The sequence below is a fragment of the Heterocephalus glaber genome, unplaced genomic scaffold (genome assembly GCF_053883595.1).
Source record: "Heterocephalus glaber isolate CG9 unplaced genomic scaffold, H.glaber_assembly_v1.0 deba00001509, whole genome shotgun sequence".
Classification (NCBI taxonomy): domain Eukaryota; kingdom Metazoa; phylum Chordata; class Mammalia; order Rodentia; family Bathyergidae; genus Heterocephalus; species Heterocephalus glaber.
In genome coordinates this window covers 46491539-46563627 of record NW_028258325.1, presented here as the reverse complement: position 1 = coordinate 46563627, position 72089 = coordinate 46491539, and the positions used below count along the sequence as shown (strand labels likewise).

The window sequence follows — 72089 nt, the reverse complement described above, 5'->3', positions numbered from 1 at the left end:
TATATAGTCTAGTGGGTACACAGGCATGTGAATAGATACAAACTATTGAAACTTGAGCAAGTTTTAGCACACATACTTAGTGTGTAAGAAGCAAAGCTTTTCTAATTTTTGCTGCAAGTAAACTTGATTTATTTTTGTGTGTGTTGATAATTGAGTGTAGGGTCTTGTCCATGCTAAGTGCACACTGTTCCACTGAGCTACGTCCCTGATGTTGTTTTTATAACAGGAACTCCAGAGTGGCTGGGGTCCCAAGTGGAGGGAATCTGATCCTAGGCATCAGTGTCCCAGTCTCCCTGTGTCCAGCACGGAATGGCATTGGGTATAAATGCTAGAAGATGTGTCAAGGCCATGCACATCTAAGACTGCCCCACTGCTTTACCTACACCCTTAGGGTCAGCTGAACAAGCAGCTCTGGGAGAAAGTGAAGGTAACCAGAGGAGCCTGAGGAAGACTTCTTAATAGGAGGGAGGAAGATGGTGGCAGATCATCACTGGGACCTTCCAGAAGATAAACACATTCGGAGATTACAGTGGGAAAGGTAAAGAGCTACCAGGGACCAGATGCCAGATGGAAGGTGGCCACCAACTAGTATGCGCCCTCCTCATTAGAATGCACTGACTTAGCCCTCAGTATCAAGATGAAGAGAAGAGGAGAACAGATCTTGATTGGCTGAGAAATCCCTGTTACCGGACATTATATTTCTGCCTCAGGCAGAATGAGGGCTCAAGTGAGAAGCCGAGCTTGATACTTGGGGCAGTTCTGTTATTCCCCTTACCTCACCTTCAGAATTGCCCAGGAGCAAGACACTTATCACACCTGCTCTTGCTTCTCACTCTCTGGGGATCTCACCTCCTCTGGAGCAGAGAAAGCTCATTCCTATGTGGGCACATGTTCCTCCAAATTTATTGATGATAGAAATACCTTCACATCCTACCTTCTTTGTGAATTTAACTTTTGACAGTCAAAAGCCAGATTCTGATGCTCAAAAGGAAGGGATTTGGGAATAAAAATATTTTTTTGTTAAGCCAGTTCCTTTGGAATGAATTTCACAGTCTACTTTTCAATACAAAACCTAAGAGCTGGTTCTATGCATTCTTTCTGCATTTCTACTTTACCAGACTTATGCTGAGGGCAGCAAATAGGAACATGCTCACTACTGCCCAATGGGGAAGGGGCAGCAGACACTGGGACTAGAAAGTGTCACACAGTCCCAGTGAGACCCACCTACACCCCCAACTACAAGAACTAAAATTTACTTTTTTGAAGTAAAACATTTATTGGTACATTTTAAATATACATAATGATTACATTCATCATAGGGAATTTGTACCTGTACATGACATATCTTGCTTCATTTTTTCCTATTCCCCTTTCCTCCCTTTGACCCTTCTTCTCCTCCTTATTTACAAAAGCTTTGTTTCCATTCTTTACTTTTATTCTCTTGTTTCCCTTGTCCCTTCTTTCCTTTCCTCCTCCCCCCTCTCTCATTCAGGGGAACATTTGAAGATTTTCTTCACATTTCCCAATATCTATTATACATTTTGATCCTTATTTCCATTTTGGTTTCTCACACCAGAGAAACAATGCAGTATTTAAACCTGTGTGTCTGCTTTATTTTACTTAAGAGTATGGTCTCAAGGTGCATCCATTTAGCTAGATATGTTTCAAGCTTATCCTTCTTTATGGCTGAATAGTACTCCATTGTATTAAAAAAAAAACCAGATCTTCTTTATCTGTTCATCAGTTGATGAGCATTTGGGCTATTTCCAAGGTCTAGCTATTACAAACTGTGCTGCTATAAACATGGGTGTGCATAAATCACTGTGGTATAATGATTTTAATTATTTTGGGAAGTTGCCAAGAAGGAAAATAGCTGGGTCAATGGAACCTCTAGTTTTAGTTTTTTGAGGAATCACCACACTAATTTTCACAGTGGTTGCACCAGCCTACACTCCCAACAAGAGTGGAGAAGTGTTCCTTTTTCCCCCACAGTCCCGTCAGCATTTGTTATTGGTTGATTTCTTGATAACAGCCATTCTTTCTGGAATAAGATGCCTTAATGTCCTGAACTGGTTCAAAACTATCTTTCATTGTCATTTTGACTTTGAGGAAGAGCCAGGGGTCACACGGTGCCAGATCCAGTGAACACGGTGGATGGACACACTGTAAAGTGTTTACAAGCCTGCCTCTCCATTGGATGGCACTTGGCAGCAGTATTCACTGTTTTTTTGATCACACCTCGTAAAGACACTCATGAGAAGACTTCCAGAGCTGCTTCAGGAAGTGGCAAGAACAATGGGATAAGTGTGTTTGAAATGAGGGGGAGGATTTTCCCCTCCTTGGGAAGTTTTCTGCCATCACTTCTGTGAACAGTTTTTTTATGTCATCTGCACTCTCTCCTCTTTCTTCATTGACTTCTATCAGTCTTATGTTATTCTTCTTTGCATTGTCTAGCAGCTGCTGGATTGATTTCTCATGTTCCCTTACAATTTTAAAGCAATTTTTCTTTTCCTCCTCACTCATTGCAATCTTATCTTCTATATGTGAAATTCTGTCCTCACATTAGTTCATTCTGGGGCGCAGACTTTTGGTGGAGTTTTTAATCTCTTGGAAATCTGTTTGTATCTGTTTTATGGATTCCATTTGTTTCCTATGTTGGGATTCCATCATATTCCTCAGATCCTCTATTTTTTTATGTGTCCTCTCTAGATTTTTTAATCATGTCTTGCACCATGAGCAAAATCTTTGCTGTTATCTGAGTAATTATTTCTGATTCATTTTTCTCAGATCCTCTTTTGTTGCCAGTTCAGAGAGTCCAGGTGGTTGAGTATCAGAGTGTTCCATCTCATTTCCCTTTGGGGTTGCTGTAGGTGATCCAGAAGTCTGTTTTTGAGGCTGTTTATGTGTCTTCTCATTTCCACGGGGCGGGGGGGTGCTTCTGGCACCCACGCGGCTCACCTTCTCTGCCCTAGGAGCTTAGGATGGCAGTGGGGGAGCTTCCTTCCAGGTGCTGGGACTGGCTGAGCTTCTCTGCCCTAGGAGCTTGGGATGGAGGCAGGGAGTTTCCTTCCGGTGCTGGGACCGGCTGAGCTTCTTTGCCCTAGGAGCCTGGGATGGCGGTGGGGGAGCTTCCTTCCGGGTGCCGAGGGGGAGGATTTTGAGGGGCATTAATGACGTGTCTTTTACTGAGATAAAGTTTTAAAAATTTAGACATTCACTGTATTTGTCAATCAGCCCTTTTAAAATGCTGCAAAGGATTTACAGGCATATGAGGTTGGTGTAAGAAAGGGAAGTCTAGGTGGAAAGGGAACATATTATGTTGTCCTAGACAGGAAGTCACTGGTGTCTAAAAGAAGGTTGACATGGACAGCTGCACTGGGGTGACTGGTGGCCATGGGTTCCATGGGAAGTCAGGGAGACCAGTAAAAGAGATTGGTGTGTTGTCCATGAGAGAAGTGACACTTGAAAAAGAGAAGGAACGACAACACAAAGGTAGATTTGAGAAAGGATTTTAGGGCCGATGAGTAGGAGTTATTCATTTGGATGTATAGTCTGAGGCAGCGAAATGTAACTTGGATGACTCTCAGCTTTCTGGCCTCAGCATTTGACTAGATGGATACAGCATCCATTGGGAGAGGGGAAGAGCGAGAAAGCGGAGGTCTTCAGGGGGCAATGAGAACTCAGCTTTGGATATGCTGGACTCCAGGTACTTGGGGGACATTCACCTGGAAACACCCAGAAGGTCTTGAGCCACACAGATGCAAAAGAGAAGATGGCATTAGAGGCTACTGGAGTTGCAACTCAACTGCATGTGGTCAGTAGATGAAGACATATGAAAAATGTACCCAGACAGAATGGATAGAATCAGAAGAACAAATGGGCGACGTAGGGCCAATAACTGTTAAAAGAGGTAGGAGGCATCTACTGAAAAAGAAGCCAGCTTATAGACTGAAAGTGGTCAGAGAGACAGGAAGAAAATCAAGAGTGAGATGGAAACCAGAGGATAAAAAAAAGATACAATCCCAGAATTTAGGGTTGCACAATCCCCTGAACCAATCAGACCAGGAGGAAAATGTATCTTAAGTTCCAAGGAAGATACAAACTGAGCCAAAGAGTTAGAAGACATAGGACTGTGTTTCTGGTTTCCCCACTTTTGCACAATTCTTCTCCCAAGGCCTGAATTCCCTTTCCATAAAACAGGTAACTAAGAAATTAGTTTATTATACATAATAATGCAATTATATATAATATGTATAATATAACTAGCAGGGTTGTTTTCTAAGATGAATGGAATTATGTCAAGAGGATTCTTTGAAGTCATAGGGAAACAGGGTCTTCTCATTTTCTTTCTCAGATTTTTCCATCATCTCTAAAATGAAGCGCTTTCAACATTTGTTTACTTCACTGTGGACTGAAAAACAAAACTGGGTCTTGAATTTCTTGACCTCTAGATATAGGCTCTGCAGAATAAGTTTCAAATGACCAGTATCATGCAGCACCCACATCAAATGCAGTCACGTTATTCTGCACACATGAAAATAGAAAACCACATTTTGGCAAATACTGCACTAATGCCCACATTTTAAATGTGATACTGACCCTCTCTTCTGAATGTTTTTGTTTTTTCAGCCCTGAAGCTTCTAAAATTGCCATGAATTCAAAATGCTTTTCTTGTTACTAATAAAATATTTAGTGTTATTATTTTCTGAGCCTGTTTAATAATTCAGCAGGTCAAGGAAATCTGCACATTGTCCTAAGGCAGGGGGCATAAAATTGGCCACCTAATGAAGAAAATTTTGAGAAGTGCTCGGGAACTAGAGAGGGACACACATTTGTTAGCGTCTCCTTGCCCCATTTCCCACCAGGATTAATGTGACGTAAGTGTGTATTTATAAGGCACCTGTTATTACGGCACCTGGTCATTTGTTTGCCTGTGGCTGCATGTGTCATTGCTATTAGTGAGAGGTGCACTTAGTTCCCAAGTGTGCTGTACTATTTCTGAGGGTGCTTCTGCGATGGTACCATCACCTGGATTTATGAGCACTTATTGATAAGATACTTCTCTTAGACCTCTCCCTTTGCAGAGATGTCACTCTTATTCTTTAGGTTTGCAATAACTTGAGGCCACGATAATCATTGTGAAGTGGTGCCCAAGTTTTGAAACCAAGTACTCCTGCTGTAGAGATTGATGGATGGAAATAGCCTCATTGTTTGTTTGTTTGTACCAGGGATCAAACTCGGGTCCTGGAGCTTGCGAGGAAGGCAGGAGCACCACTGAGCTAAATCCCCAGCAATAGCCTTAGTGTTGAGAGTTTTAAGTGTTTGACAACCAGTACACAGCAGAGGTAATGTGTATGTACATGCTTTGTAGACTAACTACAAACTGCTCCACAATTGTTGCAGCAGGGATCAGGCAGCAAGAGTTAAGTTTTCACCCTTTTTGAGTGTTTTGAAGAATATCCATCCTAGGTACTCAGCAAATGTTTCTTGAGTGAATGCATGATTGAAAGAGTCATCTTTCTGTAGACCTTATGAATTGTGCTCCAGAAGAAAACCAATGTGAAGGGCAGGATAATGGAGATGGGGACCATGAAAGGGAGCTAGTAGCAAAGGACAATCTGTCAGCTTGTCAGCAGTGCACTGTTGCTATTGATCTTGGGTAATTAGGAACTGGCTATCCACATGTCTGCTTGGGTAAGTGGAGGTAAAATACTGTCCCCTTGCTCAGTGTGGCAAGAACATATTTTAGGTAAAACAGCCACACATTGTTCCAGTAATGATTTCCCTGAGGCAGTGAGTAAGATGGACTTGCCTCATAGCAATTGCCATGTTTTAAGGTCAGACTGGAACAAAGTTTTCATTTCAATCCAGCTTCTCAATACACTCCATCTTAGGACCTTTACATTTTATTCCCTACCTATATAACTCTAGCTTAAGGCTTTCAAATTTAATATCCATGTGTTTTCTTTTCTGTTTTATATTTGCAAAATATTAATGTAATGTGACATTAAGGTTTATTTAATTAAAATAATTCACTTTCTGTAATGGAGAAAGGCCATGACTCCGGGCATTAGAAATGGAAGGGAGGGCCAGGGATTTAGCTCAACGGTTCCACCGCCTGCCTTGCAAGCGGAAGGTCCCGAGTTCGATCCCTGGTACAAAAAAAATAAAATAAATAAATAAAAATTAAAAAAAAAAAAGAGAGAGAGGGCTGGGGACTTAGCTCAGTGGTTAAGGTCCCAGTACTAAAAAAAAAGAGAGAGAGAGAGAAATGGAAGGGAGAGAGGCTTCTCCTTGCCTTAATTCCCAGGCTAAGCTCTCCACTAAAGGCTTTGAACTACACTGAGACTGCAAAGGGATTAGAAAATGATGGTACTTTGATTTGAACTTTAATTAGAAACTGGTGCTAACATATCTGAGATATTAAAAGGGAAACAAATGTAATTTTACAGTTTTAGGAGATGAGCGGTAGCAAGTCTGCCTGTGGGATGGCTCATTCTTTTCCTCTGCATTTCCACAAGGTGAGTGCTCTGTGTCAGTGCCCTGCAGGTACAGAACAAGGGACTGGATGGGACCTTTAGCGGTCACCTGGCTTCTAGATGCCACCTGGTTAGAGCATTCCAGGTGACATCGTTCATGTGTCTGGAGCCTCGTCTAGGGTCTGGGACCTCTCCCTGTCTGAGCTCTTCTCTATGTGGTCTCCTTAGTAGAATAGCCTGCCTTCTTCCATTTCAGCAGAGGTGTTCTGAAAGTTCAAAAGTAGAGCTGGATGTGGTGGCATATGCCTGTAACCCCAGCACTCTGGGAGGCTGAGGCAGTAGGATTGCAAGTTTGAACCCAGCCTGGGCAACTTAGCAGACTTAGAAAGACAAGAAAGAAAGAAAGAAAGAAAGAAAGAAAGAAAGAAAGAAAGAAAGAAAGAAAGAAAGAAAGAAAGAAAGAAAGAAAGAGAGGGAGAGAGAGAGAAAGAAAGAAAGAGAGAGAGAGAGAGAAAGAGAGAGAGAGAGAAAGAAAGAAGGAAGGAAGGAAGGGAAAGGAAGGAAGGAAGAAAGAAAGGAAAGAAAGAAAAAGAAAGAAAGGGAAAAGAAAAGAAAGAAAAAGTCTTCATTAGGCTTAGGCCTAGAAATGGCACAATGCCATTTCTGCCACATTCTGTTAGATGAAGAGCCCATATTCCCTCTGAGAAGGGACTACACAAGGCTCTCATCCCAAGAGACATCCTTCACTGGGGGCCATCTTCAGAACCTGGCTGCCACAGCTTCTGGAATGGTTGCATTTGATATGCATGACCCAAGGACCTAAACCAGTGACAGTGAACCTTTTAGAGACCAGGTACCAAACTGCAACCCAAAACCCATTTATTTATGGCAAAGCGCCAACACTGCAATTAAACCTGAACAGTGAGGCTTTAGTTTAGAAAAAAACAATCCATACATTAATACCTTTTTTCTGAAAAGAAAACACAGTAACGTGTGCCATAGGTTCGCCACCACTGACCTAAACTATATAGCAGTTGTAGATATATTATTCTTTACTTTTAGTAAAGATATATTCTTGTATAGCTGCACAAACAGTAGCTCATGAGAGATCAGACACAGATCCTAGAAAGAGCTGGAAGACTATCCTCCTGAATTAAAGAGGTTGATGAAATAACCCGGATTGGGTTTGCTGTCAGATTATAATGTTATCAAGTGCTGAGTCACCTGGGCCTCTCGGGAAAGAGCTCACCCAGTGGGCAGGGATGGACCAGGTCTGCTGGGCAGATCCTGGGACATGAAATGAGGCTGCTGGAAGGAGGCCTTTCCCTGGCATGAGTGGGCAATGCCTTCCTTTACTTGGGTTTGAACTCATAGAGGAGGAAATCATACCCAGAGGTTCACACCTGGGGTCTGGGGAGACAGGAAGTTTAGTGGCCCCAAGCCTAGCCACAGGGTTCCACTCCAGGGCACAGTCCTGGCCTGCAGCTCCGGCCTGTGTGGTGGTTCCCTCATGTGAACCCCCAGCTCAAGAAACCCTTTGTGGGCCCCCAGCCTGGCTTTGCACATCCTCCATGGGGAGGTGGGGGTCTGTGCCTGGTTTGAAAGGAGCATCGACCTGGGAGAAGACTTGGGAACCACTAGGGAGGGGCATGGCTGGGCACAGGTGGTTCAGGGTGGCTTTAAGATGACTGGTCACTGCTGAGGATGCAGAGGACCGCGGGGATGGGATTTAGAAGCAAGTAAGCATTTTCCAGGAATTTCCAGGGACAAAGCAAGCTAACCGAGGCCTTAAGCTAATATAATTTGCCCATGAGAGGGAAGCAAAGCCTCAGGGAAATGCATGGGCCTAAGCACTTAGTGTACAGAATAGAGGAGATATAATGCTAAAGAATGATTACTATAGTTAAATATGGGAATTCTTAAACCCTGTGCAGGTGCAAGCACACACACGAGCCCCACCTAATCCTCTGCTGTAGGTTCTTCTCTTTGCCTACCCCCGTGTACCTCTTTCCTTGATCTTTACTACCTTTGACAGCCCTTTCAATTAATTTAGAACCTTGGGTGTTAGCTAGCTCCTACTGTCTTAGTCCATTCAAACTGTTATTTTTAAAAATACCATAAACTGAATGGCTCATAAAAAATAGAAATGTGATACTAGGAATTGAAGCCAGAGCCTCTGCACTGAGCTACATCCCCAGTCCTTTTTTATTTTTTATTTTGAGACAAGATTTTGCTAAGTGCTCCAAGTTGCCAGGGCTGTGATTGAAGTTGTGCCCTCCTGCCTTGGCCTCCTAGAGTGCTGAGATTTAGGTGTGCGCTACCATACTCAGCTAGAAATTTTTCGCTGTTCAGGAGCTGGGAGGTCCAAGATCAAGGTGTGACCAGACTTGGTGTCAGGTGAGTGCTGACTTTCTGCTCACAGGTAGAGTCTTCTTACTGTGTTTTCCCATGGAGGAAGGGGCAAGTGACCCCCTAGGGCTTATTGTACGAAGAGCCTTCATCTCCCTCATGATAGGAGCTCAGGACCTAATCACAACCGATGTCTCATGCTGCATCCCAACACCTTGGGAGTTAGGGTTTGGACATATGAATCTTGGGGTGGACACCCTGAGACCATAATCCCTAGATTGTAGAAGGAGGTCTTAGTTTCTCTATCATGCCATCGCTTTTGGCTGATTTCCATAAAGAGAAGAGAGGTGCTACCTTTATACAACTAAAACCAGAAATCCAAATTCAGAGCTGGATTTGAATCTTGACTCCACTACTTCTTGTACAACTTTGGGCAGGTTATTTCAAACGTTCCCCTTTAATTTCCTCTTCTTTTAAGGGGGCTCTGGAAGGAATGTTAACAGAACTTAATGACATGATGGTTGTAAAGGTCTGAGAAGAACGCTTGCCACCTTAGATGCTCCATAGAGAGGACTGTGACCACTTCAGTCATGGTGACAAACCCATCAGCAAGCTCTATTAGCAGCTACCCTGCTGTTACTTAGGGGGAAAAAATCTTCTAGGATTTATATAATTATAGAAAAGAGATAAGGGTTTCCAAAATATGTGTTCTACAGGATACTATGCAAGAAACAGTTCCACAGTATGACTCAAAAACAAAGAGAGGGCGCTAAGGACAAATAAACCCCGTGTACTGTATCCCACTCTTCCCCATGCAAGATCCCAGGCACATTCCTCCTCGGTGGCATCCCAGTGGGCCTGGCCAGGAGGAACTCATTGTGATTGTCACAGGAGCACAGGGAACGAGTGCTCTGATGTGGCTGCAGGACAGAGCCTTCCCACAGAGCCCTGTGGGTGTCACGAGTGAAGATGAAGGAACTGGCAACTTCCTCCCACAGGGAGAAACCGCTGACAGCCAGAGTCCAGGAGCCCGGGCTGGGATAATGAAGGGAGATTTCTTCATGATTCTGGTAGCATCTCAAGCACCATACACTGCACCTTCACACTGCTGCCTCATTGCATCTGCAGCCCTTGGAAGGATGACTCCTTCTCACAGGTGAGGAGAGTTCTTCTTCAGAGAATGAGGGGAGCGTTTCCCTCCCTAATAATGAGGACTTCGATGAGGAGGGTTGCTGAAAGAGGAATGTTTCCTTTCTAGCACGGATGCAATACTCCTGGCTTCACACACTGGGGAAAGGGCCAGCGCACCCATGGCTCACACTGGTGATGAACAGTAGGGGAGAAAATCCTGTAAGACTTCTGGTCCCACCAACTTTGGGACATAGTGACCCCAGCTCTTTACCCCTTCTTGCCCTTGCTTTCTGCAACAGGGTCAGGGAGCATCACTGGCCACCTGCTGGAACTCATTGGGGGGCATGTAGGGGAAGGCAGGGTCACAGATCCATTCCCCAGGAGGCTGACCTGAGACAGCAGCATGCAGACGTTTCTGTAGAACCCTCCAGGGACCAGCACTCATGGAGGGGAAAGAAAGGGAGCAGGGGAAAGAAAGGGAGCAGGACTGCACAAAGGGAGAGGTTGAGCTGTGACACAGATCCAGTGAAAGGCTTTAACCAGTCTCCCAGGGGACATGGAATAGAAATGGTCCTGCAGGTTGGCCTGACTTTGGAGTGAGAGGCTCTAGCTATGCACGGAATGAGACACGATGCTGAAGTGGGGGAGCTGTCTTCAGGTAGCTGCTGAGAAACCAAGTTCTTTGTGCCAGGAGGGACCTGGTGGCAGATGGTAGCATCTGTCATGGGGTGCATTTCCAGATGGGAAGCTTATGCTCAGAGCGTGAACAGGTCACACTCCAGGGAGTGGCTTCCCTCCGTACAGATAAAGCTGAGTTTTCCTAGGGAAGAATGAAGTGTAAAGGAGTCTTTGGCTGAGCACAGTGGTGCAAGCCTATAATCTCAGTACTTGGGAGGCTGAGGCAAGAGGATTGCAAGTTCAAGGCCAGACTGATCTATATAGCAAGACCCTGTCTCAAAATAGTTGAATCTTCAGTGTCATGGCGCCACAGTCTGCACCCGCAGTGCATTGCAGAGAAACATACCATCTGTCTCGACCTTTCTCTTTGACTTCTGTCTGCCCTGGGCTGCGTGGGAAGGAACCTGGGCGACACTCAAGTCCCACAATGGTGACGGAATAACTCACAGGACTCACAAAAACACTTAACTTACTGTTAACATTTAATGAGAAATGAACCCAGGAACAGCCTAATGGAAAATGTGCATGGCAGTGTATAAGGCAAGGATAGAGTAGACTTTACATATGTAATCAGAAGTCCCCCCAGAACCCGGAAGGAAGCTCCCTGCCTCCATCCCAGGCTCCTAGGGCAAAGAAGCTCAGCCAGTCCCAGCACCTGGAAGGAAGCTCCCCGCCTCCATCCCAGGCTCCTAGGGCAGAGAAGGTGAGCCACATGGGTGCCAGAAGCACCCCCTCCTGTGGAAATGAGAAGACATGTAAACAAGTCTCAAAAACAGACTTCTGGATCACCTACAGCAACCCCAAAGGGAAATGAGATGGAACAATCTGATACTCAACCACCTGGACTCTCTGAACTGGCAACTAAAGAGGATCTGGGAAAAACAAAATCAGAAATAATTACCCAGATAACAGCAAAAATTTTGCTCATGGTGCAAGACATGATTCACTTTTTTTTTTTTTGGTACCAGGGATCGAACTCGGGACCTTGTGCTTGTGAGGCAGGCACCAGAACCACTGAGCTAAAGCCCTGGCCCATAAGACATGATAAATAAATCTAGAGAGGACACAGATTAAAAAAAATAGAGGATCTGAGGAACATGATGGAATCCCAACATAGGAAACAAATGGAATCCATAAAACAGATACAAACAGATTTCCAAGAGATTAAAAACTCCACCGAAAGTCTGCGCAGCAGAATGAACCAATGTGGGGATAGAATTTCACATATAGAAGATAAGATTGCAATGAGTGAGGAGGAAAGGAAAAATTGCTTTAAAATTGTAAGGGAACATGAGAAATCAATCCAGCAGCTGCTAGATGATGCAAAGAAGAATAACAAAACTGATAGAAGTCAATGAAGAAAGAGGAGAGAGTGCAGATGACATAAAAAAACTGTTCACAGAAGTGATGGCAGAAAACTTCCCAAGGAGGGGAAAAGAACTTGACATACATATAAGTGAGGCATATAGGTCTCCAGCTAGCCTTAATAAAAAAAAAATCTACACATAGGCATATAATAGTTAGGATTCCAGAAATCCAACAGAAGAACAAAATTCTACAAGCAGTGAGAGAAAAGAAACAAATCACATAGAAAGGAAAGCCCATCAGAATCACAGCAGACTTCTCAATGCAAACCCTCAAGGCAAGAAGAGCTTGGAGTGATGTATTTCAAACCCTAAAGGAAAACAGCCTCCAACCCAGATTGATGTACCCTACAAAACTATCTTTCAAAATGAATGGAGAAATAAGATACTTTGATGATAAAGAGCACCTCAGGAACTTCGTGAATACCAAACCCACACTCCAAAAAATTTTAGACAATACCCTAGGAAAAGACAATGAGGATCACAACCCCAGGAAACCCAGCAGAATGAATCCATTGGGCGTGACAAATTAAATGCAAAGGGGGAGAATCCAACAAAAAGAAAAAGTCATGACAAGGCTTTTAAAACTTTGAACTTAATCTCCCTAATGAGTGTATAATTCAATCTTATTATTGTACTGATTAGTATTTTTCTGATTCTAGAGTTGCACACCATTCCTTGTGCTATACTGGCTATTTATCATCTTCTTACATCTACATTTTAATTGGGTTGTCTATTAATGAGCTCTAAGAATTCTTTATATATTCTGGTCATAGGTTATATGTATTGTAAATGTGGTCTGTTTAAGGACTACTTTTCATTTTAATGATGTCATTTAAAGTTCTACATTTTGATGGAATCTCATTTATGAATTTTTTTCTTTTATACATCATGTCTTTTGTAACCTAGGTAGTTCTTGCCTACCCTGAATTCATAAACATTTTCCCTTATAATTTCTTCTTAAAGTTTTATACTTTTAGGCTTTCTTATTTAGGTTCATAGATCCCTTCAAGTTATTTTCATGTATGGAAAAAAACTGTTGAGGTTAATTTTTTATATATGGATACCAGGTGTTCTAGTGCCATTTGCTGAAAATACTATCTCTTCCTCGACTCTTGAATTGAGTTTATATTCTATAAAATGCTAATGTTAAATAATCTTTCAAAACTCAGTGGACCATATGTGTGTGGTTCTACTTCTAGATTCTCTGTTTTATTCCAATGATCTATATGTCTTTCCTTACACCAACACTGTCTTGATTACTATAGCTTTAGAAGAAGTCTTAAAATTAGGTACTAAATGTCTTCCAACACTGTTTTTGTTTTTGTTTTTAACTTTTCTAGGTCCTTTGTACTCCTTCATAACTTTTAACTTTCAATATCCAATTCTTCATTTATAGCAAGTATACACAGACCTGAATTTTTATATATAGCTTGTGTTTTCTAATCCTGCTAAATTCAAGTACAAGTTCTAGGGGCTCCTAGAGATTTCTTAGTATTTTCAAGACCAGCCTGCTCTACGTAGCAGATTCAGGCCAGCTTAGACGATGGAGGGAAACCCTGTCATGAGAGAAAGGAAAGAAGGAAGGAGAAAGGAAGGAAGGAGGGAGGGAGGAAGGAGGGAAGGAAGAGAGAGAGAGAGAAAAGAAGGAAAAAGAGAAGGGAGGGAGGGAGGAAGCAGGCTGAGAAGCAGCATCCTGACAGGAGCTAGGCCCCTTGTTCCCCACCACCCCAAGGTCTGCCTTTCATCAGGTTGCTCCCAGCTGATGAAGCAGCACCAAGGCCCAGTCGCTCCCCTCCTGGGTCACAGGCAGAATTCGATCCCATGCTTCCTAGTGCCAGCCCTGCTGCCATGCCTGTGTTGCACTCTACTGACTTCTCAGTGCATGCAGCTTCCTCCAGCAGCAGCTCAGTGGGCCTTGTCCAGGCAGCACTACTGGCTAAGGCCCGGGTGACGCGCAGACAGAGGCACCAGTCCCTAGTGCAGGCACAAGGCCGTGCTCCACAGCGTCACCTGTCAAGGGACAGAGCCTCAGGTCCGGGCTAGAAATCCTGCCCTTCCTGGTGCTGGGCAGAAAGCGTCTCAATCACGCAGCCGCTCCAGCTGTGGCCTTTGTGCTGAGCAGGGCAGCAGGTGACTGGATGTTCTCAGGAATGAGACCCAGCTTCTTGTTCTTGAATAAATATTTTAAATCCAAAGCAGCAGAGAAGATGCGAACAGAATTTATCTTCTAAACTTCCTGCAGCTCACTCACAGGTGCACTCTGCAAACAGGACCTGCAGCCAGGAAAAACAGGGAGGGTGTCAACCCTCAGCAACGCCAGCTGTCACAGCAAGGGTAGAGCCTGGGCTGGAACCCACCATGCAGGGGTCAGGGCTGACAAATTGTATCAGCCCTGGCTAGAGGCAGATGCCACACCCACAGGGAACCAGGAGAAGGTTCATAAATGGCTATTTAGCAATGGGGAGGGAGTAAGAGAAGCCTGGGCTAGACCACTTGGCCCCTAGGTATACAGGCCTGGGGAGGGCTGTGACAAAGTGCAGAGAAAGCAGCTGAGAAAGTGGGCTGAGCAGCAGATTTGCACAGAGGGGAGGGAGCCAAGGACTAAGTGCCTGATCTTCTCTCACCTCTGAGCTCCTGCTCTTCTCTCCTCTTTCCGAACCTAACTAGGGGTCACCGGGGATGCTTGTCCATAGCGTTTATGAAGCCCAGCACAGGCCAGGGCAGAAAGTGGGTCCGTGGGAGGAAAGAGAAACCCCCAGCTCATCGTCCTTTTGCCCATCATCACATGGCTGGTCCTCCAGGGAAGGTGACTTCCATCCCCTCGGCAGACAGGAACAAAGAGGAAAGTCAGTGTCAGGGCACTCGGCTCATGCGCACACCTATGGTGAAAATGCAGTAGGTGAGCAATGGGTTAACTTCCATTTCCCTTTCTGCTCACGCATGGCCACCTCCCACAGTGGCCTGCAATCAGGTGTGATGAAATCAATTCTCTAATTCTGGGGGCAATGAAGATACCCTGGACCACCGTCACTACTGTCCAGCCAGCCCGAGTGTCTCTTAGTGAGGCCACTATAAACTCCATTTGAAACTTGATCTCACAGAGGCTTTGAAATAAAAAATAAAACCAGAGACCATGGAGGGAGACATTACAAACATGCCATAGAAGCTGCACACTGGCTCTAAATACTGAGCAGTGATTAAAGTGTTTACCTGCTGTGCAGCACAAAGATGAGGTCATTTCAGCAAGGTGGAGGTTGATGCGGGCCTCCTGGGAGTTGTCTCCTGGAATTTCTCTCCCTCTCTCCCTCAGAGAAATGGCCTCACCCTTAAATAATGCAAGTGCAGCTACCTGAAACCTTCCCCCAAAACCAGCAGCGATAGAGCCTGTTTTTATTTAAAATTGATAGTTTGTTTATGATGTTTTTTGGTATTATTTTTGATTTGTTAAAATGTCATTGAAATACTACTCATCCTGCACAAGTGCAAAGACCCGAGTTCGATCCCCAGTACCAAAAAAAAAAAAAAATTACTACTCATCGTAGCCAGGCATGGAGGTGCACACTTGTACTAATTCCAGCACTCAAAGTTGAGGCAGGAGGATAGTAAATTTGAGGCCAGCCTGGGTAATTTGGCAAGACTTTTTTTGTTATTGGCGCTGAAGATAGTATCCAGGCCTGGTACGTGGTAGGTATGTGCTCTACCTCTGAGCTATACCCCCAGCCATAACCAAGTGTTTGACATCCTCCTTTTCACTTCACCCTGTGGGGGCAATTTATAAAATTTTTTGGCAAGTCATTCAGTGAGCTCATCTATTGCATTTTGAATAGGATTTAATTAAAAATATTTCATAGAAATTTTGAAGAACATAGCTGCCATATAACACAAGTCACAAGCCTGCCTTCCTTCCTCTCTTCCTTTTCCTGTCCCATTCCCTTTCCCTGTCTGTCTTTCTATCTCTCTGTCTTTCATTCATACTGAAGATTGAATCAAGGGCCTTTGCACTGAGCTACATCCCCGTCTTTTTTGTTTTTGGGTTTGTAACAGGGTCTCACTAAGTCACTTAGTTGCCCAGACTGGGCTGAAACTTTTAATCCTCCTCTTGCCTAAGCCTCCCAGAGTGCTGGGGTTATAGGTGCACCCACAGTGCCTGTCCTTCTTGATGTTTTTAAGCCTGCAGATGCAATCCAATGCTTCCAGTATCACACGACCAGGTCTCCAGCGCCAAGACTGTGACTCCTCCAGCTTTGGAAACCCTCTTCCAAACAACAGACCTTCTTTATTCAGAAGAGGACTTTGTTTAACCCTGAGTAGGAACCAAAATCTAAGTTATGTAAAAACATTTTTCAAGAAAAAGCGTTATTTTCCTGGTGTCCTCTGGTATTTATTCAAAGTGCTTTTTTAACAAACTGGTCTGACAGAAACTGCAAGTACAGGAAGCTGGAGCCCAAAACAAATAACAATGTTTATAAATAAATAAATAAATAAATAAATAAATAAAAGCACTTAGGTGCAGCCCTTGCCAGAGCTCCCATCTGGTCCCTGAACCTCACCCCAGCCTGACTTCCCTCCCATGGTCCTCTCCTCCAGAGCCAGCCTGGAGTGCAGAGCCGAGGACTCACTGCTGCCTTCTCCCTCCTCAGGGCTGAGCAGGGTGTCAGCTGACAGGGCTGAGAACCCCACAGGACATGTCTGAGGGGCAGGAGACCTGGCGGCTTGATGAGTCTTCAGAGAGGTACAAATGGATTCTAGCCAGCAATAGATTAGTAAGATGGACCAGGAAGGGAAAAAGGTGATAAAAGAGTTTGTGCCTGTATTTTCGTTAAAAACTTTGCAAAAGCAAAAACAAAACAAAGTTCAGATGCTGCTCAGAGAGCTCAACGTCCACCTGCAGATAACACCTGTGCCTAACAATGTCCACCCCAACCCCATCCCTCCCTGAACACCTGGCCCTGCCTGCAAAGCCTTGTTGGGGGCCTGCTGGGCCGCACCTCCATGGGAAGCCACTGCTCACAACTCTGAAGCTCCAGTGCTCTGGGGCTCACCTGGTGTAAGTCTGGTGCCTTTGGCATTTCCAACTTGTATCTCCCGGAGCCCATGTTGCTCCAGATACCACAGCAGCGACCTTTGAACCTGATGCCAGGCTGGGATGGAGGGATCAAGCTGCCTGGAGGTGAGGTCTTGATGGCCACTAAGCTGACCCCAGAGGGCAGAGCACACTGCACTCCCAGATGCTGGAAGCTGGGTCCCTTGGAGTTGGTGGAGCTGTCACATCCACAGCACAACCAGAGGATACAGGACTTCTCTTCTGACCTCCTCCAAGCCAGCGACAGGTTTTGGGCAGAGCTGCTCACAGAGTTAGGCAATAGGGTGGCCTCTCCCCTCCTGTTAATGTAGGCCTGAGTCCTCTGCAAAGGCCCAAGCCCCTGCTTGTACATCTCTCTGGATGTTCACAGGGAGTTTCTCTCCAGCCCTAATGATGAACTCAGCTCAGTTACTATGCTACACTCCTGGTCTCTGCTGCCAGTGTCCCATACTGTAGCCCCATGCTGCTGAAGTGTGGGGCAAAGTAGGGGAGAGTACTCCACCCCTTTGTAGGTTTTACTCTGTTACTAGGATTTAAGAATAGTGTAATAGGTCAAAAATGTCCTCTCCCCCCCAAAGATATTCACATCAAACCCTAGAATCTGTGAACAGACTTGAGATGGATCGACCTCGCCATTCTGGTGATGAGCTGGAACTCACACTGGAAACACAGGACGCATAGGCACACACAGCACACAGACCCTGTCCACCTGGCCTCCTCAAACACTTGAATACATTTGGGGAGTGAGACAGGACTTCTTTTCAGGTGACATAAAGGGAAATGTCATTACAAACACCCTCCAGCTCCTTGAGACAGACTTCATGCCTAAAATATTATCTTCCTCAGCTTCCACAAGGTCCTGAAGACTCTGCCACGGAAACTTTTTTATTTTTTTGGTACCGGGGATCAAACTTGGGACCTTGTGCTTGCGAGGCAGGCAGCAGAACCACTGAGCTAAACCTCTAGCCCTGGAAACTTATTTTTATGTTGCCAGATTGAACCACAGCATATTCCTCACCTGGAGAACCCATGTTTCTCAGAGCACAGTAATTTTAAATAAAGACACTATATTAGTCATTTTCCCATTGGTAGGACAAAATAATTGACATCTACAACTTATAGGAGAGGTTATTTGGATTATGGTTTCAGAGGATTCAGTCCATATTTGGCTGGGTCCAAGGCAGAAACAGTATGGCAGAAAACCAGGCAGAGGAAAGCTGCTCGCTATATAGCAGCTGGAAGCAGAGAGGGAGAATGGAGGAGCTGAGGACAACAGTACACTCTTCCAGGTCGTATCCCCAGTGATTCACCGCATCTGTCTTGGACCCATCTCCTAACAACATATTCAGCTAAGAACTCATCAGTGGATTAACCCATTGATGGTATGGCATGCTTATGATCCAATCGCCTTCCAAAAGCCCCACCTCTGAACATATGAGACATTTGGGGGACATTTTAGATCTAAACCATAATAGGTACCTCAAGCCATGGTATATGACAATGGTGGCAAACCTATGGCACGTGTATACTGCAGCAGGTACATAGAGCCCTCTCTATCAGCACTCGAGCCAAGTTACCCCAGCATGCCATGTTGTTTTTTCTAAACTAAAACCTCAGTATTCAGGTTTAATTGCAGTGTTGGCACTTTGCAATAAATAAGTGGATTTGGGGTTGCAGTTTGGGCATTCGGTCTCTAAAAGGTTCACCTTTACTAGATAGATGACCTAGTATTGAATGCTATAGAAAACTCCTAGACAGAATAATATATTTATAACAACATGATTATACCTATTATACAACAGCACTCCTAATGTAAATTTATTCTTTAAAAAACTATTGGGAAAAGTTCATCTTTTAAAAGCTAATGGATTAGGGCCAGGGATTTAGCTCAGTTTCACCACCTGCCTCAAAAGTGGAAGGTCCTGAGTTTGATCCCCAGTGCCCCCCTTCAAAAAGTTAATGGATTGAAATCATTCAAATAATCCAAAAATAAAAGGACATAGGGTGAAGATCCTCCTCTCATTTCTGCCCTCCAGCCACCCAACTTCTCTCTTTACCATAGTTTCCTTATTCAAAGGAAATAGGCTGTTTCTCATTATACTTCCAGAAATGTTTTCTGCACAGATGGTGTTATCCTGTGCACACTTGAAAACACTTCAATTGAAGTATAATATACAAAAAGAAAAGTGCACACCTCAACTAATTTCTTTTGCCCGCTGCATTTGTCCCACCACAAGAGCTATCATTAGTAGAAGCCCTTCTGTGTCCCATTCAGTCAGTAAAGTCTTCAAAGTTCTCCACTATTCTCAGTTTCAATGTCATACTTTTGTTGTCTTTGTACTTTATGTAAATAGGGTATCTTAGTCCATTTGGCACTGCCATAGCAATACTGCAAACTGGGTAATTTGTAGAGAACAGAGATTTATTTCTTACAGATCTGGAGGCTGGGACAACCAAGGTTCTGGGCCCACATCCAGGGCCAGATTTCTTGCTGCGTCACCCGGTGGCAAAAGGCAGAACAGAGAGCATTCATGTAAGGGAGAAGGACCTACATTTTACCCTTTACCGGGATCCCATACTTGCAGTAACTACCCCACACTTGCAATCACAGCATTACTCTGTTCACAAGGGCAGAGTCCTTGTGACCTAATCACCTCCTAAGACTTCCACTTCTCAATACAGTTGCACTGGGGATCAGTTTCCAACATATGGACTCTGGGGCACACATTCAAAGCATAGAATAGGGTAACCTTGATTTTAATAGCATAGATTACAGTTGCAGACTATAGACTTCACCTAAATGGGATTATCCAATAAGGTTGTCAGGCTTTTACCACTCAACATTATATTCATGAGATTCTTCCATTAAAAGATGGTCCAATCTGTTCTTTTTTCACTAGTGCTTAATAGTCCATTGTTGTACATGCTGGTTTTGCAACTCGGTTCTTTTCATTTTGCAATATATTTCAAAGAGGTTTCTGTATCCATGTATTGTATATCCTTATCTCCTCTTTGTGTTAGTATTGGTATTCTATTATGTAGATGTAAGACCAGTTATTTTTTTACTTGTTCTGTATGATGCACATTTAACAACAATCTGTATTTAAAACTCGTACTTGCTTCTAATAAAACAGGAACTAATTTTGTAGCACTCTCAGTACCATTTTCCAATGAAACATCACTTTTAGTGATATTTTTAAAAAATACTTACTTGTAGTAAACATAATTTGCAGAGAAACTAGATTCAGTGAACCTCCAATGCCCCATCTGAGTAAATGGCGCCTACAGCCCAGAGAAGGAGGGGAAGGAAGGTTGGTGTGAAGCCTGAAAAACAAGTTAGTCCTTCTGACCCCACAACTGAGCCCTTATCCTGGATCAAGCCCACGGCCATTGCCTTACCCATCAGGCACAATGGTTTTCAGGTTCCTGTTGCCAAGTAACTAGGACCAGAGAAACTTGTTTAAACTATCTCCAACTCATTAGGGAAACTGAAATTCTTCTGTATTTGGGTCATAAACATTTCATCAAGAACAGAAAGTGTAAGTGTGTCAGGTAACAATAAAATATCCTAATCCTTTGATGTCACTGTAGGAAGCTGTTGAGTATTTTAATAGTAAGCCTACACTTGAAACACAAAGAATTATTGGGAAATAAAAATGTTCACATGTGAGTTTTGTTGTCAGTTGCTTTCAAATTATTTTCTCTTCAAATTCGTTAACACTGACATGTCAGATTTTTCCTTGAGATAAGGTATGAACAGCATGATTGAAATTAACCAACTGCTTCTCAATTACCATGTCTTTTACACATAAAAATGAGTCATTACCTCAAATACTCTTTGATTCTCTCTCCAGTTCACAGAAAAAAAGGTAGTTTCACCAAAGAATTAATTTGAAAAACAGTTAAGTGGTATATTAGTCCCATAATTGAGCTATGTAAAATGCTATGTGAAAGCAACAATCAAATTCTCACTATTCTTCAAATTGCTATACTATTTCCAGTTCTGAAATAGCAAGTTTCCTGCTTGTTGTGGTTGCTAACTCTTCCTGAGTGGTAAAATCAAATTGTGTGGTTTGAATTTTTGTTTGTAAATTCATTTTTAGTGGGAATATTTTTCAGTACTGGGGACTAAACCCAGTGCCTCAAGCATACTAGGCAAGAAGTCTACATTGAGTTATATTCTCAGCCCTTTTTATTTATTTATTTTTTATTTTCAGCCCTAATAATAGCTTTGTTTAATTCTAAGATGCCATCATAGTGAACAACCTTAACTTTTATGCTACATAATTATATTCAAATCTTTATGTATTTTTGTTTTTAATTACACAGTAATCATAAATGTTTAGCACCAAACTGATGACACATACTATTTTGTTGAAAAGTTCTTGCATTTAAAAGAAAAATCTGTAAAATCCAAAGCACTAGGCCACAACCAATATCAGATATTTATGAAAACAATTTATAATGGGGAAAAAATGAGATCTCATTTCAAAACACAGCATACTTGAAATAATCTGAAAATAATATTGTAACTCAAAATCTTCAAGACAGGAAATAAAAGTACATATACTTTATATCTTTAAAAAAGTTTCATAATTGAAATTCCTCTTTACATGTACAAAAATGAAATCAGAAAAAAAATGAAATTAGGAAACACTGCAAACAGCAAGATTCTTCTCCCTTTTTTTCTTTTAATAACTAACTCCAATAACCTGAATAGAAATTTTCAAATTTTTCTTTTGGCAAAATTACATTCTTGAATTAAAAGTTATGACCGGAATATTAATAAAATATCTCATCAATTTCAAAATTATGTAAACAAAAAAGCAATTTTAATGTCATGGTTTCTTGAAATCACTTCTGCATCAGCATAAAATGTGGTGCTATTCTGAAGTGCATTCCTTTATTGATATCAACACTAGGCCCTAAGAGTACCTGGATACACCAGGCAAAATCAATTCCTAGTAAAAACCATCATCATCCAAAACTTGAAGTTCAGCATTTTTTAACTTGCCTTACAGAAATGTTTAAGAAAGCAATTGACCCTTCTTCACATGACAGTAAGTAAACAAAAATGAGCAATTTAGGTGAGAAAGCTGTTCATGGGTCCCGTAAACAAAAAAATTTAAAAACCCAAAAAAACAAAAATGGCAGGGGAGGAGTACCATACAAGACAGCATTCTGCTTTGATGTGAAAACAGAGCTAATGTGAGCAAAACAAAAACAGTAGAGACTAAATAATTTACAAAAATAGAAGCCAGATTGGTATTTTTTATCATGTATATGCTTGTTTGAAAATCTTTGCTCCTGAAGTAAATATTTGGCAACCACAGTGATTAGCAGTTAAAGCAATTTCAACAAAATAAGGCCCAGGGCAACAAGCCTTTTTTTTTGGTACCGGGGATCGAACTTGGGTCCTTCCACTTGGGAGGCAGGCGGCGGAACCACTGAGCTAGATCCCCAGCCCAATTTCAACAAAATAAGAAGTCATCAAAAATGGACTACTTGACTGAAAGAGCAGTACCTATATTATATAGATTGAACTTCGTGGCTCATCACAACCATTTCCAAAATTTAATTCATACTCTCATAAATTAAGAGAATTTCATTTGTGTCCAATAGCAAACAAAAAGGAAGAAAAAAAAACAAAAACAAAAATAAACCCTCATGCTTAATTTAGGATATTGTATTGTATAACAATTAAAAACATTCAAAACAAATTAAATAGTTTAACTTATTTGATAGGCATATAGGCATTTCAAAAGCATAATGAAATCCAATTATGTGGTGCATAATGTAGACAAGAGTAGAATCTAAAATTATGCAGACATCTGCTAAATAAAAGTCCCCTATAGGACCATTACATATAAACATTGGTGAGTGCAGACTATTTCTGTGGAACCTTTTTGAAACTGAGAGTCTAAAACACAATACATTTTTCAAGTAGGCACCAAGTTATCCTAAAAAATTTTCACGATGGTTGTTTTGACATTCCTCTCATCAGATATTCTACTTACGTCAACAATACATGTAATTTGCCAGGAAAAACAAAATCCCTCCAAACCAAAACACCATTCCAGATCCCACACACTTAAATATATCACTGTCATTGGAAGTGCTATCAGCATAGTCTTTTCAACCAGCCCAAAGCATATATTTAAGAAATTTTTAAAATTGTGATGTTCATTATGTTTAATTCTTATACCAACCTGTTTTCTGGTGAAGACACCACTGTGCTTTATGCAAGAATGGAAACCTCAACATAATCACCATAAAGCTTCTAAGACTTATGGGAGAATAAACTAGGTTGATCCACAGATATTAAGATGAAATCCACAATGTTAGAATTATGCATGTTTAGAGCAGCCCAGACTAGAAGACAAGCCCAAACCCCCATTTGAGGAATGAAATATGATATGGTCCAAAATGTATCTTTAAAGTTTTGTCTCAATCCTTAGTCTGAATAGTGAGGATTGACCTTCAGTTCAGTCCAGCCAGCAGAAAGTAACTGTGCAATTTTCCAGTGTATTTATTGTACAGACCATGTATATTTTAGAAGGTTCTTTTAGTGGTACACTGTTGTACTTTCTGTCCCAGCAATTTGAGGGCGTGCAAATTCCACAAAGTCATCAGTGAGGACAGGCCATGCTCCTTCTTCATCATAATTAGACCTGTCATCTGCAATTGTACTGAAGTCTAAAAGAAGATTCCGGGTATCTTTTGGTATTGATCGTTTATGATGTTCCAACAAGACTTAAGTCTAAGAATTTAAATCTTCCACTAAGCACTAAGTTCCAGTAGGCAATGGCCATTTCTAGATCTAATCCTTTTTGTGCAGGATTCTTTGTAAAATTAAAAGTAAACTGGTAAAGATCCTTAAATCATCCTGGTTCTTTCAATTCTTGTTCCATCTTGGGTATTTGAGCCTTTAGCTTTTCTATGCTGTCACATCCTAATTCTGTCATGCTGTCCATGAACTCCTGTTTGGAGGACTCACACTGTGTTGCTGCTCTGAACTTCCATGCAATGATCAAAACACTAATGCTGGCTGGATCAAGTGCCAGGTCATCACAGAATTGCTGTATACCATCTATTCCAATTTTATTTTCATCTTGAGTATCTTTGTATCTATTGTATATCTGTTCTAACTTCTTCCTGTCCAATAATCCTTTTACACTCTCTCGTATATACAGTTCAGGATTTTCAAAAAAATTATCTGTTCCAACACCTAACTTCCCAGTCATTTTGAGAAAGACAGCTTACTGCAGTTTTTTCACTAGATTGTGTTACGATCATAAACTGTCGAACTTTATCCTTCTGTGATGATTTCAACTTGTTCATGTTGGTGTCCTCCAGGACTCCACTTTTTATTTTTATTTAAAAAAATTTTTTTTGAGACCAGGTCTCACTATGTAGTCTAGGCTGGCCTTGAACTCACTGTGTAGCCCAGGCTGGCCTCAAATTTGCAGCGATCCTCCTGGCTCATTCTCCCAAGTTCTGGGAATATAGGCATGTGTCACTATGCTCAGCTACTGTTTTTTTTTTTTTCAAGAGGTATATTGCTAAATTGCCCAGGCTGGTCTGGAACTTGTGACCCTCCTGTCTCAGCATCCTAAGTAGCTGTGGTTGAAGGCATGCCTCACTGTACAGGGTGAAAAATGCTTTTGCTATGAATTTCTCATGAGCCCCAGTAGTGGAAATGTCTCTACTAAGCAATTTCTTGTGTAGTTTTACCAGATTCCTGAGGGTTTCAGTGGTACTGATCAGTTTTTATATTAATTTGTTACTTTATATGATTAAAGTTCCTACAGCACACAGGTAGTATAATCCCAGGTCCTGGGCTTTGATTCTTATGAGTGATACATTGTTTAAAAACCTAAAATCTCAGACATAAGGAAAACTGCAGAATGTATCTCCCTGGGATACTGGGAAGAATTTTTCTAGGTCATGGTTTATGAACAAGGCAGCTCTTCAATGTTCCAGGACTTATTTGGAGTCCAAATCCTAGCTCCCTTATTCCACATATATAGAGCCATCAAGTTTTCTATTCCTGGCCTTGTCTCCAGGGTTGATATTTGAGTCTAAAATCCAAAAAAAGAAATTATTTTGGATGGAAAGCAAGTGATGAGAAATAATAAAATCAAAAGGAATTTAGCAAAGAGTTTCATTTTGTAAATGCTAAATTTGAGGTGGTGTGCGACCTTGGAATTGGTGGAGAGGCTGTTTCTTGCTCTCTATAAATGACATCATGGAGTCACTGGTTACACAGCATAAAATGCAAGTTCAATATCACGTGGGCAAGGCCCCCTTCTTCCAGTTTAGAGCAAAAGTGTGCTGTGCATAAGTGAGGGGTCTCTCCCCGCCCCCTGTTGGCAGAGGTCAGAAAGAGTGGCTCCCTAATGAAGGGGAAACCTGATCTTGGAGCTAAGCAAGCCTGGGTTCAAGTCCTGGCTGTGATGCTTTGAACTGTGTGACTCTGGGAAATTAGTTAACAGTTTTTTGAGCCTCAGTCACTTTTCTTCAAAATGAGGCTAATGGTCATTTCCCTTCTGTGTTGTTAAAAGTATTCAATTAAATTATGTAAAGTACAGTGGGGACTACAGCACACAGACTATTAGCATTTTGTGAGTTCAGCAACTCTCAAACTTTTTCCTCTGCTGAAACATAATACCTGACACCTGCAATTTAAATGAGGAGAAGTTTATTTTGACTCATGGTTTCTGAAGCTTCAGTCCATGGGCAGTAGGCTCAGATACAGAAGCAGCATGGTGGAAAGGCCTAGGCAGAGAAAGCTGCTCACATCATGGTAGCCAGGAAGCTTCTTTCTGTTTTGGATACCATTTAAGTCTTTTTCTTGTCTAATTCCTGTGACTTGTATGTCCATTAATATTTGGAAAACAAGTGATAGTGAGTATCTTTGCCTTGTACCAGATTTTAGAGGGAAAGCTTTCAGTTGGGCTGACAGTTATTTTTTTCCTCACTTTTTAAAAGACCCTATAAAGTACTGTAGTTAAGAGCATAGGCTATGGCCTCTAATTTAGGTTCTAAGAGCCCTTAAGTTATAAGCACAGCTCTGCAGTCTTCTAGCTGTGTGACATTGAGTAGATCTCAGTCTCTGTGTGCTTCTATCATCCCCCAAAGTGGGTGATAACAATATTTGTTGGCTGGGTTGTTGTGTATTTTCAGTGAATCTTTCTCTGCAAAGTACTTAGCAAAGTACTCGAGTGTATCAAGTTGAACCATCTGAAATCAAGGATTTTAAGAGTCAAAAACCAGTCAAAAATGAGCAATAGCATAAGATCATGGCAAATGGCAAGTAAATGTAAGCTTTTGTTATTTTTGCACATCTGAGAGGAGAAAATAATAGGTACTTTTAACTCAATATAGCCGCTATCTAATTAAAACAGGTTGGTACTGGACTCTGACCAGGCATTTTAACCAGTGTCTCAGAAAAGGGAACTTGAAAGTGAACCAAACACTGAGAGGGTAGAAATGATAGAGGCAGTGTTTCAGGTCAGTGGGGAAGAAGATTTGCTCATAAGCGGTGCTGGAAAAACTGGCTGGCCACGGGGGAGAAAAGCAAAGCCCAGTCTAGTTAATTCCTAGATCAAAACAAATCTCAAATGGAGAAATAATCCAAACTTAAGACCTTGTTTGGAGGTTCTAGCAGGGGAGCACAGCTACTCATAAACCCTTGACCAGGAAGCTGGTCCTCCTCTATTGGAGTGGTTGTCCTGTCCTCTTCCACTGAGTGTGCAGCTTCCGGAGGGATGCACATGGAGCGCTGAGGGAGGAAGGGGACACCTGCCTAGCCAGCCAGATCAGCCGAATCAACCCTGGCAATTGATGGGGTGACAGATGTTGCAGCCAGATGGCCCTCACATCCAATGCAAACCTAAAAGTATAACCTTTAAGTTATTAGAAGAAAGCATTAGAAAAATTATTTCAGATCTCTTTGTGGAAAAGGATATAAACTTTTAATTCATAAAAGAGAATAGTAAATGATTAAAAATTTCTGCATAGAAAAAATACCTTTAACAATGTAAAAGGACTATTAAAAAAAAATCCAACCAAACAAAATCCAGAAACATAAAAAGAATGAATGAAGGATATGAACAGGCTGTTTACAGAAAAAGCTTTTAAACGTTGGAAGAGATACTTGACTTTATTCATAATTAAAGATGTGGAAATCAGATTATCATTTTCACCCTCATATCAGCTTAGTTATAATGATTCTTTTTCTATGTGTATATTTCTCTTTCAGTAAAATTATAATAGTGTAGGCAAATTTCCAAGATAAAAGTAACAACATAACAGTTGACTTTTAAAACCAGATGCCTGGTCTCAGACCAAGATAAGTATTCCAGTTTATTTGAAGTTCCCCAAAAATCTTATTTAATTTCAACCCTTTTGAGATTTTTTTGCTAGATGAATTGTTCTGCTGTAGAAAAACAATGAGGATGATGCAGCATAGGCTTTAGGAGCAGCAAAAGTTTCTTATCCCACATTTTTCTCCTCTTTCCCTATATTCCCCTACAGAATAAATGACTGCACACATTGTTCAAATCTTAGGCCTCATTAGGCAGGTGTGGTGCACATGCCTGTGATCCCAGCATCTGGAGACTGAGGTAGGAGAAGTGCTGCAAATTCCAGGCCAGCTTGGGTTACATAGTGAGTTCAAAGCCACCTTGAACTGCATAGTGAGACCTGTCTCAAAAAACAGAAACAAAAAAACTAAGACTCTAACTATGCATTAAAATGCCACTCATTTGTGGGTAGGGGGGTTAGAGCTCTTTTCATGCAGTGGAACTGAAAGGTATGGGAGCCATTCCTAGCTCACATCCTGTCTGTTTACCTGTCTCTTTCTCATCCATTTTGCAGAAATAGCAGGTGGAGGGCTGGGGATGTAGCTCAGTGGCACTGCACCTGCCTTCTCAGAGTAAGGTCCTGAGTTCAATTCCCACTACTGGAAAAAAAAAATAGCAGGTGGGCATGGGGCCTGCTTCTCTCAGTACTGCCCAGCACAAGTGAAGCCACCCCTCTTCTTTTCTTGTTCCACTGGGGAAAGGCCATGCCTCCTCTCTTTCCCGCTCCCCATTTTCATAGACACAACAGGCCTCAGCCCCAACCCCAGCAGAGTCTGGACCAGCCCAGCACCAGGCAGTGGACATAAGCACTCTCCATTTGGCCACTGCCTGCTTCTTTTGGCTCTCGATGTCTCCTGCTCCTGTGTCGGATGGGTCGTTGGACTGAAGATTTTTGGTCCTCATCAGATTAATAAGAAAAGACTCATCCACATGGTCCAGTTCTGCTCACCCAATTCTACTCATTGAATTCCCAGTCCAAGCCCAGTGGGCAAATGGAGAATCACTCAATTCTGCAGAGTTGTTTTCCCTTATGACACATTTGGAAAATCACTTTCCCATCATGACACATTTGGAAAATCATGAGTCAAACCGGCATCTGCCAAGGACCTTTGTGTTCTGCTTCCAGGGGCTTGACAGGTAAATGCAGTACAGGATGCTGGAGTTCCCAGATCCTCCAGCCATCTTCATATCTCTGCACATGATTCCACCCTCCTCTGACATTAGGGCACTGCTGTGGTTTAGGCTCTTTATTTGCATGTCAGAGATCTTCATATAACAAAAGATGGGTGAGCTAGAAAGAACCTCCTTGGTGTGCATTCTGAGTGGGAAGCTAAGGATACCATAGTAACAGTCAGCTACAGGGCAGGCCTGCTAAACTGTGTGGTCTAGGACTTGGTACTGGAATTGTCTAGAGATCAGAGGGGACTGGGGGGCTTCATGACAAGGTAGGACTTGAATGAAGCACTTGTGACTGAACATACTGGGAAGTGCTGGGATAAGGTGGGCACACTCATCCAGCTTTAGTGCTGTCCAGACAGCAGTGTGAACAGTGCTTCCAAGTTCATGTGGCAAATTCACCCTGGTACCATGGGAGTGTGCAATGAGTGATGTGGGCAGCGTTAATCTCTAAGTGATAGAAACCATTGTTAATGAGCACTGTGTTCAGGCTCTGAGTGTCTCTACCATTCTTAGGCACAGGAGGAAAGGTGCCAGCCCCCAGGAGAAAGGGAATGGCAAGAAGAGGTCACAGTGCCCAGTCCTGCCTGAGCGGGCTTCGAGCAAGAGCCTCAGTCCCAGCAGGAAAACTAGCAATTTGGGGGGGGGGGGTTGGGGAACCCTCCAATTTCCTTGAATGCTCAAGAGCTCAATACTAGGTACACAGTTGCCCCGGGAGCAAGGTACCAATGCTGCCTCTGGGCCGCACTGGCTAAGCGGGCAAGGGTCTTGCTTAGAGCTGGCTCTAGGGTCAGTAGCAGCTGAGCCTGTGTCTCAGGGGATTGAGTGACATAGAAGGGACTTAAGTCTCAAGAAGATGCTCAGCCCAGTGCTACACCACAGGAGGGGCTCAAAGAACGTTGAGTGAGATGATGACTGAGGTTAGAGAAACAGAATAAATACACAGGACCCCCAGCCTCTTGTCATCAAATATCACACTGTGAGCCACAGCTAAAATCATGTAGGAGACTGTACCGGGTCCAACAAAGGCTACACTACTGCATCAAAGAGACTCCAAATTCAGAGACTCAAAAAGGAAAGACAGGGCCGGGGATTTAGCTCAGTGGTTCTGGCACCTGCCTCGCAAGGGCAAGGTCCCGAGTTTGATTTCCGGTGCCAAAAAAAAAAGAAAAAAGACATTTATTTCTCTCTGCTACACAATCTGAGCAAGCCTAAGCTACAAAGACAGCACTGCTCTGCCAGGCCTTTCAGGACCTAGAGCTTCTTTCATCTGGCTTAGGGGTGCAGTTCCCAAAGGGTGCACTGAGTTGTCCCAAGGAGGCTATGTGGGCTCACAAGGCACCAGGGGGTATTTCAGAGTTTTAAGGAAAAAGATGTGATCCTTCACATCTGACAGGGGCTGCATAAGCTGCTGGCTTGCAGTAGTTCTCAGCTTCCACGTTAGATAGCACCACTTTCCATTGGCGACACCGAGACTGTGTGAATGTAGGTTCTCAGCACTTTTGGTGATAAAAAGCAAATACTTTGAGAAAACAAATGTGGACCCAGGAACAAGGGTGGCAGTGTCCAATCCAGTACCAAGGCCTGCAGAGCCGTACAGTGCCCAACAAGTAAATTCATCCCCTTACCAAGTGGTTGCAGTTGTTTAAAGGTAAATAACGTTTTTCCTTCTGCTTATGTGAATCTGCAAATGGCTGCTAAGTGTTAGGGGATCACTCCCCATGGGTCGCTCACGGTTTCGCACACGCCACAGGCAGAGGTACTGCCTGCCCTTAGCCAGACTCGTCCAAGGACACGTGCAGAGTGAGCGGCCTCGGAGGCACAGAGTGCGACAAGCAGGTCTGTTACTGTTCAGCGTAACAAAGACAATGTCCCTTCCAGGCCAGGTGACCATCTTGTCACAACCACTGCCTGTTCAGGTGTCACATAGCCCTTCTCAGGGAGCCCTGTGGGAACTGGGACTCAGAAAACCAGAGCTTGTGATGACACTGATTCTTGCTGCTCCTGTGATAATAAATGCCTTCATCTCAGACCCAGGAGTCTTACATCTTTTGTTAATATCTATGTCTTCTTAGCTCACAAGCAGGATCAAATCTAGTCTTTACATTTTGTGACACCACGTTGTTAGGACTTAAATATTTATTAGGCATTTGGAAAAAAACTACTTAATAAACTAAACTATTGGGTACTTCTTTTAGCTCAGAAACGCCAAGATAAAATCCCTGAGACAATAGGGTGCCATGCATGGAGAAGCTTGGAAACTTCTGGCTGAGTGCTTTGCTCTCATTTGCATGCTTGGGGGTGAAACCCATCACTTTCCAGTGGGCAGGGAAGGAAAAGGAGGAAGTCCAGGGAAGCAGTCTTTTTGTTAAAGCAGACTTTGTGCAAGTCACACACTTCTCTCCAGCTCACGGTGCATTGGTAAACAGGCATGTGGCTGCAGCCAGCCAGGAAGGAGGCTGGAAAGTTGACTCAGAGGAGTCCCCGTGCCCAGCCTAGTGTCCACATCCCCACTTAAAATCTGCCTCGATGGGAGACAAGATGGGCTTCAGCAGCAACTATGATTCCCTTCACAGATTGACTTCCCCATGGTTAGTTACTGCTGCCTGAAATAATCCTGCAGCAGGAGGATGACTATATTTTACAACAATTCATTATATGTTTCATAAAGAACTAGAAGAGAGAGGTTTGAAGGTTTTCAACACAAAGAAATGGTAAGTGTTTAAGGAAATGAAAATGTTAATCACCCCAATTTGATCATTACATGTTGTATACATGTATGGAATTATGTATACATTATAGATTTATTTGTATTACTTATTTATTTGAAGTAGCAGGGATTAAACCCAGCACCTTTGCATTAAGCTGCACCCCAGCCCTTTTTTATTTTGAGACAGGGTCTCACTAACTTGACCAGGCTGGCCTCAATTTTTCGATCCTCCTGCCTCAGCCTCCCAAGTAGCTGGACTATACAGGGGTGCACCACAGCACCCAGCTAAAAAAATGTCTAAATCCTAAAAGAAAGAAAGTACTTTGAGATGAGATGTGGAAACAGTCTTTTCATGTCTTCACTATGAGCAGGCTCTGTGCCTCTTTTATCTGAGGCATTTGCTTCATTTGTCTGTAGTTTTCTCCCTTCCTTTCTCTTGGTTTCTTGCACCAATCCTGTGATGCCGACCCTCCAGCGGCGGGCTCTGAGGTGCTGGGGTGCACACTGTGCATCCTAGGTTGGGAACTCTTGGTGAAGGGTGGAGCCACAAGTGGGGCAAGGCTGCGGGACTCACAGTGCAGCCAAGCCGAGGAGAGTGATGACACGGTGCCCAAAGACCAGCACGTGCAGATCCAGGCTTTGACACAGTTGAGGTTTAAAAAACAGCATAGAAAGTTATGAGTTCAAAACTAGGTATATAGGAAGATGTGAAATAATTATTTAGTTAGAATAAGTAAAGAAACCACATATAAAAAGAAAACCATATAAAAGAAATCAACTATAAAACTGCTGCAAATATTACAAACATCAAATTTATAAAAACACATTTTTATTCATTAACTGTCCAACATGCCTCAATAATTTAGGGGGGTAATCTTTATGATTGGTGTTTTTTTTTTCAGACAAAAAAAATGGTATGTAAGTCAGGCTGGCCTTGAGCACACTATGTGGCCCAGGCTGGTCTTGAACTTTCGACAATTTTCCTGCCTCAGCCTCCTGAGTGCTGGGATTACAGGCATGAGCCACCATGCCCAACTATGATTGGTAATTCTGAAAAAAACCCCACAAAATTCATCCAAAATTGAGGCATACAGAAAAAGAATTTTAAATTTTTCTTGTATTGAATGACACACATATAATCAAATTGCTTTTGCATTACTTGCATGATTTATTATTGAATAAGCACAGAAGTTTCAACACAGGAGTGTTTGCTTCTTCACGCCACATCTCAGTGTCTGGTGAGGTTGCGTGTCTTTCATCAACCAACAAGCCATCCACAAAAGTGCAGCAGATAGGCGGAGAGCTGAGCTGATCCAACGCAGAAGGTCCAGGACTTCACACACAGTCTGCTTGTTGCTGATAACATGCCACAGGGGTATGCCCTGCAGATCAGGCCTTGAGACCAACTCTGTTTTATGAGATTTCTGTCAAAAAAGAAATATTCATTATAATCATGTTATAATATAACTAGTGATCAGATATGCTATACTCTCGAGTGTATTTTTTTGAAAACATTTTTCTTTTTTTAGTTAATTAATTAATTAATTTTTTGGTATGGGGGATCAAACTCAGGTCCTTGCGCTTTCAAGGAAGGTGGCAGAACCACTGAGCTAAATCCCCTGCCCTCTAGCATATTTTTGACAGTAGCAAAACTTCTATTTTAACTATGTATCAATGAGAACCAGTTCTTCCACTACATTTGCACCTATCTGATGATCAGAATAACTTTCTGAAGAATAGTTTTTGGTTTCATTTATTTTAAGCCTATTTCCCCTCCACTGCTGCCATGTATTTCTTTTTCTTGGTACCGGGGATCGAACTCGGGTCCTTGCACTTGCACAGCAGGCGGCGAAACCACTGAGCTAAATCCCCAGCCCTGCTGCCATGTATTTCAGATACTGGGTCCTGTGGGATGTGTTCAGATCACAGTTTGTCCCTTGGCCCTGCACCTTTGGTTTCTGACACTGGGTGAGTTGGTGCCACAAGGTTAGAATTTCTGGACCATTCTCACATCAAGAGTCCTAGGAAAACCTAACTACAACTGGGGGTGACTGCAAATCCTATATGTATATGCTGTTCAATCCAAACTCATTGTATTCCCAATTCAACTTCCTTTAGTCAGATATCAAAAATGCCTACCACCAACTCCTTACTACTCAGTTGATGGGAAGTCAGAGAGAAAGCCAGTGATCTCCATCAATTGCCACTAAAATCTCTTTATTTTACAGATTTTATAAAAGCCTATGGCTATTGGAAGACATTGTTAGGGGTGTGGGAAGGGTATCGGATGGGGTAGGTACTGGTGACAGCTGACCACCACAGGCTTCCACTGGCTGTAGCTTGAGAGTGACCCAAGCAGATCCATCCACAAACCAGAGCAATTCTGAAGGCCAGACATCATTTAGTGTTCAGAACTGTTGTATTCATTACACATTAAATCCTCAGAGCAGCCCATAGATTGCTAAAAAGGAACTCTGCCCCTGAGCCACATTCGCAGTCCTTTCAACTGTATTTTGGGACAGGGTCTTGCTAAGTTGCCCAGGCTGACTTCAAACTTTCAATCTTCCTGCCTCCGCCTCCCCCATGGCTGGGATTACAGCCATGTCTCACCCCACTCAGCAAATCAGAAGCCTTCTGACTTCACCATTCATGTTGTTTTCACTTTACTACACCAGAAAAGAATCCAACAAGAAATCTTTGCATCACACACCTTAACTGTTCAATAAATATTTATGGGGCAACCGAAAGGAAAGAAGTAGAGCAGGAACCAGGAATCCTTTAAAGCAACCAAGGAAAGATAGTCCTTCTGCAGGCAGAAAGGGGCCCAGGCCCCACACTTCCTACTGGAACAGACATATTCCCCACATCTCCTCAGATGTTCACTTTTTCTCCTTACTCCATGGCCTCCTCCGTGATAAATGAGGACAGAGCCCGAGTGGCAACACCACACAGGCTCTGGGTCCTTGTACTCCTGTGAAACACTTTCCACTTCCCACATTAAAGTGGGCAGTGAGTTGGGGTTTCCACTCCACCTGGGGGGTGGAATGATGGGAAGAAGATGGATGAGCCCTAATTAGGGTTAATTGTGTCTTTGGTAAATGAAGACTATGCACCTCTGTCGATTCTGATGAATGTGCTCTTCACCAGTGAACGCCTGTTGCTTAACTGGTTGTTTGGGGGTTGGAGGAGGCAGGCAAGGAAGTCTGGGTTTTAATTTAAAGATCTGCTGGATGATCTCTATGGCAGATGTCATGAGGTTGGCTTTTCTGCTTTGTCAGGTCTCAGCCAGGAAGAGGCTTTTAATGTTGAGCTCCAACACCTGAAAGTGGATGAGGTGATGGAAAGTTAGGAAATCTCGAGGGTGTCTGGGATTTCTGACAGCCCAGTGTCCACCCTGCAATAGGAGGGCAGAGAAGGGCTTGTTTAAAGCCAGGGCCCAGTTACTTGGAGAGTTCACTAGTTGGTCTCAGTCAGGGGGATGTGGTCAGTTCCAAATCATTTCTGTCAATGCTCAAACCTTCAGCAGCTTTTTGCAGCCCGGGGAATCAAAACCACACCTCTGTAGCCCAATAGGCCGCCAGTGTCCTGGCTTCCTCCCTCCCTCTCCTTCACTTCCTGTGCTCCAGCCACACTGGGGGCTTCTCCTGGTCCTCCCCGAGCCATCCTTTCTGTCTTGAGCCTTGCACGCACCATTCCCCTGGCCTTTCATCTCCTTAGTTTCTTCCGATCTCTCAGTCTCAGCTTAGGTTCACTCTCTTGGAGTTAACCACTTTATCTAAAGTAGCAGGCTCCCCACTCCCTGCCATCCTCACCTGCCATTATCCACTGTTTCCTCCCCCGCTCTCCAGTCTACTATGTAGTGCAGATTTAGTTGTCTCCTTACTTGTCACCTGCTTCTGAACTCACAGGCCTCCAAGCTCCATGAAGGCCGAGGACTTCTCTCAGCTACCAGGGTATCTCCAGGTCTCCAAACAGTGTCTAACCCATGGTTGGTGACCAACAAACGCTGAAAAAAATTGTTTCCCTCAGGACAATGTCTGATTGAGCTGTAAAAGATTTATCTTGTTGCTGGTGTGGTTTTCCAATTCCCAGCCTCTTTCTTTGCTTTGCCATTCAGGTTAAGGCTTCTGTCCATCAGAATGCAAAGACTGAATGAAGGGGGGCCGGATGGGCTCTGTTGGAAGCCTCTGCTCTTATGCACCAGCACACGGAGGGAGCAGATGTTTTTGCAGCTGGTGAAACTACCTGTTTCCTGAGGGTAGGGTGAACCCTCTGTGTCGGGTTGGACAGGACCTGCTTCTCCCATAGCGCAGGCACTCTGGATGCTGGCAGGCACAGCTTTGGGTGGACTGGAGCCAGAAGTGTCAGAGCGAGAGGAGTACTCAGCTGGGAAACACCGCTCCAGCCAGGAGCAGAGCCAGTGCTGAAAATTCACTCGGAGTGAAATCCTAGCAGCAGAGAGCCCCGGGAGCTGGAAAGACAGAAATTCCCATCCACACAGGATCCACTGGAGCCCACTGCACCTGTGCTGGCATCTCCAGAGCCTTGCCATGAAGATGTAGCTGCTCTGACCATCAAGAGCGTCTGTTCAGGGAGGACAAGGAGAGCAAGCAGGATGACAATGGCACACATGGGATGCAGAGCAGACACCAGCAGGCTGCTTGAGAAGCAGAGAAGACATGATCTTTCCCCTTCACTTTCTTAAGCATTAGCTACAGTAAAATCTAAACAAGCTTGTGGTTTCAAGCCTTAGCTCAAGAGAAGGTAACCTCCTCTGAGCGTGCTGGTAAGGGCCAGGGCAGTACAAAGTTCACAGCATGGATGAGGGGATGGAAAACCTCAAGGACTCAGAACAAACTACATGGAAAACATTCACCAGGGAGTAAATAGAACCTAGCAGTCAATGACCCTGAAGGAAGAAAAAGCTATGCCTCAAAAGACCCAGTTCATCAACACATGTAACCTGAGCCCTCATTCAGTGCAGCTGCCACCTTGGCACTTGCCTGCCTTCATGCTTGAAGGTGTGTTCTCTCTCCTCTATCTCTCTGAAAATCTACCATTTAGCAATAAACTCTGCCTATGCTTTATAGGACAGCTGGCATGTGTTGTCTGACAAAGAGTTTTATGGCCATTTCCTCATGGGATGAAGACTCAGCTTCCAGGCCAGGGGGAAGGGCCACTGTGGTGTCTCTGACTCTGGAGGTGACCATCTCAGCCATTCTTCTCATCCCAGAGAGAAAGTATTATCTTCTTGTGAGCACTCACAGTAGATGGTTAAAAGATTCTAATCTTGTCCCAAGCATGCTACTCACTTTGCCAAGTGGACAAGAAGCTCGGGTTCCTCTTCTTTATAGAAGAATTTTTAAATTGAAATTTAAATTTGTTTTATATGGTAAATTTTTGGTTTTTGGTTTTTGAGACAGGGTCTTGCTATGTAGCTCAGGCTGGCCTTGAACTTACTATGTAGTCCAGGGTGGCCTCAAACTCAAGGCAGTCCTTCTGCCTCAGTCTTAGCCTCCCAAGTGCTGAGATTATAAGTGTGTGCCACCATGCCCAGCATACCATGGTAAAATATTTATGATATAAAATTTATTATTTTAACCATTTTATGTGTACAGTTCAGTTCTGAAAATCCCTGTTTGTGTCTTTACAAGGTATGCTAAACAATACAGTGAATGCTGCTGCTGTGTGTCAGCCAGTTGAAAGATGGGCTTGTAAAAACATCACAATACGACCTCATCCACCTTATCCACTGGACCTGGCACTGTGTGACTTCTAGCTCTTCCCCAAATTCAAAATGACCATGAAAGGTAAAAGACTGGAATCAATTCAGGACACCAAGCCAGCCACAACACAGCAACTGTGGACACTACTGAAAGAGGACTTGCAGAACTGCTTCAGAAAGTGAAGAACAATGGGATAAGTGTGTTCAAGGTGAGCAGGATTCTGAGAAGGATTAAAGGCAATGTCTCTTTTACTGTAATACATTTAAAAAATTTAAACATTCTCTGTATTTTTTAAAATCAGACCTCCTATAGCATGGTGTCTGGCTCAATGACATATTGAATGTTTTTTAGTTGAATTGATGTAACTGTCTGTCCTGTTTGACATGCTCAGAGCCCACTCCCTCTGACGGTCATGGGTGACCACGTTGCCAAGCATGAGATCAGACTGGTTAAAGGTGTTGGTGCCAGGTAACACCCAGAGCCTGCCTGCTTGTGGGCTTTGATGAAATCCAAGCTGTGGAATGCACATGACCATGACTGCCCAGGTCAAGGGCCCTGCCTGCACCATTGCTCATACCGCCCTCTCTTTTCCGAGGAATGCATCTTGTGCCATCTCCAGCTGTTCCCACAAAGGCTGTGAAATGGGTCGGCATGGGGATGGGGAAAGTTTGATCAGTGTTTACTAAAACACAGTTAGATGGGAGCCAGAAGTGCTGGGGTACCATTGCATAGTAGGGTGACTACACATAATGATTATGTACTGTACAGTTCAAACAGCTAGAAGAAAGGACTTTAAAAGATTTTACCACAAAGAAATGATAAATGTTTGAAGAGATAAATATGTTTAACATGATTTAAACATTATATAATACATACTAATAATATATTTGTATGCACAACTTTTGTTTTTGTATAAAAACATTTTTTACACAAAAAAACATAAATTTTTCCCTAAAAATTTTAAAGACAGAAAAAAAGTTAACATATTAATAAAAATAGAGGAAAATTTAAAAATAAAAGTTAAAAGATGTGAGATGATAAATTAGATAATAAATTGGGACAAGATAGTGCCAAAAACTTCATTTCCAATCAATTACTGAATGTTGACATGAACATGTTCAAGGCTATGCTGGAGAAAAAGTAGAGCAAGCAGGGTCCTTGAAGAACCCAGGGAACACTGAGCTATATCCTCAGCCCTTATTTATGATTTTATTTTATTTTTATTTTTTGTGGTTAACAAGCAATTGCCTCATTGTAATTAAAATCAGTTCAAAAAAATCTAATCTATGAACAAAAAATTCCATATTCTCTACTAGAGACTATAAGAATCAAGTATTACATCTAAATATAACTTCAAAACAATAAATTGAAATTAGCTTCCAAACAACTCTGAAATGGTTAATTCTATCTAGGCTGGTAACAAGTTTTGCCAAGCATTAAATGCCAACATAAGCAAAATGCATAGTTGAAAAATGGGGATCAGACCCCTTCTTCTTCATACATCGTAAGATGATTGATATACTTAAAACCTGCAAATTCATATCCATCAAGCTCCCTCACAGTGTCATTATCATCTGGGGTGAGCTGGACAGGTTGGTTAGTAAATTCAGGATCAAAGTTGTCCAAACCAAATCGCTCAGAGATATTTGGTTTAAACGGAGGCACCACCTACTTTTGCTCCATCATGTCCCAGTCCACATTTTGAAAGAATGGACACTCCTGAACATCAGCAAAGCCCCTGTAAGGATAAAAACCCAGTCATTCTTTTGGGTCCCTGTTCAGAAAACCCTCTAGGATACTTGCAGCTTGTACAGACAGACAAAAAAGTATGAAAATGTCTCTTTCCAAAATTACTTGGAAGAGATTCTCGATTGAGTCTTCATAGGGGATATCAGAGCACTCATCAAGATGGAATGGAGACTCTCTGATCATCATCATATACATTAGCACTCCAAGAGCCCACCAGTCCACACTGAAACTGTAATCTTCCTCTCTTATAATTTCTGGAGCCACAAAATGAGGAGTCCCACAAAAAGTGTGGGTCATGTCTCCTGGCTGTAAGCCTTCCTTACTCAACCAATAATCGGTGAGTTTAATGTGCCCTTCTGAGTCCAGTAATACATTTTCCATTTTTAAATTTCTGTGAATTATTCCTTGATAGTGAAGACAGTTGACTGCTAAACTGATTTCTGCAGAGTAAAACCTGGCATGTTCTTCAGGAAGCATGCTTTGTTGCTGCCCATGAAACAGTAGATCTCCCCCACTGACATAGTCTAGAACAAGGAACAGTCTGCTTTCTGTCTGGAAGCAAGCAAGCAGTGCAACTAGAAAAGGACGATTGAATGTCTGCTGTAGAATGTGCCTCTCTCTCTGTACCCGATGAATGTAGAAATGCTCTTTTTTCACTGCTTTCATGGCATACATATGATCTGATTTTTTCAGCTGGACTAACAGTATTGTCCCATAACTTCCTCTGCCAATCACACAGAGCAAGTTAAAGTCCTTGAGACCTAAACCAGATGAAACTTTGCCACTTCCCCCGGTGTTCCTTGCCTCATTCTCTTCATCAATTTGTTCTAAAGCCTCATGAGTTGAAAGGTTATGTGGGATCTCTGTGTGTGCAGGGGCTGAAGCCATGGATGATGAATCGACTGGCATTGTGGGCTCTGATGGTAAAGAATGCTGCCCACATTCAATTGTGACAAGTTTGTGGCACTTCTTGTGAACTGAAAGTTTGCAGTTGGTGCACTTATACACCTGGCGGCCAAGTCTCCCTACACGATCTGTGCAGACAGCACAGCTAGTTCGCCGGCTGAAGCGTTTGGCCTGAAAAGTGTGACCATTCAAATAACACAGCTTTCTCCAGCAGCCTGCAGCTCTGTGGTGGATGGATTTCTCCTCTCCTGGACAAGGCACTTTAGGATGTTCTGGTATACAAGGCGATGAATGAATTAAGAGTTCAGAATCTTTCTTTAGCTCAGAAAGACTAATGGCCTCTTCTAACTCCAACTGAGGTGACACAGTATATGGGTCTCCTTCCTCTTCTACCCAATGTGTGGTGAAAAGCTGTTTATTGCCCAAACACCACACACCTAGATCTTTATCACACAGGCCCCCAAAGGAGATGGAATTCCTTGTCATGATGTCTCTTCCCAAAATCAGGGCAGATCGGGTAGAGGTGTGGGTGGTGGAGGTGCCTGGGAAGAAAGGACCATAGATGGGTTGGCTGCCCAGGGAAACAGGCAGGCAGGGCTCAGAGAATGAGAGGGACCACACGGGCCGGAATTCTGCAAGGCTCTTTATGAAGTTGTTTCCAATAGTGGCAGCCAGGCCTGGATGGATGTACACCAGGCTTCTCAGTGTCTCTCGGGGGCCAGTGGCTGTGACTTCAATCTCCCCCCCCCGGATTTTGACTCTCTAGGTTTTTTGTGCCTGGCTCTGGGGAGACCTGCCCAGAGCTACTGGGTGTTTCTGGGCCTGGTGATACTTGCCCCGTGCTCTTTCCAGTTTCTATGCCATTGGTATTTGGGCTTAGGGAGACTTCACTGGGGTACCTTGATTTTGGTAGGTCACTGGTGGTCACTCCTGGGGAGACCATCCCTGGGGTGTTTGTGACAGTCATGCGGCATCTGGATGGAGTCAGCTGTCTTCTTAATCTTTCACAGATACTTTCTCTACCTGGGGTCCTGAGGCTGTGGCCTCTCAAAGTGGAGAAGCAGCTCAGCATGTTTGCTGTGGACCATCTCCAGCCAAGTGAGCTTGGGAGACAGCTGTTACTAGATTGTGACACCCATTAACAGGGTTCCAAGTTCTGTTTGGAGATGTTGCCAAGGAAGTGAGCTCATGTCTTGGGGTTCCATAACCTGAGTCTCCATGTAATAGAAAAACCTATAGCCCTGTAGGGATAGAGACCCCTAGGCAGGGAGAGATGAGCCCCTCCCCAAAGGAGTTCAGATAGCTGGCAGAACAGGCTTAACCACCCATAAAAAGGTGACAGTCTGCTGAGGTTGTACCTCCTCTTCACACTGTACCCTGCAAAGCTTGGTTTGCTAAGATCAAAAGGAAAAAGAACCTTCACCCTAAGATATAAAGGGCCCCTGAAAAGACCCTTCCCTGTTGTCCCTAGTAATGAGCTAAGTTAATCATTAACCAATCAAGTAGGGGTGCCCTCAGCCCAGGGACAGGATAGGCCCCAACTACTATAAAACCAGCATCTTGAGCGCCTCTTCAATGGTGGCTCCATTTTGGGCACCCCTGTCTGTCTTTCTGTGAGAAGGCAGCTGTACTCTTGCATGCTTGCTGAATAAAAGCACAACTTTGCTTCTACACTTTCGGTCTCTATATTATTCTTCCACAACCTTCTGCATCTTCGGGAGAGTCAGGCCCAGGACTGTGGGGACTCTCCTCCTGTCTCCACCCATGACAGCCATTTTTTCTTCATACTAAATAAATCAGTGGCCACTTATTTTGTTATTTTTAGCTAAGTATCTATGAATATTTTTATCTATTTATCATCTATCTGTTAGTTTTTTCACTTTTGCATTACTGGGGCTTATATTCTGCATCTCCTCAGTGAACTATATCCTCAGACATTTTACTTCAGATACCCACTGAGGGTCTCACTAACTCACCAAATTGGTCGGGTTGGACTCCACCATGTGACCGTCTTACCTCAGCTGTCCAGAGTGCTGGGACTGCAGTCACATACCATCTTGCCTGATTCAGTGTGCAACTACAGTGGTCTGGTGTGCCTTTATTGCAGAGATTTTCTTCACTTTTCCAATGGGCTTCCATTTTCATCAAGGAGCCTGAGAGAGCCCTCTTTCTATTGCTCACTTCTCCTCTATCTTCTGGAGCTCAGAACAATGTCCTTTATGATCCCCTGTGCCTCTGTGCTGTGGATCCAAGTACTGTCTCAGCGCAGCCACCAGGGTGGGGGGAGAGTGGTGCTGCTGGCATCCACGCAGCTCACCTCCTCGGCACTGGTGGGGGGGTGTGGGGGGCCTTGACCCCCGCTAGAACTCTTGAGTGCCTTTTACGGACATATCCGGGCCTGCTGCAAATCTACCCGGCAACAAGGAAGTAGCCCCAGTACCCTCCTCTCGCTCCTCCCCTCTAGCCCTACGGTATATATGTTGTAGCAGCTTCCGCAATAAACGAGACTTGATCAGAAACCTGTCTTGTCTCCATCTCTCGTGTCCCCTGTCCCTTCTCATCCTCGCTCCCCCTCTAGGGTCTTCGTTGACTTACCCGCGGGCCGGGACAAGTGGCGCCCAACGTGCGGCCAGAGAACGGGGGATCCAGTGAAGGACGCTGCTCAGGGGCCCTAAGATTAAGATTGAGGAACAAAGAGCACACTCGACACAGGAGAGGCTTGCAATTGACGTAAACCTGCCGTCTTTTTCGCACCTCGGTAAGTTGAGCAGCGATTATGGGACAGGGCATTAGTCAGCACGAATTGTTCGTGCAAGGTCTCAAGGAGACATTACAGGCACGAGGGGTAAAGGTTACAGTCAAACAATTGCTGAAATTTTTTTATTATATTAGAGATCTCTGCCCTTGGTTTCCCGCCAAGGGTACCATTGACGAGAGGTGATGGAAAAGAGTAGGGGAGGCCCTTAAAGATTATTATGCTACTTGCGGACCAGGAAAGGTCCCGATCACTGCATTTTCTTATTGGAATCTTATTAATGACATTATCTCTCAGAAAACCAAAGATCCGGTGGTGGCTCAAGCCATCCAGGTCGGGGAGATAGCTCTCCGATCGGAGGAAGGGTTGATCACTCTCCCTCGGAGTGAGGAGTTTGTAAATACCCTGCGGGACGCCAAGATGGCGCCGAGGCCCGAGCCCCTGCGGGACGCCAAGATGGCGCCGAGGCCCGAGCCCCTGCGGGACGGGACTCCTTCAAAGGATGAAGGAGAAGACTTGATGTCTTTTGATAGCGACGATGACTTAGACAAGGAAAAACAAAATGTTATTGATGAGGGCTTACAGGCGGGCTCTGCCTCTTCCAAGCCTTTTAAAAAAAAAGCTTCGGCGCTCCTCAGCTTCCGCCCCCGCTCTTTCAGCCCCTGCCTCTAACCCCGCCCCGCCTGTTAAGGAGGAACCAGCCTTGTAGCCTTCCCTCCGACACTTCAGAAACCCCCCCCTTCCCACAGAACGGTCCGGGGGAGGCTGACTGGACCAATCTTGAGGAGGAGGCAACCAGATATCGCAATCCTGATTGGCCACCCGTAGTTCAATGTCCGCCTCCTTATCTTCCAGAACCCAACACTCCCATTGCGCCCGCTTTGACATGCCCTGTTGTTGATCCCCAAAAGGAACTCTGGGACAAAATAGAATTTCTAAAAAAACAGATAAGGTTAGAAAAGGAACATCAAGACCTTATTACCCAGCTTGAAGGCTTAAGAACAGGCAAAGCCCATAAAAATGTCCGTAGAAAAGACACCCTTAAGCCACGACCCCCCATTAGAGGGGCGACCCCCAGGGTGCCATCTGGATCAAGGGTACCCCTAAAACTTGAAACTGTGGAAGTCTTTCCTGTAACTGAGACTGCTGACGCACAGGGACAGGCGTGGAGACACCATAGTGGTTTTGATTTCAAGGTTATTAAAGAACTTAAAACGGCCGCAGCTCAATACGGGGCCACTGCACCTTACACCATGGCTATTCTAGAATCGGTGGCAGAAAATTGGCTCACCCCAATTGATTGGCAGACTCTGGCCCGCGCCACCCTTACAGGAGGTGATTATTTATTATGGAAATCTGAATATATTGAAAATTGCCGAGATACTGCTAGACACAATGCTCAGGCGGGTAATGGTTGGATACTTGATATGCTTCTAGGGGATGGGGCCTATGCTACCAACGATCAACAGATGCAATTTGATGCGGGGTTATATGCCCAGATTCAGACCGCAGCCACTAGAGCCTAGAGAAAGCTCCCTTCTAAAGGGGATGTGAGTACTTCTCTCACCAATATCCGACAGGGGCCTGATGAGCCCTTCGCGGATTTTGTTCACCGCCTGCTCACAACAGCGGGTCAGATTTTTGGGAACACAAAAACCGGGACAGATTTTGTTAAACAGCTTGCTTTTAAAAATGCTAATGCTGCTTGCCAGGCCGCCATCCGCCCTTATAAAAAGAAAACTGATCTCTCAGGTTACATTCGCCTTTGCTCAGAAATTGGGACTGCCTACCAACAGGGACTTGCCAGGGCTGCCGCCATGCAGGGTTACACGGTCAAACAGTTTTTGTCGCTTTGTCACACCGCCCGGGTAACAAATGTTTCCGGTGCGAGACAACGGGTCATTTTGCCAAAGAATGTCAGGCCCCTAGGACGTCGGCCCCTAGGGCCACACCTCCGGGGCCTTGCCCTCGATGCAATAAAGGGAGACATTGGACAAATAAATACAAGTCCATGACTGACGCTCAAGGCTGGCCCCTCCCGCTTGTCCATAACCCGGACCAGGGAAACGGGAAAGGGGGCCAGCCCCGGGCCCCCACACCCAAACAAATTTACGGGGCGCTCAATTTTGCTCCAGCAAACAACAATCCATTCCAGACCTCTTCAGAGCAACAACGAGAAGTGCCGGACTGGACCTCAGTTCCACTGCCCACACAGTATTGACTCCAGAAATGGGGATACAGGCCCTTCCGACAGGGGTCTTTGGGCCCCTGCCTAAGGAAACCTTTGGGCTTGTAATAGACAAAAACAACAGCACTATAGATGGGCTGCTGATCTACCCGGGGGTGATTGATAGTGATTATTCCGGAGAGATTAGAGTTATGGTTTCTTCCCCCAAAGTCATTAACACCATTCAATCAGGCCGAAGATTTGCTCAATTGTTACTCCTTCCCCTTCTCTCTACCTCTAATAAGGCTCTTAACAACGCCCGAGGCAGCCAGGGATTCGGCTCATCCGATGTCTACTGGTCGGAGATGCTTTCAGCCCAGAAGCCTCTCATGACCTTGTGGTTGGATGGGAGACAATTTTCTGGATTGGTAGACACTGGTGCTGATGTAACTCTCATCAAGGGAAAAAATTGGCCTCAGGCATGGCCATTAAAAGACACCCTCACCCATCTCAGGGGTATAGGTCAGAGTCAAAATCCTAAACAAAGTGCCAAAGATCTGACCTGGAGAGACCAAGATGGTAATCAGGACACCATTCAACCTTATATCATCTCAGGGTTACCCATTAATCTATGGGGGAGAGACCTATTATCACAAATGGAGATGATTATTTCTAGCCCTAATAAAATTGTCACTACACAGATGTTTAAAAATGGGTACATTCCAGGCAAAGGGCTAGGTAAACACTCTACAGGTATTGTACAGCCCATTGAGCCAGTCCTTTGTAGCTTCAGCTATTCAGGCCGTACGTAAATCTTGGGCCCAAATGTATGTTATACACTATATGGATGTCACACATTACCCTAAATTTGGAAATTTTAAATATATACATGTCAACATTAATACATATAGTGGATTTGTATTTGCCACCCTACAATCCGGGGAGGCTACTAAACATGTAATTGCCCACCTTCTAGTTGCCTTCTCAGTACTTAGATGTCCACAACAAATTAAGACAGACAATGGTCCAGGCTATGCCAGTTCTGGCTTCTCAAAGTTTTGCAAACAATTAGACATAACACACATAACGGGAATCCCATATAATCCACAGGGACAAGGCATTATAAAAAGAGCCAACCTCACACTCAAACTTACATTAGATAAAATAAAAGGAGGGGAATGGTACCCTATCAAGGGGTCACCTAGAAACCTGATATCACATGCACTATTTATTCTTAACTTCTTAAATTTGGATGCCAAAGGTTTATCTGCAGCCAATCGTTTCTGGCAACCAGAGACGCAACGACAATTTGCCTCGGTGATGTGGAAAGACCCCCTGGACCACTCATGGCACGGGCCCGATCCTGTACTTATCTGGGGCCGAGGATCAGTGTGTATTTACTCCAAGGAAATGAAGTCAGCCAGGTGGCTCCCAGAATGCCTAGTAAAACAAGTCGATAGGCGTGCTGATGATGCCGATGACCTGACATTGTCCAATCTTAACCAGTTAACAACGGCGCCTACAATTACAATCTAATAATCATCAAGAGTATAGTATAATTCAATTTGGTTAGTTATATTTGGGTGCACCCTAATTTTATACACTGTCTTATATGTTTGTCTATTGTCTGTTGTTTGTGTTCGTACAGTTGAGCTCAATATGTTCCTTCCCTTTCATAGGATATTCGCCTATTGTTAAATTGATTTACAGATAAATATGACTGAATTAAAGACATGCCTTCCTTTCCAGGTTGTTAATGGATCAAAGTACCATTGGAATTTATGTTGTGAAAGTAATGTGCATTACAAGCAATAATCAATTTGCAATTGACAGTTACAAAATAGGAAGATATAGACTCTTGTTTGTCAAAATGACTTAAGATGGGGACTCCCTTTGATGAATATAGAAGTGGCCACCCAGAAAATGATTATTCTGGTCTTAATTCATTAAAGGGACCCCCTAGTAAATTTTATATTATATAATCTTATGGGAGACATATCACAATGAATATTATCTAAATATGTTATAAATTGATTGTATTGGTTGTCCTTGATATTTAAGCACTGAATATGTTGTTACAAAATGTTTATATTGGTTAAGTTCTGAATATGTTATTGTAGTATGTCCACATTGGTTATCTTCAAAAGCTTAATCAGGTTAGCCTAACTCTCTTATCTACAGCCCAGCCTTGTTTACATCGCAGGATGAAATTTTGCTTACAGGTTAAAGAGATGACATCCCTGAATCTGTTGCATGGTCTGTTGCTGTTCCTGGCCACCACAGGCCCCAATCCATATATCTGATGGTGGTGGGCCTTCAGATCAGCTCAGGGAAGAGCGAGTACAAAAACTACTTGAGACTATCATCCAAGAGATGTATCCCTCCCTAAATTATCATCCACTGGTCCTTCCCAAACCTCGAGGCCCAGACCCTGACGCCCAAACTCTGAGTGTCCTAGAGGCCACTTATCATTTGATCAATACATCCAACCCCGCCTTTGCTGCGGATTGTTGGCTATGCTTGACTCTTGACACACCCCTGCCCCTCGCCTTGCCAGTTGTCGACCAAACTGACTATGCCAACAGTTCTAGTTACAATTGCAGTTTTTCTCTGCCCTTCAGGGTCCAGCCAGTACAGTTCAATGCCTCAGTTTGTTATCTAAATTCGGGCCACAACAATAGCTTCGATATATGTGTTGGAGTCCAAAATTTCTTTCTCTGCTCGGTAGTGCTTAATGGCCCTGCCGCCATTTGCCCTGCCCCGGGTCACGTGCTCGTCTGTGGAGGGAGCTTGGCATTCATCTCCCTCCCCACTAATTGGACTGGGCTGTGCGTGGTGGCGACTGTCCTCCCGGGCATCTCCCTTATTCCTGGAGATGAGCCAGTGCCCTTGCCCAGCTTTGACTATATCGCTGGGCGACATAAAAGGGCCATCTCACTGGTCCCCTTGCTCGTGGGGCTAGGGGTGTCCGGCGCCCTTGCCACTGGCTCTGCTGGCGTTGGGGTGGCGTTACACTCCTATGCCAAATTATCCAACCAATTGATTAATGATGTTCAAGCTCTCTCCAACACTCTTACAGATATACAAGATCAGATCGATTCCCTGGCTGAGGTGGTCCTTCAAAATAGAAGGGGTCTGGACCTCCTCACAACAGAACAAGGAGGGATTTGCATAGCCTTAAATAAACATTGCTGTTTCTATGCCAACAAATCTGGGATCGTCAGGGAAAAATTCGCGAACTTCAAGAAGATTTAAACAGAAGACGACAAGAACTCATTCAAAATCCCCTTTGGACTGGCCTCAATGGTTTTCTCCCCTATCTCCTCCCTTTGTTGGGGCCTCTATTGGGTCTACTCTTGCTCATTTCTTTAGGGCCCATACTTTATAACAAAATCGTGGCCTTCCTAAAAGCCCAAATCAAGGCAATAAAAACAGCGCCCATACAGGTCCATTATAATCGGTTAGCCATGGCTGATCAGGATGAGTACCTGGTGAGAGGGCTGGCAAGCCAATGACGGGCAACTGAGCAAGCGTGCCATGCTGTAAAAAGGCCCTTGTGTGCCGCCTAAGACAGGTGCCAGAGCATTGATTCTCTGGTTAACCGATGACGGGTAAGGTGCACGGTGCAGACACGTATGTTGCTCTGACCCAAGACAGGCTCAGCCCCCGCAGGCTTGGCTCTCCTGACGCCTTTCTTATAATTATAATTTTAAAGGGAGGACCTGTGGGGGGGCCTTGACCCCCGCTAGAACTCTTGAGTGCCTTTTACGGACATATCCGGGCCTGCTGCAAATCTACCCGGCAACAAGGAAGTAGCCCCAGTACCCTCCTCTCGCTCCTCCCCTCTAGCCCTACGGTATATATGTTGTAGCAGCTTCCGCAATAAACGAGACTTGATCAGAAACCTGTCTTGTCTCCATCTCTCGTGTCCCCTGTCCCTTCTCATCCTCGCTCCCCCTCTAGGGTCTTCGTTGACTTACCCGCGGGCCGGGACAGGGGGGGGGCTCTGTTCCTCCAGTTTTTTGCTGTTTTGCACTGTGAAGTACATCTGAGGATTTTATGTGGCTATGGTGTCCCTAGGCCTACTCTAGAAAGTTCTATAACAAATTTCTTCTATGTGAGGGTCAACCTGATACCAGCAATGTTGAGCTATTGAAATCTTGATTTCAGGATCTGCAAAGAGGTGAACCTGAAGAAGATAGTGTGTATAGGACAGTCCCCTTCAGAGCACCGCTTGTTTACCCTTCATGACTGTGTGGCCAGCTGGGAGCAGCAGTGTTTATCAGGAAGAAAGTAACAGGTCACATGTTGCCAGCAAATTGTTAACTGGTTCCTGATGTGGTGGAGGATGCTTATAAAGATAGAAATCAGGACCTTTTCCCATCTTCTTCATTGTTTCTTAACTCCTTCAGTGAGGTGACTTTCTGTTACACACCCCTCAGAGGTTAGTGCTCGGTGGGGCACTTTCCTTGTCGCTCGTTTGTTCTCAGTTTACACAGTTCCCATGAGTGATTCCTGGCTCAGTGATGCCTTTGTCACTACTGATGATCTGAAATCTGCGTCTGTAGCTCAGAACCCTGAGGGTCACCCTATACCCCCAGCCACTCAGTGTACATGCTTCTTACACATTTCACAGACATCTGAGCTCAAAATGACAGTCTTTCCTCCATCACTTCCTTCTGTCCTGCCCAAACCTTCCCATTTCTCCTAGATAACAGGGCCATCATCTACGAGGTAGAATATGGGAGTCATCCTAATCCACCCCTTTTGGCCTCATCTAATCACTACATCTTGCAGAGTTCATCTCCTAAGTCCCCACTTCCCCTTCTCTGCCAAGTCTGCCATGGGCTCATTTTAGCCTGTATCTGCTTTTGTCAGGTCTGATATATCAGTCTGTAAATTGGTTGTCCTGCCTCAGTGCTCAGCCCTCTGCTTTATCCTCCACAGTGGTGCCAATGAGATGTTTCTGATTGATGAATTATATAGTTCTGGTTCTCACTGCACAGTGGGTAAAGTCCACATTCATTAATGTGGTGTTTCTTTTTTTTTTTTTTTTTTTTTTTCGGTACCAGGGATCGAACCCGGGTCCTTGCACTTGCAAGGCAGGCGACGGAACCACTGAGCTAAATCCCTGGCCCACATTAATGTGGTGTTTGTAGACCATGACCTGGCCCTGGCTACCTATTAGCCTCTTCTCCAGCTACTTCTGTGCAACAACTCTGAGCTCTAGCCACACATTGTGCAGTCTTCCTGCTCTATGTCAGCTTTATCTTTTCTGTTTGGAAGGTCCTCTCTTGATTTTGTCTACCAGATGAGCTTCAGGACACCCCACAAAACTCAGCTTAAGCATTCCTCCAACCTACACAGATAGAAGTGATACCTGCTATTGTCCTCTGAATTGCCTTTAGTTCAGTAATAGTGTGAGCTCCTTGAAGGTAGTAACCCTGTGTTTCCATCTTCAAGTCCAGTACTTGGGCTTCACTAGGAATTCAGTGAAACTTTGTTGAATGCATAGGTGAATGAAGGCATAAATGAATAGATAAATATATACTACAGGGCTCAGTCTGCAGGTGTAGAATAAATGGGCCCAGACACAGAAAATTCCAGAAGGAGATCAGGAAAAGTGGAGCTGGTTTTCTTGATCCTTAGGGCCTGCAGCCCAGACTGTGTGCATTGCTTTATAGAGATGCACCAGGCACAAACCTTCTAAATTTAGCCAAGTCAGCCCAAAGGTGTAACCTGTCATAAAGTCAAACTTTCCCTTTGAGAATCTCTTAAAGGTCTATACAGGACAGGATGAAGCTATTCGATTTCTCAGTTAATTTGGTACATGTGGTTCTCTCTCCAGCATACGAACAGATCTAGCTCTTCCCTGGGGAACCACATGAAGTAGTAGGTTTTCATTCAGTGGCCCTGTTGAAGGGAAAACACTTGTTACCCCCATCATGGTGAGAGGCTCACTGTGTGAAACAAGAAGAAGTAGACTGAACAAGAGACCTGTGGACTCTCCCCTAATACATCTCACTCCCACTTGCTGTATGTATGTACTAGGTAGCACCCAGCCCTCCCCCCTCACAGATCCCAAGCCTGAACTCAAAAAGGCCCCTGCTTACCAATCCAGCCATCTACCCTATTCCTCCCAAGGGTCACTCCCTGCCCTTCAAAGTCAGCTTTCTAGCTGCTGTGCTCCAAGCTCTTTCCTCTTCTCTGTCTTGCCTCAAGCTGTGGACCATGTGAGGATGCCTTGTTCCTTCCCCTCCTCCTGTGCAAATCTCACCAACAGGTCAAAGCACAGCACATTTCAACTCCCCAAGAGATTTGTATCTTTCCATATCCACATTGCTCTTATTTCTGAATTCCCACTGTCATTTGGTTCAAAATTAAACATTTAAGTTAAACCTTTAACTGTTGGCAGGCACAACATTGTCCATTGCTCGAAGTTTTCTGCTCCACAAGCAAATGTCTGTATCTTCTTGTAGAAGGGTAACTGACAAATCAGGACAAGAAGGTAATTAGAAGGATGGACAAAATTTAGTGACAGAAGACTCTGTGGCAACTAAATCTTCATATATTTCTGGTGGGAGTGAAAACATTTTGGTAGTATTAGAGATATTAAAGATAAATATTTATATATCCTATAACCTAGCAATGATATTCTTGGTATCTGACCATGAGAAATAAGACATGCACAAACACATTCCTACCAGCTTCATTCATAAAGTCAGAAACTGGAAACTGGCAGTCTGTACTGAGACTTTCCCCTTGAGTTGCTGATTGGGTTGGGGGTCACTGGGGGCCAGACCTAGAAGGGTGTATTCGTCTCCCTACCTCTTCCCTTCTCTCTGTTTCCTGGCTGCCATGGGTAGAGCAGCTTTCCTCTGCCATGCCCTTCTGCTATGCCAATTCTGCCTTGGAGCCAGCCAACCATGAACTGAACCCTCTGAAACTATGAGCCAAAATAAACCTCTCCTCAAATTGTGGGTGCTGGGTACTGTGTCCCAGCAATGGAAAAGTGGCTAATATGTGTGGCATGGTCGATTCTCCAGGGCTGCATTCTTCATGCTGCCACAAGGATGGTATGACCACAGCCTTACTGCATGAGGGACTAGGGACTGCTGCTCTGATCTGCACCATGTCCACAGTGGACAGGCATCCTTTGGGAGCCCTGATGCCGTTCTCACAGGCAGCATACCCCTAGTGTGGGCAGCCTGTCCCTGAGGTTCTCCAACCCTCTGGGACCTGGCTCAGCTGGCAGGGGAGGTAAGTCCCTCTTGGCAACTTTCAGCCTCTAGGGGTGGAAGCTGGTAGATAAGTGCTCTCACCTTTGGTGAGTTCTGGGGAGCACTCTGATGTCTCTTGGTGTGATGACGCTGACTCCTCTCAACTCACACTCCCTTCTCTGCTCCCTTGCTCCCAAGATAACTGATTCCTCCTCAGCAAATGAGTTCACTAAGGGCTTCTCTTGGACAGGAGCTCATGGAAAGTCTGGGAGTACTAGTTGTTCTCAGACAGTGAACTGGGAGCTTTATCCATCACCTAAAGTAAGGGAAGGTAGGAGATGGGAGGATCTATTGGGGAATTTCAAGCTAGGCCTCAGAGTGCTTGGCAGAGGCAGCAGTACCAGAATATCATCTTTCTCTCTTCTGCCTGGACAAATCTCAGATTTTACTCCTAGGCCATTTCCAATGCCTTTTAGTTATCTTCTTGGCTGACATAAGAGCAGATTTTTGCTGAGAGGGCTGTCCTGGGCTTGTGTCTTTGTGTAAAAAGCAGTCCATCTTGTAATTTTTTGCCTTTTTTTATGGCAGGACACTGTGATTTGATTTTTACATAAGATTATGCTCTCATCTTGGCCCCAATCTGTGGCAAATCTGGTTGACATGTGTAAAGTTTAATGAGTGAGGCATTACCTACCTGTGCAGAGGCACACCCAGAGGTAACTCAGATCATAGGAATATCTGGCTGGGCCTGCATATTTGTAGACATCAGCATAAGCATCTGTATTTATGTATTTCCATTCCCTTAAGTCCACAGTGGCTAAAGAGCTCTTCCTTCTTGGTGAGGGGTTCAGAGTTTACCTATGACAGCAGCGCTGAGAACACGAGCTCAGCCCTTCTGCAGTCCTGGGCCCATCACCAGCACTGACCTCTGTGGACCTCTGGGAAGGTGGTGTCCTGATCTCTCCTTCACAGCCAAAGAAACCAGATGCTCAGAGAGCCCCAGGGACATTGCGGGCCCAGTGTCACACAGCAAGTGTGTTGCTGAAGTGGAGACTTCAGTGTGGCTCCAGTTGACTCCAGAGTTCTTGTTCCTTCTTCTGTGTCATCCAGGTGCAGCTCTGAGTAGGAGTCTGCAGGAAGGAGGGAAACAGAGTTGTGGAATGAATCAGAGCAAGCCCTCATATCCACACCTGTGGCTATGACCCATGAGCATGGGCTGTGGTGGGGATGGGAGGACAGGGAGCAATTGTATAATAAAGGGACACCTTGTGCCTACTTTCTCTGTGTTTGTCACACCCTTGATTGTATGGGTGATAAAATACAAAACATAAAATTCACTATTTTAAACATTTGAAAATATTCAATTCAGTGGCATTAAGTACATTCACAACACCATGGAACCATTACCCCTGTCTACTTCCAGAAAACTCCATCATCCTAAAAGGAAAACAGATGTCCATTAAAAAGTTGGTCCCCAGTCTCCTCTTCTCTCAACCCCTGGTAATTACTTTTTTCTTTCTATGGATTTCCCTTTCCTGGTACATCTAGTATAAATGAAATATCATACAACATGTGGCCTTTATACCTGGTCCTTCCTCTTAGCATGTTTTTTTTTTCCTTTTTCCAATACTGGGGATCATACTCAGTGTCTCAAAAGTTTTCAAAACTCACCTATGTTGTAGCATGTATCAGTATTTAGTTTCTTTTTATATAGTTTGCAGCTTTATTTTTACACTCATTTCTTGATTTCCATTATAATCTCAGATTATTAAGTGTCATTTGAAAGATGTCCCTTTTGCAAATGTAATCAAAGGGCCATCTCTCCTCTGTGTTCTGGCTCCAGGACAGGAACGGCTGTTCTGTTCCATTACAAAAGTCTATGCGAAAAAGTATAGGCAAAAAAATCTGTAAAATTGTATTGGGAGTTGTAAAGCATTTGAGCAAGTAGTAAGACAAAATTTGGCCCTAGAGAGGAATGTTAAATAGTGTGAAGAAGATCATTCTTGTTAAATTGACAGATTTCATACTGATCCTATCAATAGCATTGTAAGAATAATTTTTGTAAGAATTATCTTAAAGTTAATTTGGAAAAATATACATTTTAGAATTTTTTTCAAGTTCAGTACAAAAGACAATTTTGAAAGGCTGGATATTTTATTTATTGTTTTATTTTTCCATTTTTGAGATAGGTTCTCACTATGTAGTTCAGGCTGGCCTCGAACTCATTATGTGGCTTGGGCTGTCCTTGAACTCACTGCAATCCTCCTGGCTCTGCCTCCCAAGTGCTGGGATTACAGGTGTGCATCACCACACCTGGCTCAGACTTTTGTATCTTGCAAAATTAGCCTTCAAAACTGAAGGAGAAGTAAATAGGTAAAGAAGTGTTCTCCCCTAGAGCCAGAAGCTTGACTCTCACTTCCAAACTGTGAGAAAAGAAATTTGTTTTAAGCCATCCAGTCTGTGGCAATCTGTTGCAGCAGGCCCAGAAAACCAACATGGGGGCATCTAGGATGCTGGATACACAGATGCCTACACTGTAGGAGTCCACAGAACCCTACATGATGTGTGCACTCCTGTGTATGTATGGTATACTTTAACGGAAGGTAAAATAATAGCCCACACCTGTGCTGTTCCTTGCTGCTGAGAAAATCCCAACTTCATTGGCTGCTCTCTGCTGGGCTCTCACTGCCCAACACTCTTTCTGTATCTTCTTGCAAAGGACTTTCTCTTGCTTTCCATGGAGCTTACAATGTTCTGAATGTTTGTGTCCCCCCAGAATCTATGTAGCAACTGTCAGCCCCAGTTGTTAGGATTAAGAAATGGGGCCAGTAGGCTGTGGTAGCACACATCTTTAAGGCCAGCTACTCAGGAGGCTGAGGCATGAGATTGCATATTGAAGGCCAGTCAGACTGTTTAGTGAGACCCTGTCTCAAAAGAAAAAAGAAAAAAGAAAAAGGATTGGTGGTGTATTTCAATGGTAGAGTACACTGACCATGCATGAGGCCCTGGGTTCAAATCCTAGCACTGGGGGAAAAAAGAAAGAAAAGAAAAAGAAACAAAGAGAAGTGGGGCCTTTAGGAGGTAATTAAAGCATGAGGCCTCAGGAAAGAGATTAGTGTCCTTATAAAAGAGCCCCACAAAGAGCTCCTTGTCCTTTCCAACGTGTAAGGATCCACGAAGCAGACAGCCATCTGGAAAGCAGACCCTAACCAGACACCAAATCTGACGGTGCCCTGGCCTTGGACTCCCGGCCTCCAGAACCATGAAAACTAAATTTCTGTTGTTGGAGTCCTGTTTTCTATGATATTTGATTGCATCCATCCAAACCAAGAGAGAGCTGTTTAAAGTTCTCTTGTCCTCTCAAATGCATTCCAAGAGAGCACTTCCACCTTCGCACTCATCAAATGACCCCCCACAAATTCCTCAGTAAATAAGATGCCATTCTAAGGGAACCCCAGCCATCCTATGACTCCCACTTTCCTCTTCCCCTCCAGTCCAAATGGAAGTGCTTTCCCTCCTCCCTGCAAAGTGCCCCCCCCATCACACAGTGTTTTCAGATGTGTAAATAAACCCATGGTCCTTTTGCTAAGTAAAAAGACTTCACAGAGCCCTTCTCACCTCACCCACTGGTGACTCTACAGTGTTTCCCCTAGCAATGTGTGATCTGGGCCCTTTTGAGAATCCCTCTCTCTTCTGTGTCCTCACCAGGCAAGAAGCATAGGTGGAGCACCAGTTTGGGCAGTCTGAGTTATGCAGACATTATCTGCAGCGTGTATTGTTTCTGAGTGGGGCACAGGAACATAGCAAACCTTTGTCCTGAGATTTCCTATAGCCCTTTCTTTGCCCCACATTTAGGCAGCTGGGCATTTTGTTTTGTTATCTCAGAGAAGGGGTGACACAGCAAAATGTGGATAACAAAAGAGGCTTATTTTTTGTTTTGGAGCTTCAAAATCCCAGGCTTCAGGGCAAACATAATGAATTAGGAAGAATGTAGAAAACATCAGGCCACCTTTCCAGACTAGATAAAGATTCTGGCATGAGGAGCACCCAGAGAATTAGAGGCATTGAGGAGAACAGAGACCCCTCAAAGGCAAGTGGGCATGGTGGGTATGCTCTAGAACAGGGGTCCCCAACCCCTGGGCCACTGGGCCACACAGCAGGAGATGAGCACCAGCAAGGGAGCAAATGAAGCTTCAGTTGTAATTCAGTTGTAATTCCAGCCGTTCCCCATCACTCCTGGGCTCTGCATTCTGTCAGGTCAACACCATCATTAAAATCCCATAGGAGCTTGAACCCTACTGTGAACTGCACATGCAAGGGATCTAGGCTCTGTGCTCCTTACAAGAATCGAATGGCTGATGACCTGATATTACTGCTGCAGAGCAGCTGCAAACACAGATCCACTGTAGCAGAGATCCCTGTATCATAATGTAATAACAGTAACAACAATAATGCTTTTGAATCATCCTGAAACCACCCCCAGCCTCATCCTTGGAAAAACTGTCTTCAGTGAAACTGGTCCCTCGTGCCAAAATTTTGGGGACTCCTGCTCTAGAGGCTGCTGACATCCTCCCCTTGAGGACTGAACACTCCAGCTTCCAGGAGTGCTGTCTGCTCATGGTCTCCCAGGGATGGCCTTGCCCAGGACTATGCCTCTTCTATGACATAAAAATGATCCTCTGTGTGGAAGCCCCCTTGCCTCCACTCAGGGTAATCAGGAGGGGCCACCTGCTCCAAGCTCCCTGAGGAATCTCTGGAGATGTCTGCTGCAGCTGTACCCCACTCAGTTTTTCCCTCTTCCCCTTCCTAGCTACTGTTACAAACAGTTTCCCCTCCCACTCCTGCTTGCCTCTCACCCCAGATATCCACCTAAGAAAGCCACCAGGAGAGGGGCCTGCCACTTCCCAGGAAGATACATCTGAGAGTGGAAGAGCAGAAGGAACCTGGAGGTCCCGCAGCTCTGCTTAGGGAAGAGAAGGGAGAAGTGATGTGTGGTTCAGGGGAGCTGTGAAGGTCTGAGTTAGCCTGGGAGTTGCCCACAGGCCTGAATGCCTTCCAGAGCTGAACAGTGTCATCCATGTGGACAGGGGAGTCCTGGATGTGACACTGGTGGACAGTGGGCCTGAAGAGTCCTTAGGATTGGGAAGAGGAGCCTGTGGCCATGACTTTCATGGACCTACAACTGAAGGCAGAGGGGAATACGGATGCCACCACTAAGAAGGATGATGACTCTGAGAACCAACTCCTATTACCTTTCCCCTGAGGTCTTGATACCCAGTAACCCCCTAAGTTTCCTCAGGAAAAGGAAATCTCAGTAAGAATGGGGAGAAATCTTGGGAAAACTCTCTAAGCCTGATCACATAAACTGGGAATCATGTTTGCCAAACTTCCATGTGATCTACAAGCCAATAACCAGAACAAAAAATAAAAAAATAGACTGCGTAAAACGTTCAGCAAACATGAAATAAAAGTTTACTATTTTTAATACAAGAAAAGCCCATATGGATGGGCAAGAAAAACACAAAAACTCCAGATGACAAGCTAATGAAGGACACAAATAAAAAAATCACAAAGTGCACATACAGCTATGAAATATGCAGCAAGATGTTTGTTTTCAAAAATAGAGACATAATTTTTTTAAAAATCACTTTTTAAATCAATAAAAAGTTTTTGTGGTTTGAAGAAAGTGGAATTCTCAGTTCCAGCCAAGGACTTTGTAACTACATCTATACTCCTTGGGGAAATAATTTGGCAGTATATTTCAAGAGATCGGTATTGTTTTGGCCAAAAGCCTCCCAACTGCCCCACCATGTATTAGTTACTGTGTCTCTCATTTGACTTGGAACTGTATGTCTCACTGGGATGCTGACAGTCAAGCAGAGGTGATTAGGTCTAGCCAGTCACCTCCCTGTTGCGATGGATCTTTCATCAAGGAGACAGAAGTTCCCATGTCAGCCATCCAGAGAAAAGGACAAGAAACAGAAACTCAGAGACACAAAAAAGAACTTAAATCCTGGAGGAGCCTAAGTCTGGACACATGGTTCCATGTCTCGCCTGCTGCATGTTCAGTGCTGCCTGAGAAACATGTCCATCAGCGATGTTCTGGCAGTGTCTCTAGGATGGGTGACATTGGAAGGTCGCCATGGTTACAAAGTTTTATGTGCCCATTAAAGATGATGTTTAGTCTTTGGGGTGGGGAGGGGCTTAGATTTCACTTTTACACTGTATACAAAAGTATTTCCAGATGGTTTAAACCATTAAATTTTCAAACCCTAAAAGAAGACTAATTATAGGGTTTTTTGCCATACTATCATTCTACTCCTTCTCCATCTAGGAGCCAAAACCTATTTTTAAAATGTACTTTTCATCCTAGAATAAGTTCAGACTTATAGAAAAGTTACAAAGAGAGTACAGAGAACTTTATGTATCTTTCACCCACTTTCACCAAAACCACAGCATGACCATGGCACATTTGTGAAAATGAAGAAATTACAACTACTATTACTCTTCACCAAACTCTAGAATATTCAGATCTTACCATCTTCCCATCAACATCATTTCTCGTTTTTTTTTCTTTTCTTTTTTTGCAGTACCAGGGATCAAACTTAGTAGCTTGCGCTTGGGAGGCAGGCGCAGTGCCACTAAGCTAAATCACAGGCCCTCAACATCAGTTTTCTATTCCAGGATCCAATCAAAGACGCTCACTGTATTTAGTTGAAATTCATTTTTCTTCCATATAATAACAGACTTCAAAACCTACTCTTCAACACCCGTAGGAAGCACTGCACAGTTCTGCCTGAGGTTTTCCAAAGCTTTTCAGATAACTTTGGCCTTTTCAGCAACTACCTCGAGCTGCCAGGAATGGAGGCTCCTCCTTCTCTTGGCTTCTCGGGGTCCCTCCTCGTCAAGCTCTCCTCCTCCTTTGTTTCCTGCTTCACTTCTCCCTTCTCCCCTCTGCTTTAGTTTGGTTTTTTTGGTGTTTTTTTTTTTGGTACCGGGGATCGAACTCAGGACCTTGTGCTTTCGAGGCAAGTGGTGGCACCACTGAGCTAAATCCCTGGCCCCTCCCCTGTGCTTTAACCTGGTTCTTCTACTTAATCACTCTGCATGTGCGGCCCTGGCCTAGAGTCCCATAATTCAGCATGCACAGCCTACTGTATCTCCATTCTGCTGCAACCCCGGGTGGGTTATTTATGCCAATGCCCATGTCATATGGGTACCAATAAGCCAATGGCTGATGGTCAAACTCGAGTGTAATTTCAATCAACAATGAACTAGAACTACTATTTTATTGTCATTGTTGTGGTGGTGGTGATAGAAAGTCTGTTTTTCTCCAATACAAGATATCACTGACTTTGTGAAAATGCCCTCATTAAAAAAATGAAAGGAAGAGAATCATCAGAAAAGACTTTTTAATTTCTGAGAAGGAACCTGAGGAGAATAAAAATCTCTAGGTGTTATTTGACATGGGGCTGCAAAGACTTAATCTTAAAGGATTTTGGATAAACTGCAAGGGATTCAAACTTTTGCCAGAGTTTCAGTGGAGACAGCATTTAGCTGACTTCCTAGGAAAGAAAGCACATAGATAGCCCAAATCTGCTAATTAATCTAATAGAACACACTGGCTCTTGGCAGTTTCTCCCCTTGGGGACAGAAAAAAATAGCCCTGCTTATAAATTAATGTTTCCTTAAACAGACAGACTAAAATGTACTACAGTTCTTTAGGGATTTTCAGCTCCAATACACCAATGGGAAAGCTCTTCTTTCATGAGCAGCATACCCCCCTGCTGCTCCTGATGGAAGTCACCTCCCTCCTCTCCATTCCCTTCTTCTTCCCTTCCTGCCTTCCTTCCCACCACATGGTCTTACTAGGACTAGTGCTAGGAGCTGGTGGCATAGCACTGAACAAAAAGTAGTGAATAAATAGAATAGTATGAGTTGTAATCAAAACACACAGTGAAAAAAATACAGTGAATGTTTAAATTTAAAATTTTATTACAACAAGACACATAGTCATTAATCTCCTGCAAAATACTTCCCCTCACTTTGAACACACTTATTCCACCTTTCTTGCCACTTTCTGGAGTAGTTTAAGGCTTATATTTACACCCATTTCTGTCAAATAAAAGTATGATGGTGTGTCTCATTCACCATACTCATGGGATCCGGCACCATGCACTTTATAGCTCTTCCTCGATGTCAAAATGACCCTAAAATTGATTCAGGACATTGAAGCAGCCACGACGGTACAACTAAAGACACAAAAGAAGACATACAGAACCGCCTCAGAAAGTGGTGACTTGTTGCTTGCTGCCATGCTGCATTCTGCCTTCTGCCTGCCAAGCACTGTTTCTCCTCTTCGATGCCCTTCTGCCATGCTCCCCTGCCTTGGACCCAGCCAACTGTAGATTGAAACCTCTACAAACTGTGAGCTGAAATAAATCTTTCCCCTTAAAAAGAAAGAAGATAGAGAGAAAGAAAGAAAGAAAGAGAAGAAAAAAAAAAGAGAGAGAGAGAAAGTGGTGAGATAGATGGGATAAGGGTGTTCCGTGTGAGGGGGAACACTCTGAGGGGGATCAATGGCAATGTGTCTTTTACTATAACAAATTTTTAAAAATCCAAACTCTAAACATTCACCATTTAAAAAAAATCACACTATGATATAGGTTAGGTTTGGAATATGTTAGATACGGTTAGAGGGGCCAAGGGGTAGAGGTGAGGGGTCAAGAAAGACAGGATTTGAGTAAATACTGAAGCTGGTGAGGGAAGAAGGGAGGAAATCTGGTGGGTCTGGGGTAACACAGAGGGAGTGTGGCTGCCAGTTTGAGAACAGCAGGGATCGGGCCTGGGATGGGGGAGGCAGAGGAGGTGAGCTGAACAGTGCCAGGTTGGGTCTTGTCTTTTTTCCAAATGTTCATACTTTGTACATCGTGAATATTTTGCATTAATTCCAATATTACATTAACAAGTGATTTATCTCGACTGCTGGGGTTTGGGCATCTGCAGTTCAGTGCACCTAACTGGGCTCCAGGCTCTGGAGATGAAGCAGGAGCGAGGAGCAGGGCCAAGGAGAAAGGAGGTTGGTAGGCTATGAAGGCAGAGAGGAGTCTGGGGAGGTGCGTGCGCTCTGCGTGGGATGGGAAGTCACTGGACTAAGGGCTGTCTCCATCTCCTGTTACAGCACATTACCAGTCAGTGGCTTAAATGATACCAGCTGCTTAGCTCATCATCTGTACATCAGTGGGGGTCTTGTCAGGCTAATGCTGCACGTCTGCCTTACTCCCAAATGGTTTGGGCCAGAACCTGCTTCCTTGCTCACTTGGTTTCTTAGGAGCACCTGATGCTGGGATCTCCTCTTTGTTGCCATCTCCTGGGCCTCTTCCTCCTTCTCAAAGCCAGCAACTGAGGGTGGAGTCCTTCTCAGGCCACATCTGTCTGACCCTTGCTTGTCTTCCTCTCTGCTTAAAAGGACTCCTGTGACAAGATTGGGCCACCTGAATACAGGAGACTCTCTTCATCACAGACTCCAACCCCTCAGTACACCTACTCAGTTCCTTTTGCCAGGTAAGGTGACACAGCCACATTTCCCAGGGATTAGGACGTAAACCTCTCTGGGGAAACATTATTCCTCAATGGCTCACACTCTTGCCGAGAAGTGGTTGCTCTATCTGGTCTGCTGAAAACAACTGGGCCTAATGACTGGGGCAAGGAGGACAGAAGAAGAGGCAGGGACACTAGTGAAGAGGCTAAAGCAGTAATTTTGGGGAAATGACAGGGGCTTGGACCACAGAAGGGAGGAGGCTGTGGAGGATGGAATCAGGCTGGGCACAGTGTTTTATGTATCAACTTGGCCAGGCTGCAGTCCCTGCTTACTCAGTCAAACACTCATCCGAGGGTTTCTGTGAAGGTACTTTGCATATCCGATTCAAGTCCCTAATTAGAGCCAAGCGTGGTGGTGCATGCCTAGAGTCACAAATAGTCAGAAGGCTGAGACAGGAGGGTGGCAAGTTCAAGGCCATCCTGAGCAAATAGTGACTTAGCTAGAGGTTCTCAAAATAAAAAATAAAAAGGGCTAGGGATGGAGTTCAGTGCAAAGTCCCTGGATTCAACCCCCAAGAACACACACACACACACACACACACACACACACACACGCACACGCACATGAATAATGTCCCTCATCAAGACACCTAGATGCAGGGTGGACCTGAGTCATTCAGAGAAGAAAGCCCTTAAGGGCAGAGCCCAGGGCTCCCCAGTGAGGGGAAATTCTGCCTGCAGACAGCACCTTCTGCTCACCCACCAAGCCCAGCCCACCCTTCCCGAGAGCCTGCCCTGTGGATGTCAGGACTCACCGCAGCACCCCCAGTTCCTTGTAGCAGATCGCTTCACATGCATCTCCTTCCAGTTCTGTTCCTCTGATTGGACCCTAGCTGATACTGATCAGGAGTCAATTTTGAACACATCACCTGGTGGATGGGATGAGTGACTGATGAAGACCAGGGAGTGACTGACAGGGAGGAAGAGCCCAGGCCCCCAGGGAAGCCCTGAGGAGGAAAGATGCACACCACAGGGTGGGCCTGGCCGGCCCTGAGTCAGCCAGCCCCAACCATGCAGGAGGGAAAAAAAGGAATAAAGTGGCCACTGTGCTCTTGGCCACTCCCCCGGAAATCCTGTGGCTTCCCACTGCATTCTGGAATCCACAGGAAGCCGGAGCAGATCTCTTCCTTGCTGCTCTGTGGGAACCAGTTGGCTGAGCCCTGAGCCAAAAACAACCAAGGGGCGCTGAATAGACACTTTATGGATTAATTTCTCTGCAGGCTTCTCCTTCTTTTGTGAGGGAATGGGCTGTGCTTAAAAGTCGAAAGTGAGGTGTTTTGTTTTTTGTTGCTGTTTAAATCTTCCTGGAATTCAGAAAAGAACAAGAAAAGAAAGGAAAGAACAGCATTTGCCACATGTGCTGTGCTGGTTAGCACAGTAGCTGGGCCCTTGACTGCTCTTCAGGCCACCCACCCTGGCACCGAGTAAAATTTAAGAAATGAAAGGAATTTTTCCATGAGTGTGGCAGCTGGGTAGACCTGAGGTACAAGGCTACAGGTACCGCCCCTCCTGTTCCCTCCCAGCCCCAGCAGGCCTAGCTCTTCAGATGTGCAACTGGGTCCCTGGAGACAATTCCTCACACAGAGAGAGACAGCCCCTCTCCAGAGAGGACAGGGCGGGCCTTGGTTTCCTGCCTAGGCATTGCCAATGATGACACTTAGAGAGTCACCAATGGGCAAATCAGTAGGCCATCTTTAGCCTGAAGAGAGCCAAAAATGTGCCTCTTCGGTCTCAAACAAATGGCAAAAGATTTAATACCAGGAACGGGAAGGATGGGGAGAAATTGATCAACAGGCAGCGAGTCACAGTTAGGAGCAAGAAGTTCTGGTGTGCTAGCGCCCAGGAGGTGACTATAGAGAACTATACCGGACATCTCAGAAAGCTAGAAGAAAGGATTTTAAGTTTTCACCATATAGAAATGATAAGGGTTTAAGAGATGAATATCCTCAACCTGATGTAAACATTATGTGATGTATACATGTATCAAAACTTGGGATGGTACCCCCTGAATATGTATAATGTTTATATTTTTTAAAATTCATTAAGTTTATTGGTACATTTTAGTATACAATACGATGACATTCATCAATTTTTTTGTGTGCGTGTGTGGTACCGGGGATCAAACTCAGGTCCTTGCATTTGTGAGGCAGGCGGTGGAACCACTGAGCTAAATTCCTGCCCCAACATTCATCAAATTTTTATGTTTTTATATGTTGGTTAAAAATTATTTAAATTTTCAAAAAAGTTTAAAAGATTTCACATCAGGAAATGCTTCTTTATGCCAGATATCTAGATCCTTCCTTCTTCTCTCTCTCTGTTCTAGACTGGACTGCCAGTTAGTCAGAACCAGACCCTTCCATCCTGAGAAGTATCAGATGTTTTTCCTTCAGCAGTTTCAGGTGGGCCTCTGGTGGTTTCTGCAGGGTCTTCACTTTGTCCCCACAAGAACACTCACAGGTGAGGTAACATGGAGGCCCTCAGTGCCTCAGGCTAAGATTGGTACCTCTGTAAGAAAGCTACTTTTGTGAGATTTATTTGTTTTCTTCTTCCACCTCCTTCTGCCTTTGACCTCTATAGGAAAAGAAAAAGGCTCAAGAAGTCTGATTTGGAATACAAACATGTTCTACAGAAGATTTTTGTGAAGATTAAATAACTTGGGTCAGAGTGTTTTGAAAGCTGCCAACAGCTTCCACAGCTGAGATGTGCAGAAATACTGGCTGACAGCGGCCAGACTGATGAGCACACTGTAGATGTAAGGGACATAAACAGCCTCTGCTGTCCCATGGTGGGAATAGGGGTAGTAAGGCAAGGCAGGCTATGGATGGCAGGTGAAGGGTTTGCCCAAGAGAAAAGGACAAGGAGAAATTCATGGCTCACTAAAAAAACTAGAGGGGGAGGAACGGCAGATAGCAAAGTCAAAAATAATAGTGGTGTCAGAGGATCTGTGGACCTCCCTTTCTGTTCACTGGGTAGATTTATGAGAGACACTCAAGGTTAGGTTAAGGTTTCATGGAGGGCACACCCAGAGGCCCATGGGAAAACTGACCCAGAGGAATACTTACCATCTCTATCTCGGAGCATGGAGGGAAGGACATCCAAAAAATGTGGAACTTGAAGATGACTCGCTGCCTGTTGATCAACTTCTCTCCAGCCCTCCCTTTCCTGGTTTGAAATCTTTTGCCATTTGTGTGAGACTGAAGAGGCACAATATTTGACTCTCTCCAGGCTAAAGATGGCCTACTGATTTGTCCATTGATGACTCTCTAAGTGTCATCTTGGTTTCTACACAGTAGTGCCTCCTTCTCCATAGTTTTGTTCTTCTCTGTTTGGGCTGCCTGCAGCCAACCATGGTCCAAAAATATTACATGGAAAGCTCCAGAAATAATTCACATGTTTCAAATTTTAGGCCATTGCAAATACTGTGATGATATCTCTCATCATCCTGCTTTACCCTACTCAGCATGTGAATCATCCCTTTATCCATAGTGTTCACAATGTATGTTCTGCTCACATTAGTCCCTTAGTAGCTATTTTTGTTACCAGATTGACTGTGGTGGTATCACAATGTTTGCATTCAAGCAACCCTAATTTTCCTTCATAAAGGCTGCCCGGCCCGAGAATGGCAATGCTGGCAATTGGATATGCCTGAGAGAAGTAGTAAAGTGCTTCCTTTAAGTGAAAAGATGGAAGTTCCTTCCTTTAAAAAAAAATTATCACCTTAAGAAGAAAAGAAAAAATCATCCAGTGAGGTTGCCAATATCTGCGGATTTCATTACTAGTTTCTTACTATGGAAAATTTATAAATTAAACTTTATTTTAAGGGTGGATACATAGGAGAAAAAATATCGTCTTATAGGGTTCAGCATTTTCCATGGTTTCTGCATCCAGTGGGGATTTGGAATGTGTCCCCCATATGTAAGAGGGAACTACTGTGTGCTGTGTCCAGACAAAATGTTTGCTCCTTTCTTTAGTCTAGCTTCCTTTCTGATGGTTTACCAGCAAGAGGCTGGGACTGGGCATGTCTGTCCCATATTCCCACTATTCCCTGGAGTACTTGGTAAAGGGAAATGTAGGTGGAAAACTGCCTTGGAGACTTGCAGAAGAGTGCACCGCTGAGGAGGAGGATGATAAGGCTACTGTGTATTTATTATATGGTGGGCAGGCACTGGCCTAAGTATTTTATAGGCATTAACTCATTTAGTCCTTAGTATAATCCTATCTTTGTAGAATAAGTAAGTTAATTCAATATCTTATAGGAAGTTAGATAGGGCCAGCTCTCAAGAAGCCAACATGGAGGACAGTCAAAACCAACATGGAGGAAAATCAAGACATATTCACTGAAGGCCAGCATTGTAAAAGGAAAGAAACTACCACATCCACATAGGATAAATAGCAGTGATTGGTTTTCTAAATAGGTATCAGTCACCAGAGTGGGGGACCAAGATCTTCCAGGAAAGATGCCTGACCCACCTCTTACCGAAAATCCTTGCTCATTTCTTGTCAGCTTGCTACGTGACTTGCTTCCCCATTGGATCCCCATTTAATCAATATTACTTAAGCGACCATACTTGTCATAATCTTATTGGTTGTTCATAGTTTTGTTCACCTTGTGATTTCTCATTGGATCAATATTACTTAAGCGACTCTACTTGCAGTCTTACTAGTTGACTATACTTTTGTCCCACCTTGAACCCACCTCACTCATGGCTTTGTCCCATAAAGCACCTTTGAGAAGCAGGGTTGGCAGGCAACCCACTTTCTGGTCCCCCTTCTGTCTGTCTTAGACAGAAGCTATTTTTCTTTCAATAAATTTTTCCTACTCTTAACCTCCATTGTTTCTAGAACTCATTCTTTGATTTTATAAAACACAAACTTGTGTTTCTGATATCTGGTAGGTTTGGGACTTACATTTATTCCTGCTATAGCACTATGACATAGGATGAGTGTTTTTCTCATTTAATGGATAAGGAAGCTGAGAAACAGAGAATTTAAATAATGTGCCCAACGTCATACAAATAAAGCCAATTTTCAAACTCAGACTGGCCAGCTACATTATCTTCCACTACACAGATACAGTATATTTTCTTTAGCCTGTCTCCAATTGGAAAATGGGGCAGTAATATGCTAGCAGAGGGAGATGTGATTTATTTTGACTAGGTGGCATATAGAGATAGGGTATTATAGTTTAGAATGCTAAAATACTTTTGGCCATTATATCAGTCAGGAAACTTTTGCTATAAGTAATAGAATATTTAAAGTAGCCAAACAATAAGGACACTTATTATTTCCCTCAGCAACAAGTCTGAAAGCAGTTCAACTTGAAAATATTGGGTCAATGATGTCATTAAGAATCTAGGGTAAAAAAAAAAGATTCTTAGACCATCGATACTTAATTTCTAAAAAACTGCCTTGTGTGTCATGATGTGAAAGAATCTAGTGTCTTTAAAAAAAAAACAACTCTTGAATCTGCCCTTTTCCGTGTATCAACCATGTCACCCTCACAATAGCAAGATGGCTGCAGCAGCTCCAGGCATCACATGTTAAGAAGATTATAGCCTGTGAAAGAGTATCCCATAAGATACTTAGTAGACTTTAAAGGTCAGTTAGGCAAAATCTGGTCTCATATTTACAAATTAGCCTTAAGGGAAGCTCAAAATATGAATAGCTAGAATTCTCAGCTCTAGGCTTTTCCAGCAAGCAAGAAGGTGGTGGGATGAAGAATGTTGTGCTATTAATTGACTATCTACTTACTGTGTTTTAAAAAAAATTTTTCCTTTTCTTTACCTTTAAGGTATAGACACATAAAGGATAGATCAAGGTCATGATTTAATACAAACTTTGTTGAGCCATGACAAAAATTCTAGCTTCAGATATGCTTCTGACCCAAGGCTGGGCTTCAGCTCTGCATAGCTGGAAACATCCATTCTTGATACAGCCTCTTCCCAGAGTGACCTTGCAAACAGTGAAGCTTCCCTTGCCCAGCACGCCCAGGGCGACATTCCTGGAGTCACCAGAATCCCAAGTTTGTCCTGCACTGCCCTCCCCTGCATCCAGTTAGCAAGATCTAGTTCCTTTTCTCTCTTTTGTTCTCCCATCTCATTTCTTCCTGCTCACTCTCAAGTAAGAACTTTCTTGGTGTGGGAAAGAGTTAAATTGAGTCATTCCCGGAAGCTACCACACAATGCAGCTGCTCACATTCTATTGGCCAGAGTTTAGTCACATGGACATGTCTTGCCCCAAGGGCAACTGGGAAAGCGGTTAGTCAGGGTTCATCAGAGAGACAGAATCAATAGATGTGTGTGTATAGAAAATGGCTCAGATGGTTACAGAAGCTGGCAAGTCCAACCCTGCAGGATGGACAGGCACACTGGGGGCCCAGGAGAGCTGATGCTGTAGTCCTAAAATTGGTTGGCTTTAGAACCAGGAAGAGCCAGTGGTGCAGAGGAAGCCAGATGCAGTCTTCTGGAGAGTTTTCCCTTGCTCTAGGGAAGCCAGTCTTTTAGGTCAATTCAAACTTTTGACTGACTCAATGAAGCCCACTCAAATTATGGATGGTAATCTGCTTTACTCAGCCCACTGATTTCAATATGTATCTCATTGGAAAATACCCTCAGTGAAACACTCAGAGTACCATTCAGCCAAATACCTGGACCAGCCAAGTTGACATATAAAATTAACTGTCAGAGCCATCTTTATTCAAGGCACCCACTGGTGTCTTGACTTTGGGCTAAGAGTCTATGATCTACAGCTCACAGGAGAAACCTGGCCTATCTCCTGTTTTGATCAATAAAGGCTTTGAGGACACAACCACACATATTCATGTACGTGTATTCTGTGGTTACTTTTGTACCTCACAGCAGAGCTAAGTGATTGTAATGAAACCATGTGCATAATCTAAACTATGTACTGTATTAGGCCCTTCACAGGAAATGCTGTCCAACTTCTATTTTAGGTGGCTATGTGCCCAGTCAAATACTGAGAGTCTGAAGAGAAGGGAAGGGAAATTATAGTGGCAAATAGCAATCTCCACACACCACATCATAAGACTTCACTTGTGAAATCTCCCAATTGTTCAGCAACAAATATGTTCTGAGCAGTCTCTGAGGCACTGAGGAATTATAAAGAAGTTCAAGCCATTTTCTCTGCTTGCAGGAACTTACTGTAAAATTTTCACTGCAACACAGTGGTTTTTGGACACAGAGAGAGCTGAGTTCCTGCAGAATTATCAGCCATGAGACCTTATTTCTCAGAACATCAGTTTTCTCATTTCTTAAATGAGCCTGGTCCTCTGACCTCACTGGGGTGTTATATGAATTCACATTATGTCCAAAACATAAGATAAACCCTCTTTTCTTGTTCAGTAACTGAAGTAGCCATGTGTGGTGGTGTACACCTATAATCCTGTCACTCTGGGAAGGTGAGACTGGAGAGCTGCAAATTCCAACCTAGCCTGGCCAACTCGGCAACTTTGTGAGACTCTATCTCAAAAAAAAAAAGTTGGGAATGTAGCTCAGAGAGAAGGCCCTGGCTTAATCCAGTAACAAATACACACACATGAATAATAATAATAACTAGCATTAACTGGACTTTGCCAGTGTGCCAAGCCTTGGGTAAGGGCTCTCTGTGGAGGAGTTTGTTTAATCTTCACAACAACCCTCCGAGGTAAAGGTGGTCATTATTCCCATTTTCAGCTCAGGACATCAGGAGACTAGGTATCTTAGCAAAGAGTGAGTGCAATGCTTGATTCAAACCCTGCTTGTCTGCTTTCTGAGCCCAAGAGCCTGGGCACCAGGCTGTCCCACTACCTCCCCAAGCCGGAGACCCCCAGCCATTGCCCTACACTCCCCTGGCAGTAACAGTGCAACGGGAAAGTGCAGTGCGCACCAACTGAAGGCTGATTGGAAATTCGAGGTGTAGGGTTAAGTGCCAACCCGGTGGTACCGGCAGGGAAGGTGTCATGGCAGGGATGGGCTAGGCTGGACTGTGACGGGCATACAGGCTCTAGAAGACTACAGGACAGCATGCCAGGCATGGGGAATAAAGTGGGTAAAGGCTTGGAGGTAGGAAAGGGAATAGCACTGTTTTGCAGTGCTGGGGATTGAACTCAGGCCCTTGCACATGCTAAGTCTACCACTGTTCTACATCCATCCCTTTTCTAACATTTTTGTATTTTGAGACCAGGTCTCACTGAGTTACTCAGGCTGGCCTTGAATTTGTGATCCTCCTGCCTTAGTCTCCTGAGTAGCTGGGATTACAGGCATGAGCCTCCTTTGCTGGTTAGAAAATGGCCTGTTTTGTTACGGAAATCTCGGAAAGAAATACACAGAGACACAGAATTTGGGTAAAATAATAAAATTTCTTCTCGCGAGCGGACAGGGATGCCAGAAACCAGTCTGGTCAATATCCTTCCCCTTTGTTCAGCATTTCCCTTTTTATATCCTTTTTAGCCATTATCTCATCCCTATTGGTCTTTGATATGTAAATACAATTCCAGTTCCTATTTACAAGCCACAGACACAAGATAGGCCATATACATTGTAAATTCACCCTGGCACGGTAACTTTGTTAGGTTAATGAAGTTACTGGTTAGAGTCAGATAATCTTCACCTTAAACAAATCTTAAAAGAACACATACTTATTTTCTTCTACAACTACCTTAATATTTAATCTACTAAGTTATCTAAAACTTCTGTATCAGTTTAAGAAGTAACAAGTAAACAACCATGCTGAATCGCAGGACTCTTACAGGAGAGCCTGAGAGCACTGTTTGGAAATGAAGATTGGGATTACAAGAGGAAGGAACTTGAATGTCAGTCTACAAAGCTGACCTGTCTTCAGTTGACACCGGAGGGTCTCAAACGTGAAATTTTGCAATGTGGCAGTTTCTTTAGGAACAACGTGGCAGCGGCAGGGATGAGAGGCTGAGGCTGGGAGACTCATCAAGAGGCTTTCAGTGAGACCCAGACTTGAGGTAATGAGAACTTGCAGTGGAGAGTTAAGTTAGCACAGGGAGGGAGGTGGGTGAACAGAGGGGCCAGGGACTCTGCAGGACGTGGGCACCCGCCCATCCCCTGGCTCAGCAAGGTCTCTGTGTGCACAGCATCTTCTCTCTCCTGAGCTTTGCGCCAGGCAGCTGCACACACCTGGCCATAAAGTGCTGCTCCCACCGAGAGGAAGTTGGGCAGAGGGGAAAGCGTGGGCTTGGGTCAGGGAGACCGGAACTGCAGTCTGCTCTTCACTGTGAGCACGCTTCTTCACTTCTCTGAGATCCAGTATCTTTAATAGAAATGATAAGACCTACTTGGTGGGGCTCTGGGAGTTACACAAAGCGTGTGTGTTCCACAGATGCTCCATGGCAGTGGCGGCACATGGCACTTGCTGCATGCACCACTTGCTTTACCCAGACCATCCACTCTCCACGTAGGCCAGGAGTCCCACCAGGACCCTCACTGGGCCGAAACCCAAGGATGTGAAAGTCCCTTAGGTAAAATGGCATGGTGTGTGGTGGAACCTGACTACTTCCTCCTGTCCACTTTAACCCCTCTCCACCTGACTTTTACAATACCTAACACAATATCAACACTGTGTGAATGGTTGTTACACTATGTTGCTAAAGAAATAGTGGCAAAGCCGGGTGTAGTGGTGCACACCTATAATCCTAGCACTCAAGGGGGTTGAAGTAAGAGGATTACAAGTTCAGGGGCAGCCTGGGCAACCTGACAACTTAGAGAGATCCTGTCTCAAAATAGCTCAGTGTGAAGGCCCTGTATTCGATCCCAGGATGAGAGAGAGAGAGAGGAAAAGGGAGAGGGAGAGAGAGAGAGAATTAGATAGACAGACAGACAGATGGACCTGTACATGTTCAGGACAGCTAAATTTTTTAAAGTACTTCTGCATGGCTGGTTGTATTTGCAGATGTAGAACCTGTGGCTATAGAGGGCCAATCTTGTTCACTTGTTTATTCCTCACAATCATCCCACAACAAGGACACATTCTTACCTACAACTCATAGAAGAAGACATGAGGTGCAGAGAAAGCACAGAATTTGCTAAGGTCATGGGGACCAGATAAAGCTGAACAGTACTGGGATCCAGGCCTCCAGTTGGAGTCTGACTTTGTAGGGTTTTGGTGTTTTGTTTTGTTTTGTTTTGTTTTTGGTACCGGGGATCGAACTCGGGTCCTTCCGCTTTTGAGGCTGGCAGCAGAACCACTAAGCTAAATCCCGGGCCCTTGTTTTGTTTTTTTCAGTATTAGGGATTGGGCCTTTGCACTAAGCTATATCCCCAGCCTTTTAAAAACTAATTAATTAATTACTTTTTATTTTTGGGGGGAAACAGGCTTTCTCTAAGTCAATAAGTTACCCAGCCTGGTCTCTATGTTGGGATCCTCCTGCCTCAGCCTCCCAGAATGCTGGAATTAGAGGTGTGCTGCACCATCCCTAGCTCAGAGTCTGCTTTCTGTCTTTACCACTACCTAGGACTTGTAATAAGCAAAGCTAGTGTTTTCACTAATAGGAGGCATGAAGAGCAAAAAGGTCTTTCCAAGAGGGATGTTCAAGCCCTTAACCAGCAGAACAGCGAAAGCACTGGTTTGAGAATGGCTACTGGTCACAGCCCAGGGCTGGTT

The 72089-nt window shown here is 44.1% G+C and overlaps 2 long non-coding RNA genes and 1 pseudogene across 6 annotated transcripts; 1 reads left to right on the top strand and 2 right to left on the bottom strand.

The window, feature by feature from the left end:
• Positions 1–23652: 23652 nt before the first annotated feature.
• Positions 23653–24428, bottom strand: LOC101723466 (DCN1-like protein 1; annotated as a pseudogene).
• Positions 24429–32484: 8056 nt separating this feature from the next.
• LOC110350234 (uncharacterized) lies at positions 32485–62603 on the bottom strand. Of its 5 annotated transcripts, none has more exons than XR_015441378.1 (5): positions 62219–62603; positions 52558–52993; positions 51043–51130; positions 38739–38804; positions 32485–32764 (listed from the first exon to the last, which is right to left on the bottom strand). It is a non-coding gene; the product is annotated as an uncharacterized LOC110350234 (long non-coding RNA). The 5 variants fall into 5 exon arrangements; XR_015441380.1 differs by having other exon boundaries at positions 52790–52993; positions 62219–62583; XR_015441379.1 differs by lacking the exon at positions 51043–51130 and having other exon boundaries at positions 62219–62590.
• LOC147825161 (uncharacterized) lies at positions 42360–48547 on the top strand. The gene is made up of 2 exons (XR_015441382.1): positions 42360–42479; positions 45905–48547. It is a non-coding gene; the product is annotated as an uncharacterized LOC147825161 (long non-coding RNA).
• Positions 62604–72089: the final 9486 nt, after the last annotated feature.